General features: G+C 36.1%; 1 protein-coding gene and 3 pseudogenes across 3 annotated transcripts; 1 reads left to right on the top strand and 3 right to left on the bottom strand.

The window, feature by feature from the left end:
* The first annotated feature begins 24,791 nt into the window (after positions 1–24,791).
* LOC143584962 (endoglucanase 6-like) lies at positions 24,792–29,646 on the top strand (annotated as a pseudogene). The gene is made up of 8 exons (XR_013144469.1): positions 24,792–24,971; positions 25,068–25,268; positions 27,080–27,169; positions 27,661–27,825; positions 27,965–28,247; positions 28,481–28,829; positions 28,915–28,977; positions 29,050–29,646. The product of XR_013144469.1 is annotated as an endoglucanase 6-like (transcript).
* Positions 29,647–34,109: 4,463 nt separating this feature from the next.
* Positions 34,110–39,019, bottom strand: LOC143584967 (mitochondrial inner membrane protein OXA1-like). Its single transcript, XM_077066876.1, has 9 exons — positions 38,498–39,019; positions 36,443–36,533; positions 36,318–36,365; positions 36,148–36,206; positions 35,986–36,061; positions 35,772–35,903; positions 35,598–35,705; positions 34,762–34,816; positions 34,110–34,611 (listed from the first exon to the last, which is right to left on the bottom strand). The coding sequence occupies exons 1-9, from the start codon at positions 38,962–38,964 to the stop codon at positions 34,295–34,297; spliced, it is 1,353 nt and encodes a 450-aa protein (XP_076922991.1). The 5' UTR covers positions 38,965–39,019; the 3' UTR covers positions 34,110–34,294.
* Positions 39,020–43,092: 4,073 nt separating this feature from the next.
* LOC143584968 (RING-H2 finger protein ATL22-like) lies at positions 43,093–48,121 on the bottom strand (annotated as a pseudogene). The gene is made up of 3 exons (XR_013144470.1): positions 47,864–48,121; positions 46,694–47,096; positions 43,093–43,491 (listed from the first exon to the last, which is right to left on the bottom strand). The product of XR_013144470.1 is annotated as an RING-H2 finger protein ATL22-like (transcript).
* Positions 48,122–57,417: 9,296 nt separating this feature from the next.
* On the bottom strand, positions 57,418–58,542 carry LOC143584969 (NAD(P)H-quinone oxidoreductase subunit S, chloroplastic pseudogene; annotated as a pseudogene).
* Positions 58,543–61,030: the final 2,488 nt, after the last annotated feature.

Consider the following 61,030-nt stretch of genomic DNA (forward strand, 5'->3'; position numbering starts at 1 on the left):
CATTTAATTTCATGCAAGAACAAGTTATATGCGTTAACGTTTAAGCACAAAATAACATAAAAAGTATTAGGAAAGCATGTGTGTTTTACACCACATCACCTCAACACCACAAATTAGATATGGGCGGTAAGCCTTGGCCCACCCTTGTTACACTTTGAATCCCCTCAACGCCCCAATACAAATGTCCTAATCATCGTAGGAGGAGAGAGAAAAGAAAAATAATGTTGAGTTGTCTAGACGGTTAGGTTACTTATTTTGTTTTTTCACATGTGTAACTTTAAATAACTATAAAAAAAAAATAATGTTGATTTGTATGCTAAAACTTAAAAGTCGAGTTTCTTTTCATATAATCTATTTGTAGATCTTGGATCGTTTAATTAAGTTGATTGATCTGACGCAACCTTTTATCGCACTTGCGTTCTTAACTTTTATGGTTCCAGTATAACAACTTAAGGCAATTTTGCAATGCCATATATGTACGAGAGACAGTTTGCCATAAGAAATGTTTTAACTCAAATCCCATTAAAAAGGTTTCACCTTACCACGTATAGCTATAGATCAAATATTCTTGGGTGAAATTACTCTAGTAAATAAAAAAATTCATGAGAAATCAAATAATTTAACTATTTAATTTTTTTAAATGTTTAATTTTAAAACTCAACCAGAATGTATATATAATAAAACAGCATGACCATGTTTTTACTTACTCGATTATCTTTCCAATGTCATTTACTCAATATTCTTTATATTATTAAATAATTAAATTAAACATTCTTGTTTTGTTTTTCTTAACTGTGATATGATTATTGTCTTAAATCAATGAATTGGATAAATAACACGTAGCATTTAATCTGTCTTTAACACACGTAACGTAAGCATCTTAATATGTATTTTGGGGTTGTTTTGCATGCATAATTAGGAGAGAGACATACGAGGATTTGATAAGGGCCCACGAGTAATAATGAAAGAGAAGGTGCATCGTGGCTTCTTCCTATTTGATGGGGGAATCACATGCACAACGCCAGATACTTTGGTTAAGTTGTCAGAGGATGCACGTGCCAACACATGCCCACACAACACGTTGCAACGTTCGCCGTCGACAACCCCACTCGCACGTTAGTCTTGTTCCCTGCATTCACGCTCAATATTCACCATGGGGTTTAGGATATTTAGCTAGTCTTATTCTTCTTATAACCAAATATAATAAGTTATGGTATCCATGTAAATACATGATCCATTCCTCTTCGATTTATAAAAGAGAGAATTGTATTGTTTGTTTATGCGGTTTTAATTCAATAGTTTCGAATTTGTGGTTTTTTGTCTAATAGTTGTATTTACATCTGCAATTAAAACCGAATGAATAACCCCATTAACTATGGTCATTAAACTCATCAGCATGCCCATTACGTGAGGGGCAATTTGGTCCTTAATTGGTTATGTACTCGTTTTGCCGGTTTATCGACCAAATGTGTCATGATTGAAGCCATCAGAGATTAATCGTAATCCTTGTTTTTTCGTGTAGGGTTTGTGGAAGACGAAGGAAAGAATGACAAAGATGAAATAGGATTTGGGAATTAGGGTTGGGGTTTATTTAGAGAGAAAAAGAACAAAACTGGCCCTAACGTGAGGGACACGCTGATAGGTTTAACGACTAGAGTTAGTTGGGTCGGGTTTAATTGCAAATGAAAACAAAACTATTGGACAAAAACCAAAATTATGAAACTATTAGACTAAAACTGTGGATTTGATCAAACCACAAGAACATAAACCGAAGTTTTCTATTTATAAAATATGAAATACCTTAAAACTAATCTATATACCGCCCACAATATAGTATAATGTGGTTGTTATTCCCCTCGAGTCCCAAATACGTACAGACGTCATGATCACAAACTATTGGCGTGGTTGGTGACTTGGTGTCATGCTATTGATGCCACAATGAGTACATGTACGTAAACCTATCGTACGCCCCGAGTAACAATGTACTAATGCAAATAACTATTAGGGTAAAACATACACAATTCATCCGTACAACTTCTTCTATTCATCGTTGATCATCGGTGTTGATGTGTATCTTGTGTGTGAATGTAGATTACGAGGATATAAATAGTTATGCTAAAGTACTCATGTCACACTTATTTATTTCTATTAATATAATGGGACGTGACTCTTAAAGCACTTGAAAGATGTACTCAAATGTATACGAAGTATACGACTTTCTAATTTGTCTTAATAATACTTTTTTTTTTTTTTGAAATAGTAAGAAAGTAAGAGAAAAATCAACAACATTATTTGTATTCAAACCATCTTCATCATGAAAATGTATGCATTTAACACGTGATGTTTTCACCATTTATCAACCTAGCTAGTCCGACCAACTGACTTTTGATCCAAAGTAACATGAAAGTATTCAAGTTTAGCTTCGTACGTTGTCTCTACTATTATTAGGTTGGAGAATGGATTATGTTTGCCTAATCACCAATAAAGTTTTTGTGAGAAATCCGGTATTTATTATTTTTTTACGTGAGATCTTTTATACAGGTGGAATCAAGATAGCATAGTTAAATCTTATATGTTTGTAACCAATGAGGTAGATGGTTAATTGGCAAAGACAAAGCTTTTAAACATTTCGAGTTGGAAAGGTTTGAGCTCAAGTCTTACATAAATAATAATAATAATAATATTATTATTATTGTAAAAAAAATATTATATACATGTATATGAGAAGGAAATTCGAAAAGAAATGATTTTATGAAGCGAAAGGCAAACGAATGTGATTCCAGTTGAAGACAATAATACTGATAATGACTTGAAAATAGCAAATCATTTGCACATCCTATCAATTTCAAGCGGTTCCTCTAGTTGTGAATTGACCTCTTTAATGGAATAAGATTCAACTTTTTTTTATAAAGCATACAAATTTGTGTTGTGTTTTCAAAATCCTTTTGGGTGACTTCCTTTTTAGAAAAGAATCTTTTAAATTTTAATACTTTAATTTCATATACAAGTAGTTTATAAAAATGTTTAACTTCTTAAATATATATTTTATTTTATTTTTCGCATTTATAGTTTGTAACTTAAATTTCTAAGACTTTGTTTTATAAAACTTCGTTTAAAAATATTAAAACATAGTCAAGTGATTTTTTATCATATCTCATTTACATCTATAGTTGTAAATACTCGTTTCATATTTCACTTGATTGAATTTGTCTTCAACAAGTTTGTTTATTGGCTTGAAAGTTTAAAAACCGACAAATATACCTTGGATGACTATTTCAATGTTGTTTTACAGTCAAGTCGCATATCGATAATCTCTCTTATTTTTTTCTATGTAATAAAATTCAATAAGCTCAAATAGCACTTGCCAGTTGGACCTATCATGCACTTTTATGAAAATCAGTTCGTTTAATTTTGTTATGACGCCCACTTAACCGAAACCAACCCTCTATTAACGGTTATGGCTATACCGAAATATATGTTAATTGTTTGGTATGGTTAATTGGTTATATTCTCACCTCTATCTCTTATATGCATTGGTTTTGTGCATATCCATTTTCGTTTCTTGTAGGTTTATGTTTATTTGATTTTAAATATATGATCACTTCAAGTAAACTTTCATCACATGCTCTTTATAACTTTGTATGTGCTATAGGTCTATCGTGACAATTAATGGACTAAAAGACTCATCGGTAGAACTGTTAGGTCTATATACATGTAAAATGGTTGAGTCTGTCTCCGAGTATACTTTATATATAAACAAAGATGAAGAAAAAAAAGAGAGCGTAATTTAACATATCATATAGGATGTAACTAGTAATTGTTTCGTTGTAAGTTGCTTGACCTCTTCTTATTCATGTGTAAAAAGGACTATAACGAAAGTGTCTTTGACATGCTAGTATTAAGGTGTTGGATAAAAGTGTCCCTACCTATGTGGTGAGGTTCCCGCCCTCTTAAAGAAAGGATTACAATAGGAATTTATTTTATTATATGTGTACATAATTATAGTTTTTACCTAAGTTTTATTCAGAACTACTTTAGTTACAACCGAACATATCAAACAAATAAATGACAATAATATTTTTGCCTAAGACTATCAACTTAGCTAGATAAGTGAGAGGGTAAAAACGACACATTATATTTATATTTCATTGGGAGAGCGGCTATAAACAAATCCCAACCAAGATGGTGTTAAATAAAAGGAGTTTGAACCATGACTTGTTAATATGTGTGTGATGTAATTTGGAACAAGAATTAACAAACCATCCGTTAACTAGCTGCCCTTTTGCAAAACAAATCTGGTCACATATTAACGATTGGTGTAAACGTCTACGGCTAACTTCAAGACGATGAAAGAAGGGTATACCAGATGTTACTGTAAGATGGTAAAACTAATTGATCATTTCATTCAATAATTGTTACAATATATAGAGATAAACAGTGAGATCCATAGATCAAGAAGAAAAGAAAAAATATCCGATCAAACCATGGTTTGATCGACTGAGATTGGTGACAGCATACCATGGTCAACTGCCAATCAAAAAAAGAAACAATACGTCGAGCAAAAATTAACGACCCACAAAAACTAGGGCATTGACGAGCGTCAATAGATTAAATCGGAAGGCAATATGGTGAGCAAGAGCAATATTAATACAACAATAACTTGAGATAAAATGAAACTTTCTTTTTTGCAGTGTTTGGAATTATCTCCAATAACCGAGTAAGACATTCTGAAATGACATGTCAATCGTCTATAATGATTTTGACACTACTAACCCAACTCACCTTGGATTATAGGAATACAATCAATAAGAAAACTCATCATTGTAAAAAATCTTTAAATCAGGTTTTAAACATGAAACCACATGATCTAAAGCCTTAACCATCACTCTCATATTATTGAAATATAATGTCAATGACAAATAAAAATGAAACTCATATTAAGTATAAACTTTGATAAAGATTTAGGATTTGTTTCTCATATTTTGCACTCAAAAAAAGTGTTAATAGTTTATAGGGTAATTCTGATTAGGGATGGGAAAATTCGGGACTGATACCGGTTGGTATCGGTACCGTACAGGTACCGGTACCGAAATCGGTACCGTCGGTACCGAATCAGTACCAACGTTTTGAGTTTCGGTACCGGGACCGGTATTTCCCGAATTTTTCCGAAATTTTACCTTAAATACCGGTACCGTCCCGGTCCCGTGCCGGTATTTCGGTACCGGTACCGGTACCAAGAATCCGCGATTTTCAGAACCGGGATTTTTGGGATCGGAACCGGTCGGTACCAGTACGATACCTATCTCATCCCTAATTCTGATACGAAGAGATGGGAATATCCAAGACATATGGCGTTTAATTCTAAGATACTAAAGGAGATAAGATTACATTTACACATTTTAATTCCTTCCACATGTTACCAATTTCTCGCCCATGACAATTTCTTTTTCTTTTTCTACTGATTTTTAATTTCTTTCACAATCCTTATAGAGTGTGAGTTCACAATAATGAAAAACGTCCGCATTTTTCTTGTTTACATTTCGGTATTTTTTGGAACTTCATAAGTTTTCAAGAGATGAAGGCAACTTTTTTAAAGCGATTTGTTTAATTGCGAAGTTCTGCTTGTGGAACAAAGAGAAATACTCTTGTTATAGTAGGGTGTCGATTCAACTCCCGGACTTGGTTGACTAAATAAAAGTATTGGGCTTCCTTTGAATTAAAAGTAAATGAAAGAAGAGGAGTCTAACTTGGGAGGATTTGTGTCGGTTTAGAGTGTAAAGCTTGTAGTTGGTTAATGGTTGGTCTAGTTTTTGGTGGTTGTCGTCTTACTTGGTGATAGGGGTTTGTATTAATTCCTAGTGTCTTACTAGTTTTTATATGATTTTCTTTGTTGATCGTTAAAAATAATAAAAAACAGCTAAACCTTGTTTAAAAATAAATTTTAGCTTGTTTATTAGCATTCAAATTTTGTACAAATTGTAAACAATGTGTGTGATAAACATTAAGCTATATCGTTCAAAAATAATTATATAAACATTGAGCTATGAGATCCGACTAACATCATAATTAAATCGAACACGAAATTAGTTTTTGATTTAAACTAGAACCTTCAAATGAGAACATAAGTGTTTTTTTGTCATTCATTTCATCTACTCATCTGTTAATGTAAAAGACTAAATTAAAAGAAAATAACAATTGAATACTAAAGAACCCCGAACACATTGTATTTCGTCACTATTTCGAGTTTGAAACGTTACAAATACTATTTTACAGTAACATATCCTTTTTTCTCACCCTTTGTTGAAACATTATAAATGGCAAAGAAAATCAGAACACCAGTAATATTTCCTCAAATAATAAGAAAACACAAACACTTTTTTAAACTTACATAAGTTGTAAGTTATAAGGAGGAAAAAATTAAGGATCCCAAACGCCCCTTAACTGTAAAAGTTATCAACATTTATGAGAATGGGTTAACTATAAGTAGAACTATTAAAATTGTTGTTCAAGGAATAAAGAAACTATTAAATTAACTTGTTATAACTCATAATCACTTTATTACAAGTATTTTTTAAATAACATTCCATAATTACTACAAGTATTTATTACAAAGTGATTATAAAAACTAATTGTTAATTGTTAAATACTTAAATGTGCTTATCAAGTTAGTTAAAAAAACAGAACATCATTTTAATATATTGTTTTAATTATATTTTATGGAAATTATTCATTTATAATTTATATATAACTTATAAAATCGTTCGTAGTCGGACTAAAATGTAGGCGTTTTTGGAGCAAAAACGCCAAGGAACAACCCCCCCCCCCCCTCCCCGCCGTCTTGGGGTATTTTTTGGTACCAATGTTTATACATATCGTTGGTGTGGCACGAGATTTGAGGGCTTTTTGACAGAGAGGGGGAGGAGAGAGAGACGTGAGACGTTTTGGGGGGCATTTTTCCATTACACCCACTTTTTGTAAAATAATTAAAAACTGATTAGACGTTACATGAGGTAAAATGCCGAATGCGTCTACGACTATACGCATTGTCTAAAGTTAAATTTGAGTGAGAACACATCACCTGCAAGACGTGTTGGCGGTGGTGTCATTTTAATTTGCCAGCACTATCAAATTACATTTATACGTATATATAAGAATTATATTCGCAAGTATTGTTTTTTTATATATAAGAATTATATTCACAGGTTGTGAATATAACTTCAACTACAAGACCGATTTAATGCTGTTTCAGTTTGCACAACTGGCATCATAAGTTCTTGATTTCTAAATTTGTTCTTTTGGAATCAAATGTTGTACCTAGATTAGCAAAACCCATATTGGAGTCAAACTTTTTAGTCAACCATTTGGGGCATTGCCTACTTTCTCCCAACTTAAGCAATGCCTTTTACTTTTACACAACTTGCCTAAAAAAATTGAAATATTAGTAGTTTTATTCATGATAAAGTGTTTCTATGGGCACCTTATAATTTTAAAACAAGTGAAATGATAACATGAAGTTTATTGGGTGTGTTAACTAAGATATTTATATTAATAGATGATTTACTACCTAATCGATATCATATCGAATACTGATGGTTTAACATAGACGAAATCATCCTTGATAACTTAATGATAGCTATTTACTTGCTTAAACAGTTTAAAAACAATTGTATATAACAAGTACTGGTTCGAGCACCAGTATTCTAACTCTCACTTTTCAAGGCATCATCAATGGTTATTGATGGATTAGAAGGGGTTCATTGCAATGCTGACAAGCGACAAGTGATCATTTTGTCAGCCTCTCGTGATTTTGTAAAAAGCGCTATCCGACTTGTATGTGAAAAGCATTTCATACTAGTAACTGATCCCTTACTAATTTGCTAGTGTATTTAGAATGCACGAAACGGCAATAATTTCAACAAGTCAAGCAATGTACAAACTACAAAGTGCAAGGGAGGAATTCAAGCCGAGGTCTACATTTTGGTGTTTGTACTATATGCTCTGGCATTGCATTTTATATATTTAATAAATTTCTTGTGATGTTAAAAAAAAGGAAAAACAGAAGAGGGTGGATTGTCTAAGGGGTTATTTGATTCAGTCATATCTGAATTAGTCAGGTGTGAATGAGCCTCTGTCTTATTCAGCAGCAACAGGTCTGAATGATTCAGACCTAATTTTAATTATTCAGATGTTTTTCTGTTTGAAACCAAATAGTCTGAATGAATCAGATGTTTGCATCTGAAAACAAACAGCTCCTAAGAGTTTTAACCTTTAGTAAAGTGTAAATATAATTTAAGAATGCGTATTGAGGCCCTTTAACTTTGTTCTTTTCGTGGGGAACGGTTAACTGCAGTTAGAATAAAATCTTCAAAGTGGTCCACAATATTGACAATATTCTACTTTAGTCCCATCTTTGATTATTTATATAAGTTTATAAATCATAACATTTCTGGATTAAAAGTACATGTATTGATGAAACCATTTACAATATACTAATTATTAATGTTGACACACTGGCATAAAAAACATAAGAACAAAAACTATGGACAAAAGTAACTATCAATACTATTTAATACCTTTTTTTTTAGAAAATGTCTTTAATGTTCACTCTAATATTAGTTAGTTCAAGAAGCATATCTTTTTAGTCCAAATGTATTATTTCTTGTACTTTGATCAAATGAAACCAAAATTAAACTTATATTTAAGACAAATGATCGATAAACACTTTATTATTGCAAGTAAAAACTGATTCAAAAACTCGTGACGATAATTCTCTATTGATCACCCCTAAAAGCATCTACCCAAATCCTATACTTATAGGTCTAACCATAACTTGTAGACAAATACATTACTATACCAATCTATTACAGTTATGAAACCAAACCAATTTGACCAACTTATTAACTTAGGCCCTCCATATCGTCTTGTGAAGACGGTCCGGGAATACCAACATACACGACTAGCCCAGACTCTCAGAGTATGATTCTGTTACACATTCTAATGTGAGACTAGACCGATTCTAAACCGATGCATACATATATATTCATATTTGTCATCTTAGTAAGGTCTAGTTTTGTACCGCTATATACTATAGATGAAACTTAGGCATGCAACATGAAGCAAAAGGGAGTAAATGGTAAATATATTACAAGCATAGATAGGATGGTCAAAGTGTCAGTGTGAAAATGAAAAAAAAAGGTTAAAAAAAGTAATAAAGCAAAAGCTGGTGGGTTAAAAACTTTTAAAATAGTAAATAAATGGACGGTGGGTAGAATTGTCTGGTTGCGGCGTCAATTTTACGTTTTACAGTGTTTCTCGAAGATACTTCTAGATGAAAGTCGTAAAACCTAATGTTGTTCTTTTTTTCATCGTACGTTGCCACGTACTTGAAACGACAAATATCACATAACTAATGAATTTATTTTTTATTTTTAATTAACAAATTTGTCCTTATGTAGAAGTTAATAAACAAAAAAAAGAAAAAAAAAAACAGTGTATATGCACGTTATTGTTATAAAGAGAATTCTGTCACCATGTGTGATGGATGGTGATACGTGGGGTAAATGATATACTATTTTATGTCAAAAAATAATATTTTTATCATGGACATGCTAAATTTTAAATTGATATTTTCAAAATAATACATGGAATTAATATTTACATTTATTAGCATTAATGTTTTAAATTTTGATATGCTTAGAAAATGTATTAATCATGTTAACATTTTAAAAAAAATAACTAGATATAGTAAAAGTTTTGTATTCAACTAAATAAACATTATTAAAAAGATAATTAGTGACTATAAAGGCTTTAAAAGATCATATAAGCTATAAACATGTTTTTTGTTACATGAACATCAACCAACCAAAACATATGACCCATAATCACTATTATGCATTTTTGTATGTTTTAAAGTTTTAAACTAGCTATATATTATAGAGGCGTGTTTAACATCACTCAATTTAAAGAGAGACCATCAACACTTGTATGTTTGACTTTCGCATATTATATAAAATGGTTAGCGCATCCACATTGAAGACTTTATCTCTATCTTTATAATTTAACTAAAAAATCATATTTCTCTTTAAAAGAAAACCTTTTCATGTTCAACTCTCTATCTCTATATCATATTCACAAATACTTATCTAATAGTTTGTTATTATCTCATATATATACACTCAAAGAAAAATATAAAGGATTGAATATAAATTTTTAAATTTAAAATGTACTTTAGTTTTCTCTAATATATAGATATTCCAAAACAGTAGTGTTTTAATTGTTTTCTCTATTTTCTTCTCTATATTATATAAAAGATATGGTTATAGAAGTTCTAATATTAACGTTGTTAGAAAACTGGCAAGTGCCAACTACATTCTCTTTTGAATCCAATCAGAAAAAAAAACACGTTAGTCATTGATTAAAAGCACAATTAATAGTAATATTATACTCATTTATTATATAAAAGAAAAATATTACATATATTATTAATATAAGATATTATTTAACTTAACATTTAGGGGGTGTTTGGTACAGAGAATGGAAAAGGAGAGAAAATAGAAATGGAAATGGAATTGTAGAGAAAGAGAATTGGTATGGAGAATGAGAATCATTTCTCTTGTTTGGTACACGAGAAAATAAACAGAGAACTCTATCATACCCAACCCCACCTCCACCCAACCTGACACCACTCACCACCGCAGCCCCACCACCACAGCACCACCACCATAGCCCCACCACCACCACCAGCCCCACCACCACAGCCCCACACCACCAGCACCACCACCACAGCCCTTTCTTCAACCACAGCCCACCACCACGGCTGCCGCCACCAAATCCCCTTTTTCAACCACAGTACACAAGAAATTAAAAAGATTCAAATTTTTGGAACATAAGATATAGAAAAAGGAGGCTCAGATCTGTCATCACTGCCTCTTTGGAGATTTTGTGGTGGCGATGATGATGATGATGATCAGAAGCCACCTGCGACCACCGCCGATTTCCACCACCACTGTCACCCACCTGCGACCACAATCACCCGACCATCTGAAAACCCTAACCTACCACGAACCACCACTTGAAACCCTAATCTCCGTTCACCCGTACCACCTGCAACCTACAACCGGTTACCATCTCTGTGTTCACCACTGCGAACGGCGGAGACGAGGTGGTTGTTGCAGACTTGGAGACGAGGTGGCGGTTGCAGACTTGGAGACGAGGTGGTGGCCGGAGACGAGGTGGTGACATGCTATGAGGAGGCTGCTGATAAATGGATTTCTCTTTGTTTTAAAGAGAAATGGAATTCTCTAGTTTTAGAGAAATAGAAAGAGAAATAAAAATGAAAAGTGGAAAACAAACAAAAGAAATATTTCTAATTCCATTTCTCTCCAATCAAATCCCTCTACCAAACACCCCCTTAGTGCTTTTAAATGTTACAAAGAAAAAGAAGTCCCATCCCCACACTAGGATCCTTCCAAGCAATTCACATGTGCTCTCTCGATACTCAACTCTCAAACCTTAAAAGTAAAAAAAATATATTTATTCCAATAATAATAATAATAATAATAATAATAATAATAGCGTAAATATGACAACATTAATGCACAAACGAGCATTTATTACACACTGCCCATTTCTGAGCCTTTGTCACCTTCTCTTCATCTCCATATATACCATCCATTGCATAGCCTGTTTCTCCGTCCTCTCTCTATCTCCAAAGTTGGCTTATCAGGAATAATATTATTAACTGATAACCAGACCAACATTGTGATTTCAAGCATCCTATTTGTTTGGTTTCTAATGGAGGTTGTTGTTATGAGACTTTGTTCCATTGCAACAACTCTGTTTCTGCTTGTTGGGATTGTACCTTTGGCTTTAGCAGGTGCACATGACTACAAGCAAGCTCTTACCAAGAGCATTTTGTTCTTTGAAGCTCAAAGATCTGGTTATCTTCCTGGTAATCAAAGAGTCAAATGGAGAGGCCATTCTGGTCTCATGGATGGCAAAGTCAATGGGGTAAAATTTTGTTTCTAGTGTGTAATTTTTATTTGTTTTTTATTAAGTCAAATTGGATTTTAGTAATTTAAATTATAACTACTAATATTCATTAGTATATATTAGTAGATAGTAATCATTTTATGTTAAAAAATAATTATTAATAATATATTCATTTTCAAGAGCAATTAATTCATTTTACCGTTATAGATTTACATTTGATTTTCACTCACTTTACCGGAAGAAATATGTGCTTCCATATTATTATTCATAATGATTTTTTGTGAGCAAAATCGAGTAAAAATCAAGTGTAACTCAATTATGATTATGTGATTGAGATTACGAAATAAAGTTTTGAGTGTTTTGTCACTTTTGTTAGTATGGTTAAACTTTATTGTCAGAAATGAGTCACAGTTTGGGTTATTAAAATCCAGTTTCGCTTTTATTTTATAAAAAAACTTTTTTGGGTATTTACTTAAACTTAAATTTAAATCAAACCCTTTAATTGTTTTGAAAAAAGATGGAATCATGATGGTTAAATGTTGGTGAAGGGGTATGCACCCACCTTAACATCGAGCGGGGCGGGTCAACCCACAAGATATAGACAAGATGCTTGAAATCAGGATGTCATGAAGACACAAAGCCAAAACCTATGCGTGTGGCGCATATCACATATGCTCACGCATATCACATCTGCGCGTGGCGCATATCACATATGCTCACACATATTACATATGTTTACGCATATCACATGCTCACGCATATCACATCTGCGCATGAAACATCTGCGCGTGAGAATAAAGAGAAGACCTTGCGCATCCCCGGGATAGGCGCATAAAGGACAACACAACAAATGAGACAATAGTCTAATCCAAATCAGGATAAGGACAACCATGATTGTACTCATCAGACAACCTTCCTGAAGGTATCTTTTAAGGAATAAAGAATGTGCTGATGTTGACAGCTGCCAATGAAGGGTGGACAACTCAGCAAAACCCATGTGCCACCACGTGATGGCACATGGGTCAAGTAAAATACCTTGGTCAGAGAATAATCAATGAAAAAGCACCAGATGTCCTAAGTACACGTGGCGCGAAGCAATAGGAGGAGGCCAAAAAGGCCCTAATTGGGTCTGAGCCCAATCATTGGAAACCTTAATACTATAAATACCAAACCACCTCCACAGTTGGGGTCAAGCAAGAAATATATTCTGAATCCTTTACTCATTTCACATTCTTATCTTCTCCTGCAATATCTTATTCTCACACCGGAGGGTTACCCCAAAGAGGACCCCTCTGTCCCTTTCTGAGGGGTAAGCTCACGGTGCTGTTCGTTTTGTAGGTGGAAGAGCTCGTATCTCGGAAAACCATCGGTGATATAGCACACTCATACCCGAGGAACGCAGATCGAATACAAGTAAGTCGATACATGTTTCTTCATTGGCGCCATCACCTGTTACAACGACAACAAAACCACTATTTCATTAGTTTTCTCTCTGAAAATCTTCACCATGGTTTCCGGTGTTCGAAACAATGATCAAGTTCTGGAGGATAATGAGCTTGAGGATGTTAATGAGGGACATCAGGTTCTGAGGGCGCCGCGTGACCTAGCGCGCACCACCAGTAACCATCCCTTCAACACAACACCTCATAGCCAGACTGAAACTCCCCCAGACGATCTCACGTTCCAAAATCTGACTGGTACAAAACAAAAAGGACCAATGGGTCCGGAAGTTGAAACCAATGACCCTAAAGAATGGCTCATAAACGAACAACGGCGTTTAATGGACAAATACAATGAGCTGGTAAAACACAAAAAGTTAGCCGACTTAACACAAAGGCTCGCATTTGATAAACAAATCATTCAGGGAACAACAAAAAAGGCGCGCGCGCCGGAAGACGGTCATTCGGTTCACACCGAACACGCTGATATTAGTGATGAGGAAGAGGTGCACAGCATGAGGAAGACGCGAGATACTCATGCAGGAGGTTCACAGCTTCGCGCACACATGAACATAGCACCTGGAGCCAAAGCTGATATGGATCTATACACACCATACAACCCACAAGCGAAAGAGCAAGTGGACGTAACCACAACATATAGGCCAACCATCTTGGTAAAACATTCAAAATTCACTGAGCGCATTGCGAAGGCTCCCATTCAACACAAAACCAAGATGCCAAGTGGTTTAGGCAAGTACGATGGTACAACAGATCCAGATGATTTCTTACAAGGTTTTTACAACACTGGAAACCTAGAAAGCTGGACGATGCCAACATGGTGTCACATGTTTGCTCGCTGCCTCACGGGCGCAGCGCGTGTCTGGTTCGAAAGCTTGCCGACAGGACAAATCGATGGGTTCGAAGAGCTATTGGAAAAGTTCCAGGCTCACTTTGTACAGCAGCGCAGACACACGCGCGACCCCGATGACATCATGCACTGCGTGCGAAGGAATGATGAAACCATTGAGGACTACATAACTCGTTTCAATCAGGAATCTCTTGCAATTGGAGGCATCACTGAACAACTCTTGCGCGTTGCCTTTATACAAGGTGCGCGCAGTGATCAACTCCGCAGAGCTCTCGTGAGCAGAGAAGGCATGCCAACCACTTGGGCTAAGCTTATGGAAGCATCGCGAGTCTTCGCGCGAAATGAAAAACAAATTGCCCAAGACAGAGCAAGAGATAGAGGGCGTCAAACAGAAGCACCACGCAACAATGAAAGGAGGGGCAAACAAAACTCCGTATGGTCCAGGTTGCAACAAACCAATTATTCTCCCGCAGAAAAGCAAGCGCAACAAAGTTCACCCCAGCCCCAAAAAGACATTCGCGGAGAGGGTGACAAGAAGGAAGGCGGCAGAGAGCCTAATAGACCTCTACCAAGAATATGGACTCCCCTCACCAAAACGCCTTCGCAAGTGTTAAGCACAGAGAATGTCCAGTTTAAAAGCCCCAGGCTATTACTCCATAAGGGACCACCAAACAGTGGCAAATATTGTGAGTTTCACAAATCCACAGGGCACAACACCGATGCATGCCACCATTTGAAGGATGCGATCGAAAAAGATGTGAAATCAGGCAAGTTGGCTCACCTAGTAAAAAACCCAAAACCAGAGAACGAACAACCAGACGGAGCCTCAGCCAGTAAAAAATTCAAAAGAATCTGTGTAGCTGAAGGAGGAAGGCAAGGGCAAAGATCGAGGAAGAGAAGCGCGCAAATCCAAGGGGATTGGCGCGAGCAACAAGTAATCTTTCCAAGAATCAGATGAGGCCCATCTATCAGCAGTCCTCTAGTCATCACTGCACACATCGCTCATTATGAGGTGTCAAGAGTCCTGGTGGACACCGGTAGTGAGTCAGACATCATGTATGAGCAATGTTTCGGGAAGTTGGATCCAGAGGACCAAGCAAGGCTCGAAGTTGTGAATGCACCAATCTCAGGTGTCTCAAACGAAATTATTCACCCCCTAGGTCAGATACAATTCGAACTAACTATGGGGGATGAGAAGCACAAGCGAGCTGAAATTGTCAACTTTCTGGTCTTGCCCACCACTTCATGCCATAGTATGATCTTGGGTAGAGGAACGATTGCCCAATTCAACGTCATACCGTCACCAGCGCATGGCGCGTTGGGGTTCCCAACACCAACAGGAGTAACATTTGTGTATCGAGATCATTTATGCGCAGTAACAAGTATACCTCGAGAAGGGAGAATGAAGCTTCCAGTGGCAAACAACGCGCCAGAGGAATGGATTCTCAACCCAAAATTCCTAGAACAAACAATCACAATCGGAGCTACGATATCAGATGACACAAGGGTGAGAATGAAAAGATTGCTCACAACGTATACGTCAGTCTTCGCGTGGCAACATTCTGATATGACTGGGGTCCCGCGAGACTTGGCGCAGCACTCTCTCAACACATTCAAGTCTGTAGAGCCAATTGCTCAAAAGAAAAGAGTCATGGGAGACGAGAAGGCAAAGGCCATGAATGAGCAAGTAGAAGATCTACTGCGCGCGAATATCATTCGCCCAATACGATACCAAACATGGGTAGCCAATCCTGTGATGGTAAAGAAGAGCAATGGGTCATGGAGAATGTGCATTGATTTCAAAGACCTCAACAAAGCGTGTCCAAAAGATTGTTACCCCCTCCCAAACATTGACGCGAAGGTGGACTCTATGGCGCCATTTAAGATCAAATGTTTCCTGGATGCCTATAAGGGCTATCACCAAATTCAAATGGCACCGCAGGATGAAGACAAGACTGCTTTCAGAACTGACAATGGTGTTTTCTGTTACACAAAAATGCCCTTTGGTTTGAAGAATGCAGGAGCCACTTACCAAAGACTCATAGATGCAATTTTCAACGAGCAGATTGGAAAAAACTTAGAAGTCTACGTGGACGATTTGGTGATTAAAAGCATGGAGGAAAAACAAATGCTCAAAGACATCGAAGAAACCCTTCGGCGCCTAAAGGAAGTAAACATGAAGCTCAACCCGAGCAAATGCACATTCGGCGTGGAAGAAGGGAAATTTCTCGGCGTAATGGTCACCATGGATGGTTTCAAGGTGAACCCAGAGAAGGTGGAGGCTATCCTCAGCATGCCCTCACCATCCACCATGAAGGAAGTTCAAAAGTTGAATGGTAGATTGGTATCAATTAACAGGTTCCTAGCAAACCATGCAAGCAAATCTACCCCATTCATTAACACATTGAGAAATTGCTTAAAGAAAAGCCAATTCAAGTGGACGCCTGAGGCCGAGCAAGCTTTCAGTGAGATAAAAGAATGTCTGATAAATCTGCCTGCGCTCACAGCTCCACTACCTGGTGAAACTTTAACGTTATACCTGTCAGCAGGAGAACGCGCCATTGGCGCAGTATTGTTGGTGGATCGCAAGGGAATCCAAACACCAATTTATTATGCAAGTCGGGTGCTGACAGATCCGGAGACGCGCTACACCATCATAGAAAAGTTAGTTTTATCACTAACGCATGCGTCGCGCAAGCTTCACAGATATTTCAATGGTCATCCTATTGAAGTCCTGACTGGTTACAACATCCAGCAAGTCTTGCGGCGTCCCGCGCTCTCAGGAAGGCTGACAAAATGGGCGCTGGAATTAGGGGAGCACACGATCACCTATAAGCCTCGTCCAGCAATCAAGGGACAAGTCTTAGCTGATTTCATCGCAGAAATCCCTGAAGGAAAAGTCGAAGAGGCTCAGCGCGAAGTAGACCCTCCGCAAGCCAATAATGAAGAAAACGTTTGGAGATTATTCACTGATGGAGCTTCAAACAACTAAGGGTCCGGCGCAGGCCTCAAACTGGTGGATCCAGAAAATCATGAGTATACCTAAGCAATCAGGTTGGATTTCAAGAGCACCAACAATGAAGCTGAGTATGAAGCCCTGCTGGCTGGTTTGCGCATTGCGCACAAGTTCGGAGTTAAAAAGCTAGAGGCTCATGTAGATTCATACCTGGTAGCAGCACAAGTCAATGGCCTTTATGATGCCAAGGAGAACACCATGCCTCTGTATCTAGAGCAGGAGAAAAAACTCACCGAACAATTTGACTTTTTCAGAATCATACACATTCCACGCAGTGAAAATAAGTCCGCCAACGCGCTAAGCAAAATGGCATCAACCAGCTTCGATCATTTTGGCAAAGATGTCAGGGTGGAAGTAATGAGCAACCCGTCAGTGGGAGCGAAGTCTGTTCTTGTAATTCATACAACACCTTCATCATGGATAACTCCAATAATGGAATTCTTGAAGGAGGGAAAGGTACCAGACGATCGCGCACAGGCGAGGAAGATAAGACACAAGTCGCAGAACTACGAACTGCTCGATGGTACGTTATATCGACGCTCTTATCTTGGACCACTCATGAAATGCCTATACGCTGAGGAAGCAAGCTATGTGATCAGAGAGATACATGAAGGAATCTGCAGAATACATGCTGGCCCGCGCATGGTGGTCGCCAAGGCAATGAACGCAGGTTACTATTGGCCAGGCATGTACTTGGACGCGTTAAAAGAGATCCAAAAATGCAAAGCGTGTCAGAGCTATGCGCCAAATACCATGCGACCAAAGAACAACTTGATTCCGGTGACCTCTGCATGGCCTTTTCACAAGTGGGCAATCGATATTGTGGGTCCCTTGCCGCAAGCGCCAGGGCGAGTAAAGTTTTTGGTAGTGGCAGTAGACTATTTCACAAAATGGGTTGAAGCCAAGCCACTGGCAAAAATCACAGCCGAGGCAATGAAGCAATTTATTTGGAGCCACATCGTATGCCGTTTTGGCCTGCCCATGGAAATCGTGAGCGACAATGGCAAACAATTCACTGACAGGAAGATATCCAGTTGGCTCAAGGAATTGCGCATCAACCAGGTTTTCACTTCAGTATACCACCCTCAAGGGAATGGCCAAGTGGAACGCGCGAACCAGAGCTTGCTGAATGGGCTGAAGAAAAGGTTGGAGGGAGAGTCCCATGCATGGGTCGAGGAGTTACCTAATGTCCTGTGGGCGCACAGGACATTAAGCAAAACCAGCAATGGCGAGTCCCCGTTCAGCCTAACCTATGGAACGAAGGCTATGATTCCAGCAGAAATTGGATGCCCATCCTATAGAGTGCTCATGATGAGTAAGACGGATAATGAGCAAGAAAGGAGGTTGGATCTCAATTTACTTGAAGGGCGCAGAGAGGCGGCTATCATCAGTGAAGCCAAATACAAGAAAAAACTAGAAAAATATTACAATCAACGCGTGAAAGAATGCCACTTCAAGAAGAATGATTTTGTCCTTCGAAACAATGAAGCTAGTCGCGCAATACCCCCGGGAAAGATGTCTCCCAACTGGGAGAGACCTTATCAAGTCTCGGAAGAATTGGGAAAAGGCGCATACGCTTTAAAAGATTTAAATGGAAAGAAGATCCCGCGCACATGTAACGCAGCACAACTTAGAAAATGTTTTATGTAAAAGTTGTCAAGTTTGTAATCAAGGCTTTTTAAGCCATTATGAATAATGATACGCGCTATTTTCTCTTAATATGCGTTTTATTACCATTTGCATACATGATTCACACTTCCCTTTATTAATTTTGAGCAATATAACAACATTGTATTGACATCAAACTAAAAATACAACGAAGTAAAACATACATGCGCGAGCTGCAAGCGTTAACGAGTTTTAACTCTAAAACGTCAGGGCCTTAGCCCAATAATATGAGCCTTAGCTCAGGGCCTTAGCCCAATAATATGAGCCTTAGCTCAAATTACTCATAGCATCCATCCTACGTATTGCGCAGCTGGACCATAAAAATACCTAAGCACAACTAAGGCAAAGCACATGCCAAAGCATAGTTGTTAAGGTCTCAGGTCGGGGCCGCGCATGGGATTATAATGGATATAAGCAGAGTAACACATACTGACACGTAAAGGCTAAAAAACTCATTCATAATTCCTTATAATAAATGCACGATAACGTCGCGCAAAAGAGGAACAATGAAATGCTAAGGCACGTGTCAGCATATTCAGAATATTGCAAAATAACTTGAAATATGACAACTGTTAAGGATTAAATAAAATAATTTCCTTACAGCCTTGTCCAACTTTCAATGTGTAAGCATACCTTATATTCAACGAGCACAAACATGCAATATAAAGAGACGAATTGGGAATGTGCAAGATGCGAATAAGGGAAAAACAAAATTTCATTCCACAAACATAGAAGTTTACAAATTTACAAATGATGAGGTAAAAACTACAAATACAAAAAAAAAAAAAACAAGAAGGGCTTTTCAAGTCTCTATATCAATATCAGCCTCTTCATCGTCCTCATCATTACTTCCTCCCTCAGCATCTGGCGCAGCCCGCTCCTCGTCATCTCCAAACTTACCATAATCAAGCTGTTCGTCTTGAATATAGTCGTCTTCTATTATGATAGCGTCAGGAGTAGGTCCTTTGGCCATGCCAGAGCCGCTGGCAGAGGTAGCGTTGCCCGCGCCATCATCATTGCCACCAGTCCCTTCACATTCATCAAGTAATTTCTTTAAAGCGCCAAGATCGGGCTGGTCAGCAAGCGCGGCTATCTGCAAGTCACAAGGAACAGTATGAGTACAAAAGATTATGAAATTAAGTCAAGTAAACTCATTAAGGTTAAAATACCTGCTCAAGGATGGGAATTGGAGTATTCAGGTACTTCTCCCACACCTCAGCCATGTCAGCGCAGACAACGTCGAGTTGATAAGGGTAGTCGGATGGATTCTTCTTTAGCATGCCATATTCATAACCATCCTTAAACCCTTCAGCTAGACCCACCAAGCGTGACGCCGCATTACAATCCATCACAAGGGTCTGAAACTCGTCTGAGTATTTCATCGCATAAGCGCAACGAGTCACACCCTGTGAAATCAGCCATTGACGGTCCTGCGCGAGGGAAGAAACAGACGTCTCAAGAGCAGGGATCTGAGAGTTTAACAACTCAACAGTTTCCTTGGCTTGTTTTAGCTCTTCTTTGTCAGACGCCGCTGCCGCCAAGGCTTCATTCTTTTCCGCTCGCGCAGCATCGAGCTCTTTCTTCAGGCGCGCAACCTCACTCTCCAATAAAGATTTGTCAGTATTAACCTGCGCAATAGTTTGGTCACGCGCCTCTGCTTCCAACTCCAGGTCACGCGCTCGACGCGCGTACTTGGCCGTGTCTGCCTCTGCCGCTTGCAGCTTCTCCCGCGCAGCTTGCAGCTCAAGCCCGCGCTTCACAAAAGCAGCGTTGGCACTTGCCCGGTTCTCGCTAAGTTCTGCTTGGAGTTTCTCAGCCCTCTCTCGGGCATCAGAAAGATTCCAAGCAGAAATCTTAGCCTTTTGCTTGGCCTCCGCAAGGGCATCACGTACCTTTATATAATCATTGCGAAGCTCTTGGGAGGCAGCAAAGAACGCAGACCCAGCAAAAAGGTGGTCATTAAGCAAGTCCATGCGAGCGCGGTCCTCTTGAAACCTCCTTTCAGCTGGAGGAACAGAGTGAGCCCAAAAGTCTTCACATACGCCCATGGATTGGAATGAGCTCTCTTCAGTGATATTCCAGCTCGGGCGGTATATGTGATCGGCTCCCTACAAACACAAAGCAACGCAAAGAAAGGTTTTAGTTATCTAAACACTAATTTGGAAGTCTGCACAGCGGAGCAAAATAAACTTATACCTGCGGAGAACCGGCAGAAAGGTTAGCGCCAGCTGGCGAGCTCCTGCCCGCCCCAGGAGAAAAAGGCTGCGCCACGAAATCTCGTGGCGCTATAGGGCTTACGCGGCCACCATCAGAATCTTCAAAATTAACCTCCTCATCATCCTCTATAACAGGTCTCTTCTCCTGCGACTTGGAAAAATCAAAAATAGTCTCACGAGGAGGGCTGCGCGCAGGAGGAGGTGAGGGAAGTCTTGACGCTGTTAGATCAGCGCGTAAAATAGTCTCCTGCTCCTTAGTGATCCCAATGAGAGGAGATTCAGTACTTGTTGGAGCAGGAGCAGAACTAACGGCGCCAGCGCTAGCAGTGCCACCAGCAGCTTGTGTGCCAGCTATAATTCCTATTAAAAAACCAACAAGGAGAAATGATTCATGACTTGAACTAAAGGAAAAAATCAGACAATCAAAGCGCAATAAATACCTTGGCGCACCGCAGTCCGCGAATTAAACATCGCCATGAAGTCCATTTTCCCCCTTTTCGAGGGTAAAACAGGGGACTTCAAAACAACCTTCGGCGTAGCCTCGGCACCTTGCTGCGCCTGAGGTTGAGCCACCAACGTTGCGGCTCTAAAAACATTTGAGTGAACACAGCTTCATTAATGACTATCAGAATCACGCTCATAAAACCACAAAAAATAAACAAAGTATACCTGTTGGAGAAGACGAAATAGCAGGCACAACACCGCTTCTCTTGTCCGCCGCGCGCAGAGACGAGGTGGCGGCACCATACCTCGTGTGGACGGGAGGACTGCCCACACCTTGAGGCAAAGAAGACGAGGAAAACTTGTAAGTAAAACCCTTGGTTTTCTCAAGTCCCTTCGCCTGAGTAGGAGGGAGATTCTGGGCAACAGAGGCATCATCTTTTTTCTGTTTTTTACTGACCCCTGCGCCAGTTTTGCCTTTAGCCTTGCGCTTGAGTTTTTGCGCTTCAGCTTCTTCCTCCTCCACTTCCTCTTCCACAAGCTCCAACTCATAATTAGCGAGCGCATCTACAATACGCGCAACAGAAATGTTAAAACCAAATTTGGTACTCTAAGGGCCTAAGCACAAATACAAAGGCTTACCAGGCGCATCGCTGTAAAAACAAAATTCTAAATCGACAAGGATGAACATATCATCGAAGCGATCAGGGAAAGCAACTTCCCCAGCGCTCAGCGCGACAGAGCCACCTTCCGTATGCTCGTCATAGGCGGCGTGGATGTATTCCTTGCTTTCTGCATAAAACAAGACAAGTGATATCAGCAAAACGAATTATACTCGCGCAAAATTAATGCAATGAACAAACAACCTACCTGAGCCATCAACATGGATGACAGGCTCAGTCCCGCTGTCAATCCACCTCTTGCTCATGCCAACCCCCACCAACGCTTCCTCGCAAATTTTCCTGGCGGGGGATGGTTCAGCAGATAACTTCTTAACCCACGCGCCAGATGGATTCTTAAGAACGTCATCATCCGCGGGCGCGGAAGTAATCGCGCGCATAGTCATGCGGATGGGAATCACACCAGCCTTGATATAAAAGAATTTTTCTGCCCAGTCATGAAGGCTTTTGAAGGAAACAGTGCAGCACTTAACCTTCTGACTGCGCGGTGTGAATGAGAACCAAGAATCTTGGATTTTCGGCTTATAAAAATATTGAAAGCGTCGAGGGGTGGGCTCCTCGCGCTGAGCTTTGCACATGAACTCAAAATGAGTCATGCGCACTAGTCCACAGGGATGAACCTGAGATATATGAATCCCGTAAAACTGGAGGAGCGCACCTATAAACCTCGTCATTGGAAGACGAAGATTACAGTGGGTGAAAAAATGAGAGTATAAAGAGATATAGCCAACGGGAGGATCCGCTGCCATTTGCCCGGTCGACGGGAGCAGACAGCCATACTCAGGGAGAAAACCCTGGGAGGCGACAAGATTATTAAAGTCAGATTATTTCAACTTGCAGGGAATCTCATCCCATCTCTTCACCGCCTTGTTCTTCCCTCCCTCCTCCGACGAGCCTCGGCAACCCGTTTACCCTTTACGGTCTTCTTCAAAGTAGACATAACCACTGATTTTACACGGCCTTTACTAGGAGAAATTGTGGTGTCTGGGTTTTCAGACATACAATTGCGAATCGAACAATATGGTTACTTTAAGCACGGGAATCTGGAAGCAAAAATAATGGCTCTTAATCGGAATGTAAATTGAAGAAGCAAAAGCTCTGAAAATGACAATGGAGATGAAGAAAAAACCGTTCAAAAGGTTTGGTTTAATAGGCCCAGGGGAGAGAAAGAGAAACAAGTAATAATCAGATCTACGCTCACGCGCCCCCACGCGCAGGCGTAGGCCAACATAAGCGCGACACGTGTTCCTGACACTGTATGAGGAGACGTGAAAGGCAACTGTAGCACCTCGAGCACGCGAAAGGTCTGACACATAACGTCTCCATCTCTGATGCATATCAGCATCAACCAACCACGTGCATTGACGATTCGTTTTAACCAAAGGGATAGAATTTCGCGCAACGCACATATGAGAAATGAAAAAGAAAAGACAAACCCTGTTAAAAGAGCAAACTGTTAAGTCTAATATCTATCTTACCTCGCTCGCGCGAGACAAGACACACATTAGACTGGGGGGGGCTTGAAGGGGTATGCACCCGCCTTAACATCGAGCGGGGCGGGTCAACCCACAAGATATAGACAAGAGGCTTGAAATCAGGATGTCATGAAGACACAAAGCCAAAACTATGCGCGTGGCGCATATCACATATGCTCACGCATATCACATATGCTCACGCATCACATATGCTCACGCATATCACATATGCTCACGCATCACATATGCTCACGCATCACATATGCTCACGCATATCACATCTGCGCGTGGCGCATATCACATATGCTCACGCATATCACATCTGCGCATGAAACATCTGCGCGTGAGAATAAAGAGAAGACCTTGCGCATCCCCGGGATAGGCGCATAAAGGACAACACAACAAATGAGACAATAGTCTAATCCAAATCAGGATAAGGACAACCATGATTGTACTCATCAGACAACCTTCCAGAAGGTATCTTTTAAGGAATAAAGAATGTGCTGATGTTGACAGCTGCCAATGAAGGGTGGACAACTCAGCAAAACCCATGTGCCACCACGTGATGGCACATGGGTCAGGTAAAATACCTTGGTCAGAGAATAATCAATGAAAAAGCACCAGGTGTCCTAAGTACACGTGGCGCGAAGCAATAGGAGGAGGCCAAAAAGGCCCTTATTGGGTCTGAGCCCAATCATTGGAAACCCTAATACTATAAATACAACACCACCTCCACAGTTGGGGTCAAGCAAGAAATATATTCTGAATCCTTTACTCATTTCACATTCTTATCTTCTCCTGCAATATCTTATTCTCACACCGGAGGGTTACCCCAAAGAGAACCCCTCTGTCCCTTTCTGAGGGGTAAGCTCACGGTGCTGTTCGTTTTGTAGGTGGAAGAACTCGTATCTCGGAAAACCATCGGTGATATAGCACACTCATACCCGAGGAACGCAGATCGAATACAAGCAAGTCGATACACGTTTCTTCAGTTGGTATGAAAGTGGATCTTGTTGGAGGGTACTATGATGCAGGAGACAATGTTAAGTTTGGGTTACCAATGGCATTTACAGTAACAATTATAAGTGGTGAGCTTGGTCATGCCATGGAAGCTGTTAAATGGGGTACTGATTATCTCATAAAAGCTCATCCTCAACCAAATGTTCTTTATGGAGAGGTACTACAATCTTTCTTGATTGGTTTTAATATTTTAAAACAAAATATAAATGTGTTATAAGGATGTTAATATATTGAATGGTATGGTTTGTTATAGGTTGGAGATGGAAATACCGACCATTATTGTTGGCAAAGGCCAGAAGATATGACTACCTCAAGAAAAGCTTATAGAATTGACCAAAATAACCCTGGCTCGGACCTCGCTGGAGAGACGGCCGCTGCTATGGCTGCCGCTGCCATCGTGTTCCGACGCTACAACCCCGCTTACTCTAAATTGCTCCTCACTCATGCTTCACAGGTCAGTTGATAACTCACTAATCTCTACCGAATCGGTAGTATATTATTAAGGAATTGGCTAAACGTGTCCCGTAAATTTTCATTGTAGCCCCCCTAAAAATATCAAATCACATGGTCGTTTTTTTGTCTTGTAGTCTGAAAATAAGAGAATATTGTTACGATCGTGACAAATTAAAGGGGTGTAACAAGTACAATAAGTTAGGATACGTTTAGCACAACCCGAATAAAAAAAGAAACGCAAACTAAAAACAAAGAGATTTTTATTTCTTTTAATGAAAAGTTGTACATTGGTCTTTTTATTAGTGAGAAACAAAACCATGTTGCTAATAATACGGTGCATGTTAGCAGAGTAGTTGAAGTAAATACAGTTAGGATCTTTTAAGGCGCCGGTAACGTGTCACTATATCACCTTTATTTAGGTAACAATAAAATCTTATTAAATAATACATCTGAATAATATATGTATATCCCCACCGGAGACTGCAATACACATAAATGAGCGTAAGATAGCAAGTCGGTTGAAGTAAATATAAAGCTAGAGTTAGTCTGTTCATGGCTTTAGTGTCAGTCAGGCTGGTTACGGTCAGGTGTAAGTTAGATAACCGCATTAATAATGCGCATATCATGGAATACTGATTACTTATTTACTTCCGTTAGTTATTAAATATGAACTTTTTACAAGTAGAGGTGTACAATTTAAAATTAAATAATAGATCTGGAGTGGTTATCAAAACTGGTTTATTATCAGTTTTGGTTTGGGTAAAACTAGTTTCTTTATTATGTTATGATCGGTTTTGGTTCAGGTTTCGCTTTAGTTAACCTTAACTGGTTTGGAACCGGTTTTGATGGTGAAAATTACAAACCGGTTCCAAACCTAAAGTCTCAATAAATTCCAAACCGGTTTCTACATGATAAACCAGTTCAGTTTCAGTTTGATTACATGTCGGTTCAGTTAACTGGTTTATTTGCCCACCTCTATTCACAACCACTGTTGTAAAAATCCCGACTAGTCACCAATTAATCTCTGATTAATTGTCAGTCCTCACTTCATTGATTAATTTTGGGCTAGTCGGTCAATGGCCAAATCCGCCAAAAATCGTCAGTGTTTGATCAAATCTAGCCAAAATCGGCGGTTCCCAGCAAGATTACGATCAAAATCAGCCGTTTTCGGTGAGATTTCGACCAAAATCGGCGGTTCCGCGCGAGATTTCAGCTAAAACAAGCGGTTTCAAGCGAGATTACAGCCAAAATATATTTGTGGATGTTAAAAACTGAAAATCAGATACAAAACTGTGTGCGCGTATATATAAAAATGAAAATTGTACATTAAATTTCGATTCAGTTAATCCCGATTAATCGTGAGTCCTCACTAGCGATTTTTAAAACACTTTTCATAGGTAGGCATTGTTGTGTTGTTAATTTGTCTTATACTAGGGTGCATGGCGTACCATCAATTGGGATATCTTCCTAACATAAAAAAAATACCCCAAAACACACACCCACGTTTTCGTATTTAATATAAGAAAATAACTTTAGGATGTATAATTACCAATGCATTGAATACAAACGTTTAAAGCAGCATAGTTTGGTATGTTTGTTTGATCTAAAAAGATAGATAGATAGATAGATAATATGCATGCATGCATCCATCCATCCACCGTTGAAATATTATGGGATCAGAGATCTCATCCGTCGAGTTGACTGTCGGTGAACACACGTGGGCCATGACACCTACTCATTACATACTCTTAATGTTAAATGCCCATTCTGCCCCTACCACTTTTGCTAATTTACTGTTGTTTGTTTTTTCAGCTATTTGATTTTGCGGACAAGTACAGGGGTAAATATGACAGTAGCATAACCGTCGCACAGAAGTACTACCGGTCTGTTAGTGGATAAGCGGTATGTCGTCGATTCATCTTTTACTCAAATTAAATTAACGTGTTAACTGTACAAATCAACCAATGCAATTATATATATATATATATACAATGTAATTACACTATGATGTAATTATATAATTACATTATTTGTATATATAATTACATTACTTGATTCGCACAGCCGCACAGGTTTAACGTTAATTTAATTTATACGTTAACTTTCCCCGTAATTTATAATCCATTGTAAAACCATATTAAAATATAAACCACTTTTATATTTTGATTTGGATTAATTACATGCATGCTTCTAAATTATTTAAAACATCAATAGGCCCGGGCTTTTAAAACCGGTCCAATCAGTGAACCAATAAATAGTTGACGATCATGAAAACATTAAGTTCATTTATTTATAGAACGACAATTTTCTTTTGTTTTATGTCACCACACTCTCCAAATTTAGTTACTTAAATTACATATTTATCTTGTTATTTATTTATTTTCATCTTTTAGGATGAGTTGCTATGGGCAGCTGCATGGATGTACAAGGCAACAAGTAACCGGTACTGCTTGGATTACCTAGGTAGAAACGGTGACGCCCTCGGTGGGACCGGTTGGTCTATGACGGAGTTCGGTTGGGACCATGGGACTTTCCTCCCATCAAAAACTATGTAACAAGTATACACATACATTTAGCTAAAGTTACTTTTATAGTTATAAATGTTATAAACCTATAAAATGTACATTTTATAGGTTTATAACATTTATAACTATAAAAGAAACTTTAGCTAAATGTATGTGTATACTTGTTACATAGTTTTTGATGGGAGGAAAGTCCCATGGGCATGGAGCCGTGTTCGGGAAGTACCAACAAAAGGCCGAGGATTTCATGTGTGCGTGTCTAGGTAAAAATGGCCGAAATGTTCAAAAGACTCCCGGAGGATTAATATTCCGACAAAGATGGTAATTTACAGTTTGTCACAAGCGCGTCTTTCCTCCTTACCGTTTACTCTGACTATTTGACTTCTGCTCGGAGAAACTTACGGTGTTCTTCTGGCACCGTCACCCCGCCTGAGCTTCTAGCATTTGCCAAATCTCAAGTATACAAAATTTATATTATGTTCGTTAATATATTCATTTAAAACTTTTTGGCCCATTAAAATTTAGTCCGGTTTAATAACTTTCTTTTAACTTGTTTTAGCCTAGTTATGTCTGTTTGTTTGCATTCGTGAACCGTTAGTTTATACTGATAACAAACGAGCACGTTCATTTTCTTAACGAACAAACAGAAACAAGAAAACTATGTTCTAACAGTTTGTGGTTCTTTTTGTAGGTGGATTATATACTTGGGGACAACCCGAGAGCAACAAGTTACATGGTTGGATACGGGAAGAGTTACCCGCGACAAGGACACCATAGAGGTTCATCGATTGTGTCGATTAAGGTTAATCCTGCATTTGTTAGCTGCAGAGGCGGTTATGCTACGTGGTATAGCCGAAAAGCAAGTGACCCGAATCTCTTAACTGGCGCTATTGTTGGTGGGCCCGATGCATATGACAACTTTGCTGACCATAGAGACAATTATCAGCAGACTGAGCCTGCTACATATAACAATGCACCTCTTCTTGGAGTATTGGCTAGATTACATGTTGGACATAGCGGTTATAACCAACTCCTTCAAGGTATATTAACCGATTAATCCAATAAATTTGTTTCGAGGCTTTTTTTTTTGGTCATTTTTCAAGCTTTGTTTGAATCATTTTGCAGTCGAAGTCCCTCTTCTTAAACCAAGCATTGTTCAACCAAAGCCGAAAGTGACTCCATCTTCGGGTAAACTCTTGATAATAATCATGTTTTTGTTTAAAAATCATAGCTTTATGAATAAAGATTTTCTTTCTTTAGGTTTGATCGGCATTACACAGAAGACTACAAGTTCATGGGTAGCTAATGGTAAAAAATACAATAGATACTCGGTTACACCGACTAACAAATCAAACAAGACTATCAACAAAGTTAACATTACGGTTTCTAAGCTATACGGGCCTCTTTGGGGTCTCACCAAGACCACAAGCGGTTCATACGGGCTCCCAGCATGGGCTAGCTCATTGCCAGCTGGAAAAAGCATAGAGTTTGTGTACATTCACACTGCTTCTCCGGCTGAGGTGTCGGTTTCAAGCTACACGTTGACTTAAAAGGTCAAAGAAGACTAAAAGATTGTGGAAATATAGAAGGTTTCGAGGAAAGTCCGGTTTTTGCGACTTTTCTTCGAGAAGTTAATAATAAGGTCTGAAGAAAGGAGTGAAGAGAGTTTTAAGAAAGTGCTCATCATCCTCCTTCATTAGGTCTTTGAGACAATTTAAGAGCAAATACAAGAAAATGGCATACTTCTAAATCTAAAGAGATTAGAAGTATCCTTTTCTTTTTTTTTTCTTTTTTTTGTACTTCAAAAAGGTTTGAAGTGTTTTATATATTCTTGTTTGTGTGTAAATTGGCAACATTTTCTTAATCTTAAAATATGAATATGGATTTGGCAAAGCTTTTCTGTTTATGTTTATATGTTTGGGTTATAGTATTTTCTGTTCCGGTTGCCTCTATAAAAGTCTGGCAAAAGAGGGGTCAGGTTGTGTATCAGGTCATTACGGTTTCGGGCCAACATGGACTTATTGTAGAATATTAGTTATGCTTGGATCAAAATGGGTTCGGGTTAAAATATGTCATTTGACACATAATGTATGCTTGAGATTCGGATTAGGTGTTTTCTAATATATCTTTGTTTTTCACTAAACATGAGAGCGAAAAGCAAGATTACTCTTAAAGATAGCTCCAAACTACACTTTTTGCAGCTTTAAATTAAGAGCACCTTCAAACGAGTTTATGTGAGCGAAGGGAGGGGAAAGGAGTGTTTTTGAGATTTTAAGGTTGTGAGACATAATCTTGGGGCTTCGACAGCCGACCAAGTGAACTTGTTCTTTAGTCTCACCATTCGAAAAACACTAAACAGAAACGTTGACATTCCCTGATAAAAAATCTATGAAGAGAATATCAGTCTTTGTACCGATAACTATAATCATATTGTACCATTGAAATCAACTCTACATACAGGTTTTGTACAACGAAAGGTCAAAACAGTCGAAATAAATAGACGTGCACAAAAAAACCGGTTCCGGAACCTAACTGGTGGAACCAAACCGGAACCGGTTCCAGTTCCAACCCGGTTGGAACAATACCCGGTTTGGGTATTTTTGTACCCGAAAATCGTACCCGGTTCTCCTATTTGTATGTCAGTACCAGTTCCAACCCGGTTCCTACCCGGTTCTTAATTGGAACCGGTTCGGTTCGTACCCGGAAAAACCGGTTCCGACGGGTTTTTTTTGAAGGGTCAAACAAAAGTCAAACTAGCCGTTGGAACCGGTTCCAACGGTAATATAGCCGTTGGAACCGGTTTTTTAGACACCAATTAGCCGTTGGAACGGGTTCCAACAGTAATATAGCCGTTGGAACCGGTTTTTGAGACAATAGATCCGTTGGAACCGGTTCCAACGGTAATATAGCCATTGGAACCGGTTTTTGATGCCCAAACCTATATATAACTTGTTTCCATTACTTGTTTCACCACCAAACTCAAAAACAAACTAAAATACTACTCCTTTAGCAAACCCGTTCCTTTACCCGACCATCCAACTAAATATTATTATGGCACCCATCAAAAAAACTAACAACCAGGCTAAGAAGAGTGTTTTTGTTGCCCCCGTTCCTGTTACGGAGGACCCAAGGGTTGTTACGGTAGTCAACCATAACCGCAACCAAGACATATGGAAGAATTGGGATTTGATTGTGGATGACGAAGGTTATCAAAAGGCTCGTTGCAAACTATGTGGTTCAATATTAAAGCACGATTCCAACTCTACTTTGAGAAAGCACATCGAGAAGCCATATTGCAAGGCGTTGAAAGGGATTGGCGCGACCGATCAAATTGACTTGGGTAAAGATGGTACACTATTTCGTTACAACACGACTCAAGTTCAAGATAGAATGGCAAAGTTCGTTATTCAACGAGGTTTGCCGTTTAACCACTTTGATGACCCGGAGTTGACGTCGTTGATTCGCGAAACTCTACAACCGAGATACACACATGTAAGTCGTACTACCTTAAGACGTCATTGTATCAGGTTGTGGGAGTGTGCTAAAAAAGAGTTAATCGAGTCTTTTCATTCTTTAGAAGCCATGGTTAGTTTAACTACTGATGTTTGGTCGGCACCACACGGGTTGCCCGAATCATACATATGTGTCACCACTCATTGGGTTGATCCGGTGACATGGCAATTGATGAAACGCACCATCGCTTTTGAAAACTTCCCGTTCCCACATACCGCCGAAAAATTGTTTGAATTACTTGATGAAGTTATAACGACTTACAACTTGAGAAATAAAATATTTTCGATTTCGTTTGACAACGCTTCAAACAATACTAAGGCGGCTGAAAAATTTATCATTAAATATTCACCACCTTGTTTCGGGGATTTTTTTCATGTCCGATGTGTTGCACATATCATCAACTTGGTTGTTCAAATAGGTCTTGACAATGAACACATTTGTGATGATTTAAAATACTTTATACTTATGTTACAAGATGTCTTCAAAAGTGGTAAAAGAAGACATCTTGAATATAAGAACTATTGCAAGTCGGTTGAAAGAAAGTATTTGGGGCCGAATTGGGACGTTCCAACCCGTTGGAACTCAACTTGTCATATGTTAAAGTGTGCTTTTGCCCAACGCCAAACTTTACAAGCTTTTCATAACAATCTTGTTGAAGAACGCGAGGCCGATATGTTTCCGGAAAGTGTTTGGGTCCAAGTCGGTTATTTGTTGGAGTATCTTGATGTGTTCAAAAAGTCAACAACAAAATTATCGGGAGTCTATTACCCTACTAGTTGTTGGGTTTTGCAAGAATTGTACTATATGTCTTGTGTTTTTAAAAGCTTTGCGGAGAAGAACAAACTCTTCGAAAATATTGTTGCGGTGATGAAAGAAAAGTTCATAAAATATTTTGAAATCATACCGCCGGTCTTTACTTGTGCCGCCGCATTAAACCCCTATTGGAATGTTAATGGGGTTGAAACAACGATTGAGGAAATATTCGACAACTTAGGTATGCACGAGATTGACCCGAAGCTGTCGACGGAAGCGAAGGACAAGTTCAACAAAAACCTTCAAGACCTTTATGACCATTATTTTCAAATGTATGGTCCAAGCACGAGATCGTCTTTTGTGAAAAAAACAACTGGTAGGCCGTGCAATGACCCACTTATAAACTTGATGAATGGGATTCGTGAATCGGCATCTAAGAGGCAAAGAGGAAACACACCAAGTAGCAAACTTGGTCGATATAGTGGAGCAAACTATGTTGAGGGCGCAACGGTCGACGAAATTCGCAATATTGATTTGTTGGCTTGGTGGAAAGGTAAACAAAACGAATTTCCCATTCTATCCGCCATGGCTCGTGATTTGCTTACCGTACAAGCCTCAACGGTTGCTTCCGAATCGGTTTTTTCTCTTAGTGGGAGGGTGTTATCTATGCGAAGAACAAAACTAACTCCCGAGTCTCTAGAGGTTTGCATTTGCCTAAAGGACCATTTGGATGCGGTGGATCGTGTACAACACAAGGCGAACTTTGAAGACGAAATACCAATAGAGCGTCATATTCATGATGAGGAGGCGGAGGACGGGGTTTCTTCCGATAACGAAGACGAGGGTGAAGACGAGAATGAAGACGAAGAAGAGTTGTAATTATTTGTTTTGGTAAAATTATTTGTAACTTGTTCAACTAATATTTAGTTTTGATTTGTTTTATTATAATTACTTTTGTTACTCATGATTAATTTTTGTTACTTTTTTAATAACGACGAACATTTTATTTATTTAAAAACTAACTATTACAAACATTATTAAAACATAAACGATACTAAACATAACAACTAAAACATAAAAAACAAAGTCCGTCGTTTTAATCCGGGAATACTTATTTTTGGGTTGTAGAGCCGGACGACTCTCCCACTTCCGTTTTTTTAGCTTCCAATCTTCTTTTCTCTCGACAATACTTATTCGTATGTTTTCGTAATGTCGAGTTGGACCCTGCTTTAAGAAACTTCGAGCAATATTTGCAACGTGCCAACTCATGTGAGTCGGTCATGAGACACAAATCGTAATGAACCCAAACATCGGGGCATCTTGTTGTTTCGATCACCATAACAACGTCATCATTGGTTGCCATTTGTTGTCGGTTTAAGGTTAATTGTGGTTTGGAGTGTGTTTTATAGTTTTGAAAGTGGTTTAACAAGTAAACAAACAAACCTTGCTATTCATAGTAAGAAAATAACCTATTTATAGTTAAAAAACCGGTTCCAACGGTCAAAAACGGCTATATAGCCGTTGGAACCGGTTCCTAACGGCTCTAATTTTTAAATTTCAAAAAAAACCGGTGGAACCGGTTTTTACGTAAAAACCGGTTCCGGTTCATACCCTACCCGGTTCTTAAAAGTTCGCATATTTGGGCATCGGTTCGGGTCGGGAACCGAACCGGTTCTTGATTGGAACCGGTGCCATTTTACAACCCGGTGTAAAAAAACCGGTTTGGAACCGGTTCGGGTTTTCCATTTGAACCCGATTTGTGCACCTCTAGAAATAAAACATCAATTATGAAAACATATCACCAAAGCATAAAAAACATAACCCAAAATATGTAGTTAAAAAATCAAATCTAAAATCTAAACATTTAGAAAACTATTAGTAGTTCTTAAAAAAGCTATTCCTACTGCTGTTCAAGAGTCAGGAAGTACTTGCAAAACTACACACTAAAACGTCTACTTTGTTTAAAAGACTTCAAAAGAGTTTAGTATAATAAATCCTCAAATGACATAGCTGGCTAAACACATAAGACAAGAACAGAAGTCGAACGATAATTAAACAAGGCTTTTACAGTTTGTCTGGCTACAAGTTTCTAATCTCCTATGCCAAAACGAGGATTCCCTCTTTTCCCTCTTAACAAGTACATATATAACGTCAAAAAGAATGTTTATTACATTTATTCTATAGGCATATTAAAGCAGGTGCCCATCATATCATAAGATCCGTTCAATACATCGTATACTCACCTCTTGTGGTTCTTCTTTCTTCCTTTGACTTCTTTCTCTAGTCTTTTGATCCTCTGGCTCAAAACCGATGCACGTGTTTCTCTCTGATTTGAAGATTTCTGGCCTTCTGAAGTTGGTTTCTTGCTTGAAAGTAACAATGGACCGGCACTTTGATTTGTGCTTTCTTGATGTTGTTTATGAGCTTGTGCAGCCGCATACTTTTTCAATGATTCAAAGAATGAGAAAGCTGGTTGCGATCCACTATTGGGAGATGGCGGTGGAGGTACTATTATAGGTATGTTCAACATCTTCTTCACACTCGGTTTTTTAATTACTGAGAACAAGTAAACAATAATATGTTAAACGGTATGCATATAATGTTCTCTAAGTTCATTAAAATAAAATAAAATAAGAATACTATAAATATAAATCAATCATGTAAGCTTACAACAATAAATTCAATTTCTGAAATAACAGAACTTACTATATCCATATACAAGGGAGAACAAGTTAGAGGTGATCCAGTAACAAAAGAGAGCCTGCATAAGCAAAAGTATCTTGAATGTAACTCAAATTTTCCACATAAAATAATCTTAACGATACTTATATACAAGAATTCTTGTATATAAGTATCGCGGCATCGAACAGAACAAATACTATCGCGGCATCGTGTTTGTTTGTTTGTTTAACTTTAACTGACCAAACGATCAAACACCAACATATAAACGAACGGTGGTTTCTTGTTCGTGCTCGTTTGTTAATAGTATAAACAAACAGCTCACTAACGTAAACGAACGCAAACAAATTAATACAGATGAACAAACATAACCAGACATCAATGATCAATCATAAGTAAGATGCGATATTTAATTTCATAGAATTAGACTAAATTGTAATGAGCATAGTTTTTTTAAATGAATAAAGAAACGAACATACACTGAGAATAAAAATAAACGTAAACTAAACCAGCATAAACAAATATAACTATTTATGTTCGCGAATATAAATAAACGAATGAGACGTGTTCATTTTCGTTCATTTAACTAAATGAACCAAAAAAATTAATGTGCGCTCGTTTATTAGATAAGCATATACGAGTTTCGCCAACGGATCACTGAACGTTCAGTTTGTTTAAACGCCTAAAATCAAACATGGTAATCTAACTTATCAAACAGAAGAATAAGCAAACGCAACTCAAAAACATCCAAGAAAATGGAATGTTGCAATTTTCATTAAGCAGAAAGCAATATATTGAAATTAAAAATATAGTAATGTCCAGTTTACTTAAAAATTAGCTTTTTAAGAAACTGTGATACGTACCTTTGGGAATGACGCAGTAAGGGGAACAGTAAGAGCAGCAAAACCCCTTGAAACGTTTTTCATGATGTTAGCAGCGGGATTACCTTCCAAACCTTCTTGCATGTTAAGCTGAATAACACAGCTAATTAATATTTATGTAATTTATTAAACTATTATGAGAAAAAAAATACTTACCTCCACAGTTATCCAGAACGAAAAAGCAGTTAAACAAGGAAGTAAATAGAACGGATCAGCGGTTGTGAGATCGAGGAACCAAGAGGCCCCACCAGTTTTAAAAGATGGAACCTTTTCCACCATGTTCTGAATCTGCATATCAAATGTGTAAAAGATTCAAAAAAAATGTTAAACTAAATATAATGTGGCCATGAATATGATATTTATAACTTACCGCAAGAAAGAAGCTCACAAAGAGAGGGCCTTGAATCAGGAGACCCTTTAAAGGTGTAAACGTACTAACACCGTGCCTGTACAAATATTAACTTTTTATAACATTAAAATTATTTTAAAGATTAATATAATCATGTAAAAAAAAACATGAAAAAGTGCTTACTCTGAAAATACCCTTTTCATTTTTTCTTGACCTTCAGCTACAGCTGATGGACTCATGCCCTAAAAAGGGTAATTTAGTAATAACAGAAATAAGTCAAAAGATCACTTTTTTAATAATAAATTAATCAAGAAGAAATGATATATTAGCATCAAAGATGTTTGAGTGCATACCCTATCTTGCATCTCCTGCTTAATTTCCTCCAACTGTGGTCTCAGTATCTGTGTAAAAAAATGTAAAATGTGAATAAGTTGTGTGACATGAGAACCGACTATAAATAAATAAAAAGATAACTTACAGTTAACTTTGAGGTAGCCTTCAGCTGATTGATCATGATTGGAATTGTCAAGGTTCTAATAACGAGAGTTGTTATTACTATGCTTGCCCACCTGACACATGCCAACGCCAGAATATTATTGTTCACATCTATTGAAAGAAGAAACGTCCAACAAGTATCGATATCATATGATATGTAGTATAATATTACCACATGAAGTCCTGGCATCATGATTGTCGTTTTTTATATCGTAGATAACAAGGCAAATATGTAAGCATCAAAAGAGTTATACAAAACACAGTAACAAAAAGCATAAATTTTGGTTATTTTACTCTTCTAAATAAACAAAAAAAAAATAAATACAACCATTTTTACTACAGATTTCAGAGTTACTTATTACAAACTGCTTATGATTTTTCTCTATTTTGGGACAGACACAAATAGTCATTGTAGAAACTAAAGAGTTTCTAGCTTTGTGAAACTCGATCAAAATCCTGACTTTTAGCATCAAGTGAAATTTTATTAAATTGCTATGTATACACTACATACACAACTTATTTTGGTACAAGAGAACGAAACAATTTTCTAGCTTTGTGAAACTCAATCAAAATCCCAACTTTTAGCTTCAAGTGAAACTAGATTAAATTGCTACAAATACACTAGATACACTACCCGTATTGGCTTAAAAGACATAACAAAGAAACACAAAAAAACATAATCAAGATTCCAACTTTTTAAAATGGATCACATGGCATGTTAATAGTTAATGCATTTGTTGCAAGAAGATGAATGTTTTGTTTGTCTAATTGTTTTGGCTGTCTACATCTTACCCTCCTCAGACCCTACCATAGCATTGCTATTGGTGGGATATACTGAGTACGATGATGATGATGATGATGATGATTATGCATAACAAGTATCGAAATCATGTTCTATGTAGTATGATAATACCACATAAAAGACTTGGCCTCATGACAGTTGTTTTTTATAACACAGATAACACGACAAATATGTAAGCATCAAAAGAGTTATACGAAACACGGTAACATATACCATAAATTTGGTGATTTTACTCTTCCAAATAAATAAAAATGACTACAACCGATTTTCCTACAGATTCCAAAGTTACTTGTTACCAGTGGCTCAGCTTAAACAAAAACATCAAGGGACCGGATGAAAATACGTATAAAAAATCATAAACTGGGGGGGGGCTTAAATTTTCAGGCACAAACGAGTAAATTTACACTGCATATAAATTTTTTTGGACAAAAACAATGTACACTATTGCACCAAAAAACGAAGGGGCCGAGGCCACCCCTGGCCCTAACTATACTTCGCCCTTGCTTGTTACAAACTGCTTTTGATTCTCATATATTTTGGACTTAACACTAAATAGCTACTGTAGAAACTAAAGATTGTCTATCACTGTAAAACTCGATCAAAAGCCCAACTTTTAATAAAATTACTATGAATACACTAGATACACAAACCATATTGGTTTAAAAGAAACATAACACTTAACAAAAGAGCACATTAGAAATACGATCAAGATCCCAACTTTTAGCATGAATCACAAATCACATTGCATACTAAAGCCTTCGTTTCAAGGGGTGTAAAGGATGTATGTTTTATTTCTCTATTTGATAAAAATCCTGTGCATGTAATAGATTATTTTGTTAAACAGTGTATTTCTTTTAAAAATGACACTTATGTATTCAAATGGTATATCAAGCATTAATCTTTTAAGCACATCCATTTCACTCTCAAGATAGGTTTTCAATTGGGCACTTGGTTAAGGCACGATAAGAATTGTTAATCAAAAAAATGTTTATTTTTTTTATTTCTTTAAATAAATGAAATTGATAGGTAAAACTTAAAACTGTCTTAGCAGCAATGACATATAAAGTAGGTAAACGAGTCGTATTCATGTTTGAAACTTGTTTTAAGAGCGTCGTATCTAACCTATTAAACACGTTAAAACACGAACTGACACCTCTCAAGAATCAGTTTTACACCAAATCACACTCTCTAATGACATCAAAGTCATAAAAATGTAAACTTTAAACCATTTCATACCAATTAAGTCCAGTAAAGTTATGAATCCCATCAATCGCATACTGCAAAGCCGCAACCGGTATCCAAGAATCCGCAGCAGCAACCGCAACTTCACTAACAGCCGGAGCTTGAGTACACACAACTTCAATAGTCTTATCAGCCAACACATCGGCCATATCATACATATAATTAACCTTATTCGCTTCATCAGTGGAAATACCTCTAGCCAACAAAAACCCACTTGCAGTCATGGGTACATGACCGAACTGAGCCCATCTCGGATCTCTAAAACTCAACCCACCACTAACACCACCGGTAAACCCTAATGGGTTACTAAAGGCACTGTGTGCTCTGTATTGAGTAAAAATTTGATCTGGGTATTGGGTTTTACGATCTTCTTGTTCGTGGGTATTGAGTAAGATTGATGGAGTGAATCGTTGTTGAGAGAATTGTCTCGCCTTCGTGGTGAGACTGCGCCAGTAAGCCATCGATTGAGAGTAGGACTCAGATCAAAGTTGATACAGGGATTAGGGTTTGATTGAATGATATGGGCTGCTGTGACTGAGAATACATTAAACGGTCTAAGGAAAAAACCCGGTTTTAACTTTTAAGCCAGCCCCGGGTATAAAACTGGGTTCGGGTTTGGTATTGTCTTTGAAAATCATACCATATGCATGGTTCGAATCGGGTATAGAAGTGGGTATTCTAAAACCGGGGATTTCGGGTTTCTTTCCATGTATTTTGGGTATAGATTGAATTTTTTTAGGGGGTTGCACTTTTCGGGTATTTTTTTAGGTAATTTAGGGTATTTGAAAAACTCAGTTTCGGGTACTAACAGGTACAAATAGGGTTTTGGTACTGAAATGCATACTATATTCGTACCCTACGGGTAGGACCAGGTATGTGTTCGGGTAGTAAAACCCGGATATAAAAAAAACCGGTTTCGAATTTTTTTTTCTGATCCGGTTCCGGTACGGGCTTTTTGTGCACATATAGTATAAATAACTTATATACTCAAACCAGTTCGGGTTAAGAGCCGGTCTGGGTTGGTCAAACTCTTGGTCAAAACTGGTTTGGGATAAGCTAAATCGGGTTAGAAACTAGTTTCGAGGCAAGCACGTGCAGCCTGATCAAACTAGTTTGTATCGGGTCAAAACCGGTTTAAGATTTTTTGTGTGTTTTCAAATCGGATCGGGTCCAAATCAGTTTGAGGAAACGAGACTACGAATTGGTATACGAACGGACAGATTGGGTCGGGTTGGATCCTGATTGTTATGAGCTGGACCCGTTTTTTTTGGTGTAGTGGGTCAGGTTGTAAACCGGGTTGGCAAGCCCAACCCGTATTTTTGTACACAATTACCCTTTATAAACAAACAATCCAACAAGAAAAAAAACACTATCAGCCTATCCCACATCTGAAAACACACCATTATAGTTTTTATTATTTAAACCAATCTACTCAAGTTAAGCTAGCACTTTTCGACATGCACCTAAATTGTTTTGCAAGCAAATAAGTCAATATTAGTTAAATTTGATTTACCAAAGGGAAGCCTAATATTGAACATTTGTAACATTAATGTATGATTTCAAAAGGGTTGCATTTATATTTGTTGGGTTGCCAAGTTTGCTTATTGCATGTTTAATCATGTCTTAGGTTTATAAGACAGTTGTATGGTTTAGATAAATAACCTTAGGTTATAACTCATATAACTCTTAGATATAAGTCAAGGGATCAAAATTAAATGGTTATGCGGAGTTGGAGGAAGAGCAAACCGGAGAATGGGGAAGGCAATCTTTGAAGAACAATAATTGTCAAATTTGAGTTAAAGAATCAAGAAGCCTAATCTCATAATAATCTTTTAAAAATAATAAAAATACAATAAACCGGTATGGGATCATGAACCTAGAACTTATGGATTTGAGGTATTTGCGAGCGAGTCCATGCCCCTTCCAATTAAGAGAATATGCGTTGCGACGGGTTCAAGCTGAAAATAACTCGAATTCATGAAAAAATCATGTTAGATTCATCTCAACACCATGTTGAGGTTCAAGCTTTCTTGCATGTTATAAGTTCCTAAATTTTACAAATGGGTTTATGTTATAATATGTATTGAATGACTAAATTATGGTATAGTAGAAGTAAATACATTTTCTTTTATATCTTGGTTATTTTCTAATATGTAAGTTATATTGAAATGATTTAATGTTGTTGATATGTGGTTGTAGCTGGCTTCCGTTTCAAATACCTAGGTGACGGTTATCTCTGTTTTCATTTTTATTTCAGTTGATTTTTGTCTTGGCAATAGGGTTTTAGGTTTGCGATACACGTTTATGGCTTCAACGGTCAATCATTTGACTTCATTTTATGCAGATGATTGGTGTGTCGAGTTTGAGCAGTTTCATGGTATATACATAATTATCAAAAGGAATTATGCTTTAATTTGATTCACGTTCAGTCATTTGCTTATTCGACATCGTTTTTTTCATTCGCAGGTGAAGATGGTCGGAATTTGGGTCCTGATCTGTGTTTGTTATTGATAGGTACGTTTGTTATGTCTAATACTTCGTCTACCTATTGTTGCATTCCAACCCAAGGATCATTATGTTTGTTTGTTGGGCTGCTCACCAGTTGTACGACGAAATGTCTATAGTTTTTGGACTTTGGTTTTGCCTTTGGTTGACAATCCTGTTTGTCAAATTAATAGGGTTTGCTTCACGATTTGTCTATCATGGCAGTAAAAGCATTTTTTCAACAAAGTAGCCCGTCGACGCAAGTTGTATATGGTTGTTGACGATGTAGCACGCTCTCACCTATTGTCTCCATCATCGCGTGTCATTGCCGGGTCCGAATTCCAAACCCTATTGTGAGTAGTGATGCTCTATATTGTAATATAGTTTGCTCGATATAACTTTATGATTAATTACTTTCTTTTTCATTGCAGCCTAGGATGCGATTTTTGCTTTGTTTAGAAACATTTGTTATTATTTACATGTTTTCAGTTTATTGGATTACATTATTAATTGAAAATATGGCCATTTGTTTTGACTTTTCAGTTTGGAATATAATCTTTTGACTTTTCAGTTTGGAATATAATCACAGTGGCTTTGGTTGTACCTTTTGGTAATCTGATCTCACCTTGAATGTTAACTTCATCTGCCATAAGGTTTGTTATCTTTAATATATTTGTATTCATCCAATAAATATTCTTATAAGCGGAGTATAATTGTTGTGTAAATGACGGTTTAAATTTTATCACTTATGACTTTTTTTTTTGTTTATAGTTTGGGATGCGGCTCAGTCAATGAGCCCAAACGTGTTAATACTTAAATTGAATTTCGCTTTGTCCTTATTTGGTTTTCTTATTGTTATGCAGCTTAGTTAGATTGGGAGGTATGCAAACAGACAAACATCTTATAAGTGTACGTGTGCTCTGTTTCATCGATAAGTGTCTCTATGTATCTGTTTCATCGGTTAGTGTGTCTATGTATCAGTATTTTGGATATGGATTCTACGTTTTGGAACCAAGGCTATGATGACTGAGACTTACTTCCTCATGTTGACTATGAAGCCAAAATGACCTACTGAAGTAAGTTGTCTATCTAAATTTGATATTTTGGTTAGACCGTATATATTGCTTAGATTCGAAGTTTTTTTAATATAAGATTAATTACTCCACAACAGTTTCGGGTATATCCTAGAAAATCTAAAATACTCTTAAAATACTTTTTTTAATTTGCTTGCTGGTGTCGATTTGTTAGTGTAAGTGACAAATTCATCCTCTACAAAATAGTTATTCAGCATGCATTGGTCTTTAACGATTACGTTTTTGGTTTTCTCGATTGTCTTCTAACCTAATTAGGTAATTTATCATCTACAATTTAATTCGTAGTATGTCGTTGATGCAATTTTGAAAACTGTCGATAGTGAAGTACCTTTGCATGATTTGTAGTGTTTGGGTATCCGATAGTGAAGTACCTTTGCATGATTTGTAGTGTTTGGGTATCCTGATTCTAAAATTTATATGCTGAAACCAAGTGTGTTGAACTGCACACCACCTACTCGATCATATGTCACAATGAGATTTAATATTGTTGCGTGAATTATGGTTTTTGTTTAATCAGACACATATATGCTTGGCACTTATAAGTTATCTGCTGAATGCGTCTGCAATTTATAAAACTGATATGGAAAAGGCTAATATAAGTTTGATGATAATTCTGTGCATGTTCATCAATTCAATTAGTGTTGGTTGCCTGCTATTGCATACTCTGATGATAGAATTTTTCTATCAACCTTTATGACTAACCTCTATGATTTCATACAGTGACAACTCGGTGCTTATAACTTTATGGCCGGATACGATCGACGACACAACATTAGCTGGAGATATAGTGGCGACCACTTTGGTCATAGTAACATAATTTATTTCGGTCGAATTTTTGCGAGTTAACGTGCGTGCGTTGTTCAATGTTTGCGTTCGGTTTATCATTCCTGTTCATTGTGGCGATTTACTTGAATTTGTGATAAGACTGTTTTTACGTTACATTCAAATCGAACTTTTTATTCATGGTTTTTGCGGCGGGTCTAGATACTAGTTTTGGTGTAATCAAAACCAACTTTCATGGTGAGTTCCTACATATAGGGCAAGTTGCGTTCAACTTAAGCCACTGGTCTATACAACCTGCATGAAAATAATGATTACATTCAGGGATCGTTCTTAACGTGTCTTTAGGCTCATATTTAGAAAGACATATCGGACAAGTGTCATCGTCTTTAGGTAGCCTACGACTCTCTCCAAGAACTGTCATCATGTATGACTCGATTATGGACATATCCAATCCTGTTGAGGCACGTTGTCGTGGAGCAATTGTGGTAGAAAATACATCAATGTTTTGGTGTAGACTCTGATTGTATTCCTTTCTTTTGTCAGCAATGTACCATACAACCGCAACGATACATATTAATATCGACAAGACAATGGCTAAGATTAATCCGTACATGCTCCTTCGAATCCCTGTATATGAATAAATCACCACTTCATATGCATACTAAAAACATTTGATTTAGGGTACGTTGTATGAACTAATAATAATCAATTTTAAGGGGTTGATTGCCATCACCTTTTGAAACTAACTATTTGATCACTGAGTTTTCAAGTTTAACAATTGGTTTCTAATACATATATACATACATGCATACATACATACATACATACATAGGTTAATGTACAATAATTATAAACGTACAAAAACGTACGCGAATTACGCTCAAGCCAAAAACAAAACAATCAAGGAAAAAACGAACGCTCAAAGCCAAAAATACAAAAACGCTCAAAGCCAAAATACAAAAAACGTTCAAGAAAATCATAATACGCTCAAAACGGGTTTTGTAATATACGAAAATCTAAAAATACCAATTTATGTGTCGAATTTATATAAGAATTTATAGCCAGTGAAACTGATTAAATAATAAAGTCGACTAACCGAACGCGATACTTTAATAAAGTTAAAAATGTCGTTTAATGAAAGAGTTAATACCCCGTAAAACAAAAAGTCTGTTATGTTACTTAAGCATTTTAAATGTATAGAGCTGGGTAAAACTTATTGCTAAACTAGAAGGTTTAATGTGCAAGCTATCAAATAGTTAAAAATATATATATATATATATATATATATATATATATATATATATAAGTTAAAGGGCTAATTTTGTCATTTCTTAAAAGTAAATTAGAATCATAATAAACTACGTTTTCTTGAACCGGCGGAAACGGAACTTCCATATAGCTTCCTTCCATCTCGTATAAATATCAACGAACGACCTCTTATTCGGAAAACCCTAAATCTCTACTTTTCTCTGCCGCCAACACCGCCACTGCCGCCCTGTAAATTGCCGGAAGCACGCCGCAACCGCATGCTGAACGTACCATCCGCCATCGTCACGCCACTGCCGTACGTGTTGTTTACTCCGACGTGCTCCGGTTCTCATTCTATTTCCGCTCGTTGGAAGTCCGAAACCAACCGTTCATCTAGGCTTAAGGTAATATTATATACGGATTTAATTCGACTGTCAACCAAGGAGTTTGGAACCCATGAATTCTGAATTTGTGTGATCTTTTGTTCTTCTTAAAAAGCTACTGGTAAAACGTTAATTATGGTGTAACTGGAAGAGAACCTAGTGCTACAACAAAAGCAAATATATAATATTATTATACAAAACTATTAAAACAAAGAAAAGAAAATTGTTTTCTCAATTTACTATAACTTATTTTATCAATATAGTTTGTGAAGTGGTATTATATACTTAAAAGTGTACATTCAAAGAATTTGTTAAATGCCCACTGTATTATTATGTGTATATAATATTAAGGTTGATTGCTTAAATAAGTCTTTACAGAGACATTCATTATTTGGTACAATAAGGTTCATGCAACTAATATTTTACGGTATAAACAACCACAAGATCACACAAATTGCGTTACCTAACTAATCGGTAATATAATTTAAGATGCGGTAAAATTGTAGGATTTCGTGACGATTAATTCGAGCTTACGGTTTATTTCGGTTAACGCTATTCCGCTTTTAAGGTACGGATTCCGTGTTTCTCTTCTTTTAGCTTTATATTGTTTTCACCGTTCTCGTAGTGTACGGATTCTGTGTTCTTTCACTTGTAGCGTAAATATTGTTTTCATCGATCTCATAGTGTACGGACTTCGTGGTCTTGCACTTGTAGCGTCATACCGTGTCTTCGCTATCGTAGTATATGAGTTCTTGAGTCGTTAATCGTATTATAATTATTGAGTTGATTCATAGTATCGTGTCACCGTTATTGAATAGTTTCGTCCTTTATTAATTGCATATTGTTATATTGTTGTCATGCATGCGATATAATATATTTATTGCACTCATTATCGCATGTTCCTAATAGACCATTGTACATTGACTGATTGTTATTGAGACATATTGTATTGATATTGACCATTGTTATCGCATTTTGTTTGACCTCAATATCCGAGCATTTATCCACCTATGGGGACGTAGGGCGTCAATCGAGGCACCTTTGACATGCTCTATCTGTGGCGGAGCGATTAGTCCACAGCGTCTCTATTTTATTGTGCGATGAGAGCATATACTGATTACCGAGAGACGTATGGATCGATCCTAGGTAAACTGTTACTGGAGTGAGATGGTTAGGTGTGTGTGTCCACATTCCTATCTCACTTAATTACTAGTGCATTAGTCTGCAGCTAATGTACATACTGTTACTGTTACTGGCTCACATGGGTATTTCCAATACATTGTTATTGTACTGTTTCATAACTGATAGTTCAGTGTATTGTTACTGTTATCGGCTCACAAACTGTAATTGTTCTTCCTTGACTGTTCCCCGTATCGTTTTTAATCGTATATTGTTACTGCTATTTTCCTCCGTTACTGGGCAGTTTTTGGCTCATCCGTGTTTCTTTGTTTTGTGTTTTCTTTAATTTGTTACAGGTACTCAAGGGAATCCGGGGAACGTGTGATAAGAGAGTAAAAGTAAAAGTCTTAAGTTGGAAAATGAGGAACTTAAATAATTTCTTTTGAGTGAAACAACTTTATTTATTTTCGTTGTCAATGATATTGAACCTTTTTGGTATTGAATGAGTTTAAACTTTTAAATTTGGATTTTTATTTATCGTATCGAGTGACACGTCGGCCCTAACCGGGCTGGGGTGTTACAGGTTTCCTGAAGAAAAGTAAAAAATTGATCGATTAACGATCCAAAATTGTTTTTTTTGGGTTAATCGATGATTAATTGGGTATGCATTGATGATTCCGAGATCTTGCGATGTGATTTCAATGATTAATTTCGTGAATATATGTATTGTTGTACATTAAGGTACGTTAAGGATTATTGTATTTTTGGTGATGGTATACGAACACCACCCAAAAATGTTATATAGAAGCATGTTGTCACACATATATGTCATATGATGTCATACGAGCCATATGATACAGTGAGAAAAAGTCGTACGCTCAATATGATATGATGAAAAATAGTCATACGTGCAATATGACTCTGTCAATTATGATGAGTCTATGACTTTATCAATAATCACATCAGTCATTTATGTGTCAGTCAAACATGTTATATATGAATCGTATGATTCGACGAACACCATTTCATACATTTTTTTATATTTTTTGCTAAAGTAGTTTAGTTGTAAAATTAGTTACCTTCAGAAGAACCAAAGCAAGTAGTTTCTCCATCACTTCCTTTCATTCCACACATTCTACCTTCAATCTCACAATATCTACAAAACGGTGTTAACCAAATCAACTCCATTTCCACCTTAACATCACTGTACCACCTAATCGGCACCGAGATCACCGCCATATCCTGGTAATTCTCCGGCACCTCACCTTCCTGAATCGATCCATTCACAGCAATAACCAAATAATTCACTCTATCTAGGCACCTTAACGCCACTGCAGGAAACTTATAATCAAAATCAGGCTTTCGCAACGAACAATTGTAAAATGTATGACTCCTGATGCTGATGAAATCGAATGGTGTCCCGGTTAGGCTGAAATTAACTATCCGATTAGGCCGGCAGAACTCGGGATTAATATAAATGATCTGCAAATCATAATCAACACTCTAATATTGGAATGCAATATAGAGATATAATACTGAAATATAGTATTTAAGGTGTTAGTATCGAGCTTGCTTACTACACGGTTTATCTTTATATATTGTAATCGTTTATTAAATGGTATGATCAATCAGTCTTCGGTGAACTGTTCGTGAACCATTTATCAGGTCCCATTTATCATTATTATTATTATTATTATTATTGTTATTATATGTCTGTTTACTTAATAAACGAATGAACATGAACAAAAAGTTAGTGTTCATTCTTATTAAACGAAGGAACAATTAGTTCGTTCATTTATGCACGTGAACATTCATGTATGTTCGTTCATTTATGTTGTTTACAAATGTTTATGTTCATTTAAGTTTGTTTGTGTAAGTTACGTATATTTATATATATTCGATTATGTTCAGTTATCTTTATTCAAAATTTTAAATATGTTCTTTTATGTTTGTGAACTGTTTGCTTAAATTTTAAATAAATGGACATAAACGAACACGAACACATAATCGGACCACGAACACAAATATTTGTCTGTTAAGTGTTCGTGTTCGTTTAAAGTTAAATGAATGAACACAAACATGCACTTGTTCATATCCGTTTAGTCGTTTACATGCGTTAGCTCAATGCTAAAACCCTAAACACTATATTCCACTATTAGATTGAACAAATCCGTTCAGTCGTTTACAGGCGTTATCTCAATACTAAAACCCTAAACACTATATTCCACTATTAGATTGAACAAATATACCTGTTCAAGGTATGAAATTCGGTTAACGATTTATGATCGTGTGGATATTAAGTGGAGAATCGTTCGGTTCCGTTTGGTAAATGAGAGGTCGAAGCCATGAAACCCGCAGTGGGGTGCCTGGCGACCGCGGATACGAAATGGAAACTGTACCTGCGGTCCGGTGGGACTGCATGATGCCGGACGGCAATCATTGGTGCCAAAGATGGATTTGAACAAGAAGAAACAACAGAATATGAGTCGTAGAGTTATCTTCTCCATGTGGTTGAGAGGGAATCATATTGTTCACTAGTTGTTTACTTGATTCAAACATTTTTTAATAAATATTTGTTACATAATTCGTCCTTTGACTTGTTGTCCTTGGATTTAAAACATCATGCTAGATGTGATCAAACAAATTAATATCTAACTATACTAATAATCAATGTAGCAAAAGTTGCTAGGCGCTCCTAAGGCGGTCGATTAAGGAGTTGCGAGTACTCGATCTAGGCGGGGTGTACTCGGAGAGTACTCGGACATGGTATTTTATAAATAAATTCATTTTTCGAAGATTATATATATGTAAATATCAAAAGTTTACTAAATATTCTACAAAATACAAACAAAAAATACAAATACATACAATCAACAACACGAACGTATTAGTTCAAGAACATGTCTCAGTTGATGAAAGACGTATCTCAATCGAACTTAAATAAAGGTTTACGAGTTTAGAACTTTGAATCGGATGATAACAATGGTGGTTGCGAGTTTAGAACTGAAATTAGGCTGCGTCCTATCGTGAAAAGGTAAATAAGTAGTGGTTGGCTCTTGGAGAAATTTTTTTTTTCAAGTCAAAATATGTTAAAACCGAGTTGGGCCGCCTAGGCCGAGTAGAGCCGCCTATTACCGAGTTGGACCTCCTAGGGCCGGTTCTGAGTTTTTTGACCTTGGAGAAGAAAAGCGGTGCAGTAAATTGCCGAGGAGCGCCTAGGCGTCGAGTACTCGGCCGCCTAGGCCGAGTTTTACAACACTACTAATAATAGAAGAATATTTATGATGAATTATTGTGTGATACAGGTCTTGAACCCAAGACCTTATATTTCAAACAAAAAAGTGTTTAACAGCTTCACTTAAGTGGCAATAATTGTGTTAGATTTTTCTGACTTAACATATATAATTATGCATTCCCTTCAAGTGTAAAACCAAAATTATATCTAATTGTTGCCCTTTTTATAATTCACAATATACAAATTGTATAATTTTCAAACGATTTATATATTTTTTTCTTATTCTTATTGATCAAAATCAGATATTTATTATGTTTTATTTAAACTTAATTATGTAAAATTATCTATTCTTATAAATATGACATTTACAATTCATTACAATATATAACATACACATATATATTACGCTTTCTTTATTTTTTACCCGTGTGTAACACGGGTAACTAACCTAGTATTACAATATAATTATCCTTTTGTGTGAAAACTTGCAAAAAGACAAGTTATCTTAAATTTCTTTCTTCTAAGCGTAATTAACTTTGAAGTTATTGTCTTAGCTATAGTCATGGCACTTAATATGCGTTAGTTTTATTTGAGGTACGATAATTTTCATGTCCAATATTTCTATATTAGACGGGTGATGCAAGATTTGGTCTGAGACATCATAGTTGTAATCTTCATTTATTATTTTGATTTAGTGACATTGATATTAACTCAAATCTTAATTTTAAATTTATTTATGCTTTTTAGTGGTTGGACAATGGCGGGGTTATGTTTAAAAAATGGTTATTTAGCACAAGTGACAATGAAGCAAATTGATATGTTCACCGTGACCAGATTATTGGCAAGGAAAAAAAAAAGATGGACTCATTGGTAAAAAATAAAAGGTCAAGATTCAAGAATTTAAATAGATGTTCAGTTAATTTTGAAGAGGAAGAGGAAAATGTATCTTAGCTAATAGCTTAGGAATGATTTATGTAATTCCATTTAAAAGATTTTAGATAATGTTTGGGTGGTAGTGTGGTACTCGTTGATAAATCTTGTATTTATAATTAATCTTGGTCTATTTAATTTTCATAATTAATACTTACACATATTTTTAGCTTTTAAGTTTTAACTAGTAAGATTTCACCCGTGCTCCGCCACGGGAAAGCGTAAAAATATACATAGATACGTAAACAAAAGAAATCATGTCGTCAGGGTAGGAAGCTAATTTACAAGAGTATGTCTGAAAGTGTTGCGAAACAAATAACCCAATTTATGAAAATAAAATTACAAAGCAAACTTTAGATTACTATTAGTATAATATACATCTAATCTGATGATAATAATAATAAATTATATCAAGTAATGTTCACTGATTTCTAGCTAGTAATCAAATTTATTTAATCAAGTTAATGTTCAATTTGTGTTTGTTTAAACTATTATAAATTCACATATTTTTATATAAATTCCCAGTTAACCTCTATTCAGATTTTCTTGTCCATATGTTTAGAAAAAGTTAATTACCACATCTTTTGAAAAGAAAATTAACTTAAATGTGAAATTTCCATTGTTATTTTAATTTTACATAATCTGTTATACTAATTGTTATAAAAGATTTTGTTCTGTTATACTAGTATCTGCTAATACTATATGAATGCATTGAAAAACATATATTTGTTATTTTCATGATTTTCTCAATGATTTTTTTTTTTACTTTTCTTTAATCATCTCTTCCCCATTTTACTATTGCAACAGAATCAATTTGTTAGATAATATTTTTTATGAAGTAGAGGTGCTATAAGGAATCATCATGATGGCGTGCTGGTGCGTACGGAAGTCAAGAAATTAAGTAATGTTTGAACGAAAAGTCATTACGGCTTCGAAGGTGATTGACTATATCAAATATGTCTTTTCCTTTGGATAAAAAATAGATCTTTTAAATTCCTTACTCAGGAGGAATGGTATAATTTTCTTTTTCATTTGTTTTGTTTTAGGCTGTTAGTTTGGTCGGGTTTTATTGAAAGTTGTTGTTCAAGAAAAAAAAAGAGAATAAATTGTTTTTTTCCAATCAGATACGTGTTTAATTAAATTTTATAAATCTTATATTACATAACTGTAATCTTAATTGTCAAAACATGATATGAAAGCAATTGGTTTAATAGTTAACAAACGCAAAGGATGTATGTGATGTCTCATTTCAACTTGAAGTAAGTTGTCACGACATATACTAGTATCTAGATAATTTAAAACTTAAAAGGTTAAAATTGTTAGTGTAAGAAAAAAGCAACTTCAAGTCCAATGGTCAACCTTGTAATATTCTCTTCTTTGATCATGTCTTCGATTTACTTAAGCAAATACCTGACTAAGTCATGTTTTACTTTTAGATGCCATGAAAGTTATTTTAAAAACAACTGTTACTGCGGAATAGCACCCCATGCCAATTGCCACATTACTTGTCTAGGTGTTAAACGCAAACGTATGTGGGATGGAAGGCGTCAAAGGGCGGAGGCTGTATGGGGCTTGTGGCCGTGAGGGCTAAAAGCGTGTGACCATATTAGTTTCCAACCAATCAAATCATTCATTTCACGTTAATATATAAAAAGGCTATTAAAAAATAACTGTTTATTTAGTCAAATTATTACGTGTTTCTTATGAATAAGTTAGTAAAGCTCTCATTCTTACATGATAGTGAGGTGCCGAGGCGTTTTTCACTTTTTAGTTGAACCATTACACACAATTTACAAAACGCATCGAAAACACACTTTCATTCTCATGTCTTTCAATCCCATAAATTCATTCTAAATGAGATATGACTTTTCTTTCGATGCTAGTGACGCCGCGTTTTTTAGAATTTTATTTCTACACGTCTTGTCTATTGATCTTGACACACATCATGTCATCATCTCTATATTTAAATGGTGAATTTGAAAATAAAATTTAAAAGAACAAAGATGTGTTATACCTACATGTATATATCAAAGAATACTAGAACCGAACTCTTTACAATTATGTTAATGCATTGGTGCACTATTTATGATATACATTCATTTTAACTACTCTGTTGATGTAAATTCGAGAAGTCAAACTAAAAAAAAAAATTATGACGAGCTCTATGTTAGACGTACATTCCTCAAAAGACAGATGTCGTCTTTAATAGAACTCATTTTACATTTTTACTTAGGCCACCCGTAATGGGCTAATTGTTGGGGCGATAGGGGCGATCAAGTTGTCTATACATATATCATATACGAGTTTATTAAACTTGAAAAAATGGTTATTTTCATTATTTTCTCTTATTCATATAAAATAGCTTAAAATGTTTCTTCATTTTCTAAAGTATAAAACGAATAATAATAATAAATTTAAGACTATGTTACATTACTAGACAAGTTGTTAAATACTTTCTAAATAGAGTCCACTTGACTTGAGAGTGATAAGGGTACGTATTAAACACTTCAGCTAGTCAAACATTTAAATAATTTCTCCAGTCCCCATCACTTACAAAAACAATAATTCAAAAGTAACAAACCAATCTGGCTTCACATAGAAGCGGTCAACATATATGAAACTTGTATAGTATAATCCAATAAACCATGATGAAAAATATAATTTGGCATTAGTTATTTCATTAGTTTATTATTATCATTTTTTTTAGCGGTGGAGATATATATTAGTAGGAAAGGACGTCTAACAAGATACAAGAAGATTACACACATATTTAATGAAATTATTATAGATATTCAAATCAACAATTTTAAGTGTTTGGATAACAAAGAATCATCATACGGAGTAATATTTATACATTTGTACCTCAGTATATTGGATTTTTATCATCTGTATTATGATAAGGTGAGTATTAGCCTATTATAATCCATACTTCTGTTTTCAATTAGTGACACTTATAGTTTTAACTTTCATTTGCAAGACAATCACACTCATAGGTATCATATGTGTACAATCAAGTTACATCCAGAAGTGCCTTTATAAAGATGGTGTTCTTTTGTAAGATAAATTGATACCGGTATCTCATGGTTTTTGGTTGAAGTCTTTAGAAACATTTTGTTTTCTTATGATTGCGTTTATGTTGTTTCCATTGCCAGATTCGCGTTCCTTGATTTCGTGTTTTTGCTATCAAGTTCATATCTTGAGGCTAGGATTGATGTGCTTTCTTGTTTGCATTCATCATTTATTCATTATCGATCCATAGCACCCAAATAATACATTCATTATACATGCAAATGCATAAGTTGTATACATTATAAAATATAAATACTATAAGCAGGTGGAATCTATGGTATAGATTATAGACAACCATTATTAAATAACTAGTTTTTATCCCCGTATTACGGGAGCTGTTTTACATTATTCATTCATTCGTTTTTAATATTTATATACTTTTTTGGAGTTCAATTTTATTTATTGTAAGAAAATTTATATTAGAGTTTGATAATAAAAGAGTTTCACAAATAACTAAGATTTTATAACCCGATTTAAAAGTTATTTGGGTTTGGTGAGACCCAAGACTCGCTTATTTTTTTACTATAAAATTGTTTCTTAATTATAAATAATATCTTTTTTTTATAAAAAATTATATAATAATTTTTAGTATATCCTATTTTATAGGATTTTCTCATCAATAATTTGGTGAGAATAATTTTTAATTTAATGAGATGTTAAAACTCGTTTAAGAAAAATCTAGGTTTGGTAAGACTCATACCCGTGAATTCGGGTCAAATGCATGAGAAGTCTCCATTTAAAAATCAAGCAAATCTGGTGACTCTAAAAAAAGGGGAGCGACCACATCATGACACGTAGGATTTTTATGTTTTCGTTTATATATATTATAGATAAATAGAAAAACAACCGACATCGAGACAAAAGCATCACATGTGAACCCACAAAAAAAGTACGAGTAGGTATTACACGAATAAAAGGTTATTATATATCATTTTTTTTAAGTACTGAATGTACGTAGGACACACATATATATATATATATATATTTAAAATCTTTATTATGCAAACTTAATCATATAATAAGTAGTTGTTGCAATGGAATATTAATTTGTGCACTAGATGTTAGACGTACACGACATTGTGGGACTCAGTAGTCCATACCACGGTTGCATATATGATATATGAATATACCCCATGCATGAACCTTTGTACGTTACTTAAGAATGATATTAATTTGGATAACTTGGATTTCATAGAGTACAATTGTTGATGCACATGACACGGTTTGTACGCATGGTGTACTAGGGGTGAACAATAACCGAATCGTTAACCGAAAACCGACGAAACCGAACCGATATAACCGAAAACCGAATTAACCGAAATTAACCGAACCGAACCGAACCGAACTCTTCATCATTTAATATTTTCAAGCATTTTTCCCTCTATTTCATGTATTATATGTATTAATAGTTTAATACTATCATATTCATGTATTTATATCTGCATTCATGTACTAAAATATCAATTTCATATATTTATACATTCATTTCCTGTAGTTATGCATTAATTTTATGTATTTAAACATTCATTTCATGTAGTTTTAAGTAAAATTTTAGCCCAAGTTTGATACTGGTTATTAACCGAAATTAACCGAACCGAACCAATAACCGATCGGTTAGGTTAGGTTAATACTAATAACCGAACCGAACCGTGCACACTCCTATGTATACAAGTCGAAATTCGAAAATAGTGACATAATGGAGATAGAATAAAATTCAAAGAAGATGCCTTGTAAGTAACATCAAACAAAATAAATGTTAGTAGAGTCGATGAATACTCCATTATGGATGTCTGAATCTGAATTATTTATATAATATGACCAATATATTATTATTACTTAATTAAACTATACACATATTATTTGTTTAAAATGTTGAAATATATATACAGAATTATTTCTAATCACTTTATGTACAAATACATGCGTACCATCTTTTATAACTAAAAGAAATCATACACGTAAATATATTTTTGAACACTTATGCCACTTAATTAAATCTTGTCACACCATCATCATTTAGGTGGAGTTGTTAGAAGTTATATCCTAGTTCACTTACGGGTTCTTCTTTTGTTTTTGTTTAACGTCTCAGGTTGGAATCCCACTCATGACTCGTGTCATGTTCCTAAGTTTAAGATTGGTTGAAACACCACTAGGTAGATTAGGGCTCATGATATCGAACCATCCTGAGAGTTTTCCTAAGGTTTAGCCGGTGTTTGTTCAATAAGAACTTTGAAAGAAAGTGTTATATTAAATAAGTCAAGTAACTTTTACATAACAAATTTAAGCTGAAATGATATTTTTAATTTTTCTACCAAAGTCTAGTACATGTCATTTTGAACAATATTAGTTGTTTAATTATGATAACATAATTTTATACATTAATATAAACTTTTTTTGGATTTTACTTTCTAGACAAAGTGCATGAAATCATGATTATTAATATTGATTATTCTCACCTATAAATACCCATAGTCCCCACCCCTCACATGCATTTGTTGAAAGGTTCTAACAACTCCCTAAATCACTCACCAGATCTCTCTGTTCATAAACTAAATCATAAGTTGAGTGTTCCTTAAAACAACCAAAGATAATAAGTGTTTGATCAGTTGTTTTCTGTTTGTTACAAGACATGGGAAACTACATGGAAACATGCATTCAAAGAACACCAACACAAGAAGAAACCTTACAACAACATGACCAACAAGAGAAACAAGAACCTGAGAAAACAAGTGCAACTTTGAACAAAGAAAGTAGTACACTGAGGGTAAAACTGGTATTAACAAAAGATGAGTTACAGTGGCTAATGGTGCAGTTGAAGAAAGATCAAGGGTGGACACTGGAACAAGTGTTGCAAGAGATTGAAAGAAGTAGATTAACTCAAGGAAGTGTTGTTACAAAGTGGAAACCTGGTTTGGAGAGTATTATGGAGAGTCCTGAGGTTCATCATCATATGGATAGATCATCATGATGAGTTTGAAATTACTGTTTTACCCTTGTTCTATCATCTTGTTTGCTTTATGGTTTCTATTGGCCATGCCCAAATATGTAATTATGGCTTGGTTTTTGGGATGTTTTTGTTAAAGGATTAGTCTTTCTTAGCAGCAATTTTTCTTCTTTTTTGTGTGTGATGTTTTTGGATTTTTGATGGCTCAAGTTCGATTTTTTTTTTTTTTTTTTTTTTCTATATTAAGTTATCTTTTCAGTTTGGAGAACATTATTCTCTAAAACTTCTACAATTAATTACAACCATCAACTCGATTAACATGTTTACAACCTCATTTCGGCTCATTAACCTCTATACTTGTACAATACATGTTTAGGTAAAAAAAGTTAAACGGCTCAGGTTACATGATTTTTAAACGATTGATGTATATACACAAAAAGTAGATATGGTCGGGTCATGTTCAAATTGAGCAATTGAACCCGCCAAGCAACTAATCCCACATGAACGACACAACAACACATACATGTAAAGGATGGTCTATGGAACCCACAATCTTACCTTGGACCCAATGATTAGGGATGAGCTCGGGATGATACTGATACCGACCGGTACCGATCCCGAAAAATTGGAAATATTTGGTACTGGTACCGATACCGAAATATTCGGATCGATACCGGTATTTCATGTAAAATTCATGAAATACCGGTACCGTATCGAATCGTATCGTACATGTATCAGTTGATACCAGTACCGAAAACGTCCATCCCTACCCAGGATGGCTCCCAATGCATGTTCATACCTACAACCACTCTATTGTGATCAAACTATAAAACATAGAAAGTAAATAAACCTCATAATAAAATTTTGTCATTTGGAGAGACAATGGACTAGTAGCCAATCTTTGGCCCAAATTTAAAAGTTTTGGGCCCAATTTCAACTTTTGATTATTTGGAAATATTTATTGCAATTTCTTCAATTCTTTTTCACCATGAATACTTGGAGATTTTCATCAATCACGTGCGGTCTTAGGTTTATTAGAACTTAGAAGCATAATAATAATATTAAATGTCCTTAAAGTGACAATGTTTGTTAAAAGCTAAAATTTAATTCTTCATACAAATACCAGTAAATCAGGGCTTATTCCATGGATCACTTCTAGTCTTTTCGGAGTTAGAATCTCAGCTTCAACATATTTGATCGAACATGATATAAGTTGTAGAGTCACCACAATCCACATGCCTCGATGTTGTTGCCAAACGTCACCTAACATATCAGGTATAATCCAAAACGCAACAAATAACGCTTGCAGCTCAATGCTTATACATGTTTATTTACATAAAACACACTTCAAATTTTCAAGCAACATTTGTGATAGAAAATGATCAACCCAAATCATTTCAATTTTGTTATCCAAATACGTTTTACATATCAAACTTTCTTTTTATTCGCTTATAAATTTAACTTTTTTGTTACAACCCAACCCATCCTGACTTGCACATTTTTCCACAAACGCATATTAGCAAATAATGAGCATCAATCGATAAAGCTTAATTAATTCTATTAACCAACCAGACACCCTAATATTGTAAACCCTAATATTGTCAGCTCATACAACCCTAGTATGATTTCATCTTATTAATTAAGGTTATCACATAAATAGTTTACACAACTCTATACATGATACAAGCACACAAAACATAATTTGTACACACAAACTTCCACACTCAATACCTACACAAACTCAAGAACTCTTTTCCATCATCTCTTCGAGCACGACCGATCGCGGGCTAACCATCGGCGGCCCCTTCTCGCGCCGTTCAAGCTCAATCAACTTAAAAGTAATCAACCTATCCCAATTCCCACCTTCAAACAACACTCCAGCCTTGCCATCAGTAATCCTTTGCACAATCCCACAATACTTATAATAAGGACTATTCGGGTTCTTGACAATCGCAATCATCCCGGGCATCAACAAGGGCAGTTCGGGGGCTTTCGGCTTACGTGTTAACCCGAACTCAGCCGTGGATGTTGATGAAGTGGGAGAGGCTGGTGGTGGCTTTTTAGGAGGTGGGTTCTTTTGTATGAAGTCTTTGAGGCCTTTTTCACCACCCGGGAATCCACCGGTTAATCCTAGTAACTCTTTTTCGAATCCATCTTCGGGTATAGTAAATGTGGATGGAGGTTCTTGATCATTTGATGATGGTGTTGGTGTTGGTGATGGTGTTTCTTGTGGTGGTGTTGATGGTGTTTGTGGTGGTGGTTTCTTGAGTTCTTGTTGAAGGCCTTGTTCACCATTGCATAAGCCTCTACCACCTAATATTTCATAAAGATTGAATTTTGCATGTGGGGTTGTGATGTGGAGTGAATATGAATATGAATATGAATATGATTATGAATATGGTTTTGTGGGTGGTTTGTGAAGGAGACTTGTGTGGCCAAGAAAGTGGGATTTGTGAAGGTGGTGGTGAGTTGGGAGGTTGAAGGAGTTAGCCATTGATGAGAGTTGAGGAATTAGAGAAAGTGAAATAATATGTTAACTTGAAAGAGGAAGAAAGAGTGAAATCTGTTGAATGGATGGTGGCCACAAGTTGTGATTGTTATCTATTCTTTTATGTGGCTTTTAGTTGAATTTATTTTAGTGTCTTGTATTCTTTAAGATATGTTTTTGTCATTTAAAAAGTCATATACCTTTCAATTCTATCCTTAAATTTATACATGTGTTGTTTTGTACAAACTTTGGTATTGTTGGGCTAGACACCCTTGACAAAAAAAAATCTATCTACTATGTATAAGTTTACTTGGTTGATTTGTTTTATTTTATTGAAATTTCGAGTGTTTTGTAAAGATGACGGGAGAATAAGATATATAGATACTTATGTGAATGTATGTGTATCAACTATCAAGTCTGTATTTTTTAGCGTCATCAAACTAAGAAATTATAGTGTGTGATATGCACTAACAAATTTATAGACGGAGACGTATTATGAAACTTATGTCATGGGTTTACTAATTATTTATGTGATTTTCAGTAGGGGTGTGCACGGTTCGGTTCGGTTCGGTTATTAGCATTAAACCAACCTAACCGATCGGTTATCGGTTCGGTTCAGTTAATTTCGGTTAATAACCAGTATCAAACTTGGGCTAAATTTTTGCTTAAAAATACATGAAATGAATGTTTAAATACATGAAATGAATACATAACTACATGAAATGAATATATAAATATATGAAATTGAGATAGTAGTACATAAAATGGAGATATAAATACATGAAAATGACAATATTAAATTATTAATACATATAATACATGAACTAGAGGGAAAAAAGCTTGAAAATATTAAAAAATAAAGAGTTCGGTTCGGTTCGGTTCGGTTAAGTTCGGTTAATTCGGTTTTCGGTTATATCAGTTCGGTTTCGTAGGTTTTCGGTTCGGTTTCGGTTAACGATTCGGTTATTGCTCACCCCTAATTTTCAGGATCAATTACAAATACAAACACAAGTGAGTGATACTAGAAAATGTGTGCTATAAGACTATGTGTAATGGGACAACAAAATGGGAGTTTTGGGGCTACAAATTGGAGGAACATTGTCACCCAGGGCTACAAAGATGCGTTTGTTGACGAGACGCTACATAATGCAAGTCATCTCATTTTATAGCCCCTCCACTACACATAGTTTAAGGGAATATGAGAAGAAAAAGTGTGATGTTGTGAGGGCAATATTTTAATGATAACATATAAGCGAAGATAGTAGCACTTTAATGATATTAGATTACTAGACTTGTTACATGGAGCACAAAGAGGAACATAAAACCAAGTTCTCTTTTTAAGTTTTCCATCCTCAAAAGTTGAAATGTAATCACTAAGTTGCTCAATAAAACAAGGGCAAAGTTTATGAAAATGTATGAAACTTTAAACCTAACTTCTAATGTAACCAATTTTTAAGCAAAAGTCATAAAGTTCAATACATTTACCATGCAAAAGTTTGGAAATTTAGCTATACCTAATTGTAAGTTTTAAAGGCTAACTGTATGAGTATCACAAGATATATATTAAAAGTTTGATACATTCAAATGCAACTTTTGAAATTTAATGTAAAAAAATTTGAACCTGAATCTATTAAGTTTAATATATTTTCGATGCAAAATTATAAAAGTCGCGTACATTAAAATGCAAGTATAAAAATGTAATTATACAAAATTGGCTACATCAAAACGTAAGTTCGATATTCTAATACATATAATAATGTGACATAGTGATTTTAGCTAAGAAAACTGAAACAACCAAAAAAATCCAAATTAAAACAAAATCATGATTTGATTTTCTGTTTTTGTAAAAATCTTACCTAGGCTCGGTTTTGAATTTGCAAGTAATAATCTCAAGATTCTTTTAATGTTTTGTTTTAAATAATTTATAAAAATTTAATAAATACGTAGCTTAAATACTTCTGACCAAATGTATAACAATCGATTGGTAAATAATTAACAAATTATTAACACCTAAATTCTTATTTTCGGCCAACTTTTTTTTCCAGCTTCAAATTTTTAAACTCAAATAAAATAATAATAATAATAATAATAATAATAATAATAAACAAATAAAAACCCTAAACCGAACCCGATTTGTATTTTGGTTTGATTTTAGCCCAAAATCAATCCAAACTAAACCGTACACACCCTTATCTACAAGGAGCTTCAATAACTTTGTAGCAAGCATAACCTTTTGCGTAGGCTGAATAACAATATGTTTGAAACAAGAGCCAACTAAGTAAATAATTTATCACACATACTTCACTCCGAACATTTAATAAATCCATAAACAACCACTTCAAGCTACAACCAATGTTAATTTGGTGAATCTGAACATGTGTTTGGTCGATTTGATTAGGTTCAGAGAATGAAGTATGTTTGATAAAGTATTTACTTGCTAGATGTAGCTACTAATGACGTCAAGAAGGCGGATGTAAAGATATAAATAGAAACAAACCAATCACCGCCGCCTACACATAGTACGACCTAAACCCTATTTATGGAATTAGGTATGTGAACCTATAGTGGTTCAGTTTACTAGTGGGCATGTGCTTGTTTTTGGTTGGGCCTTCTTGGTTTCATTATCATCATATAAGGAAGTTATCAACTTATCATTGATGTTTGGCTTATTTGCTGCTTATAAAGTCTCCTATATATTGTTTCAAAAATGAATTTACTTAAGTTTGTTTTATATTAATTTGTTTCAGTAA

The sequence above is a fragment of the Bidens hawaiensis genome, unplaced genomic scaffold, assembly GCF_021521415.1.
Source record: "Bidens hawaiensis isolate Kalapana, Puna unplaced genomic scaffold, B.hawaiensis_p1.1 tig00033516_1, whole genome shotgun sequence".
In the NCBI taxonomy this organism is placed as follows: Eukaryota; Viridiplantae; Streptophyta; class Magnoliopsida; order Asterales; family Asteraceae; genus Bidens; species Bidens hawaiensis.

Bases quoted from the DNA above. Each gene is read 5' to 3' on its own strand.
- LOC143584967 (XM_077066876.1), bottom strand. From the start codon at position 38,964: ATGGCTTACTGGCGCAGTCTCACCACGAAGGCGAGACAATTCTCTCAA. The intron at 36,207-36,317 runs GTATGCACTCAA...TACCCTTTTTAG, and splicing joins AGCAGGAGATGCAAGATAGG to GGCATGAGTCCATCAGCTGT. The intron at 36,062-36,147 runs GTAAGCACTTTT...ATATTTGTACAG, and splicing joins ATGAAAAGGGTATTTTCAGA to GCACGGTGTTAGTACGTTTA.